A 72,089-nucleotide genomic window follows, 5' to 3' on the forward strand; every position below is an offset into this window, starting at 1 on the left:
ATTCTACAAAAACTAAGATTTCCAAAAATCAAAAAATCTAACCAAACTTGCAAGGTGGCTTTGATACCAATTGTTGGGATTTAGATCTTTCACATACACTCCACCACATACTTAGAGATGTCGAGATTCATCGTTGACCACTAGTAATATGGTTTCAAGTCCATATACTTTTTGGTGCTGCTAGGATGAATAGAGTACATGGTTTTGTGAGACTCTTCCATAAAAAAACCCTTATTCCTCCCATCTTGGGCACCTAAATTCTATTTTGGAATACCTTAACACTTTAGGCCTTTTACTTTGCAGGCTTATTTTTCCTACTTAAAGCGTCTGCTACGACATTCGCTTTACCAGGGTGGTAAAGTATCTCGCAATCATAGTCCTTGAGTAACTCTAGCCAGACTCTTTGTCTCAGAGATACTGACTACTCTTATGAGCGGTGAAAAGCTTACATTTCATGCCATAAAGATAATGTCTCCATATCTTTAGCTCAAAAACTACTGCTTCCAAATCCAAATCATGACTGGGGTAGTTCTTTTCATGTGAGTTCAGTTGTTTGGATGCACATGCTATCATTTTCTCTCTGGGTCAGAACACAACCTAACCCAACTCCAGATGAATCACTATAAACTGCAAAGTCTTCAACTTCGTCTGGTAAAGCAAGGATTTATGCTTCGCACAATTTATTCTTTAACTTCTTAAAAGCTTCTTCATGCTTCTCATTCCATGTGTAGGTAGCTCATTTATGGGTTAAAGCTGTCAATGGAGAAGCCATTGAAGAAAAGTCTTGGATAAACCTTCAGTCATATCCAACTAATCCCAGAAAACTACAAATATCAGCGGGACTTTACCCATCTCGAAATTGGAATCATCATTTCGATGATGAAATCACAAAGGATGGTTTTATCTAAAACAAAGATGAATCTTGTGTTTACATGAAAACTCGTGGGAGCTCGGTAACCTTGCTGGTTCTATATGTGGATGAAATACTCATAACCAGAAATCACATTTTGAATTTGGAATGTGTAAAGTCTTGGTTTCAAAATTGTTTTTTAGTGAAGGGTCTAGGTCAGGCAATGTACATTCTTGGCATTAAAATCTATAGAGATAGAGCAAAATGAATTATAGGTTTGAGCTAAAGTACATACATTAACAAAGTCTTGAAGCAGTTCAAAATGGAAAAGTCCAAGAGAGGATATGTACTAATGGCATATGGCATAATTCTAAGTTCGTCTCAATGTCCCAAAAGAAGGGCTATGTTAGAAAATATAAAAGATGTTCCATATGCTTCGAAAGTGTTGGATATAGTGTCTAAGTCCATAACTATATTTGGTATGTACTTGACCCGACCCGGCATGGTCCATTTGGGTTGCACTTCACCCGAACAATTTATGGATAATCGTTTGAGAATAGTATAAGTTATGATTTATTAATATATTATAAGTCCTAATATATTAATATAAAATCATATTATTTAATTAGTATTGATCTATAATTAATTTAGAATTAATTTAGAGATCAAAAGTATGACTAATTAAATATGGGCTCTTATATTTATATAGTGTGGGCTAATGCTTATTTGGAATGGGCTAGGCTTGCATGGAAAGTCCATGGATGCTCCATGGAGCTTTAACCCATGGATCTCATGGAAATGAAAAGACATGGGTATTAGGGTTTACATGGATGTAACCCTAATCCACCACACTATGTAAAGGAGGCTTTGGTTCTTGAAATTGCACTAGTTGATGTGTGTAAACTAAGAGGGCCGATTTCAAGAAGTTTGTGACTATTCTCTCAAGTTTCCAAGTTTGTGGTGATTTGTGACTTCCATTTGAGGCATCCACATTATTGGTGCTAGGCTCTCAAACTCCAAGTAATCAACTACTACTACAATGTAAGTAATTCTACTAGTTTTATTTGATTCAAGTACCCCGTGCCATGCTAGTTAGGATAAGAACCTTGGAAAAATAATTATTTGCATGTATCTTAGTCAAACATAGATCCAAGGTTTCTAGGGTTTCATGTACACCATAGGAGTGTTAGAATGCTCAAAACCCATCACAAAGTTGGATCCATCATGTATGCCATGAATTTTACAAGACCTGATCTTTCTTGTTCTATAAGCAGGACAAGCAAATATCAACAAAATCCAGGAGAAAGTCAATACTTGCGAAACTAAGGATTTGTTCCTCGTGTATGCAGGGGTAAATGAAGAACTAAGTGTAAGGTGCTACATTGATGGTTCTTTCACAACAGATCGAGATGATTGTAAGTCAAAATCAGAATATGTTTTTTTATCATCAATGAGGGTGCAATGTATTGGAAAAGCTCCAAACAAAGTGTTGTATGAAACTCCACTATAGAGTTAGAATACATCGTTGTTTTAAAAGACCAAGCACATTGAACAAAATCTTAACGACATTCGTGATGAAGTTGGAAGTGTTGAAATCAGTATTCGCGAAGTATACAGATATCAAAATTTGGCATACCCTTTCACGAAGTCCCTTCCTTAAGAGAAGTTTGAAGGTCATGCTCAAGGAATCAGACTTCGCTATTCTAGTGATTGCATTTGATATTTGTTTTGGTATTTCTATTAAAACTATATAGCACATCAACTAATGTAATGAATTTAATATATATAGAATATGATCTTTTTCATTAATAACTTGTTTGAGTTCTATATTAACATGTTTAATCCTTAAGTAAATTTATTCACTCTAAAATCCATAGTCGGTATTTATTGTAGGAACAGTAATGAAGTAAGGCTAATATGAATTGGACTAGTATATAAAGTGTTGCTACCAGGTTCATAGGTACTTACTAGAAAACATGTATTGGATTGACCAGTTCAAGATCACTTCATGGATTGCTGTCATGAATGATACTTGATAAAGGTAAAATCTTTGTTTCCTTAACACCTGAGATACATATTTGGGACTTAAATGTGGGGAATGTTATACTTTAATGTAGTCAAATTATGTTCTTTCACCAAGTAGTTATAAAGGATATTGTTACGTATGATGTGAACCATGCAAGAGGCATATGAAGTAGAGATGCGATTTTTTCCTCTTATTCGCTGAGAGTTAGATATCTAAGTCCTTACCATAATTTGAACATTGAAATGAGATTGTCTATGATACGTATCTCATGTTCAAAATGATGTCTATGACAAAGGGATAACTCATTACTTACCTGATACATCAATTGTAGCTTTGAACTTTTGGAGAATAGGATACTGATTAATTTCACTTCGTCATGTGTTATTGGGGGCAGTGAAATGTTGCTAGACGTTCACCACTGTATAATATCAGTTCATAATAAAACTTTCGCAAGTGGGAGATTGAAAGATATTTTATGCTCAATGATCATTATGAAATGATAATTTCTAATAACATATTGTTTTGGTAAAAAAACTAACAAACTAATTTTGTAACCAAATTAGTAAGTTTGGTGTGATGTTTGAAATAAGTTAAGTGAAAGTATGGTGCTTAAGATCTTGAAAGGTGCCAAAGATCTAGGCTATGCCCAAGATCTTGGGTAGAAAATAGTTAAGTTTAGAGAACTGTTTAATAAAAGTTTGTTACTTCGTAATGAAATTAAATGTATTTGGGAAAGAAATAGTGTTAAAGTGATTCAACAAGTTAATTTGTGTAACAAAGCTTAAGGTAATCAGAAAGGTACCAAGATAACACAAAATATCTCGATAATTTTGATAATGAAAACAAGTTTACAATCAAGCAAATAATGAAATAAGTGGATGTCGATCAAACAACAATAAATAAATAAAAAAATGCAAGAACATAGAGAATTACGAGGAAAGCCCTTAATTCTTTTGGATCTCCGACATAAAACCCCAAGAGGTGATGCAATCACCTTCCTTAGAACTTATATTAAATGAAAATAAAATTACAAGTGCTAGTTGATCTTAGATATTGATGTAAATGTGCTCAAGTACCGAGAGAATCAGAGAAAAAGTGGTAGTCAGAGTGTGTGTGTGATTGTCAATCAACTAGTCTTTATATATACAACAATAACAACTTAAATTCCGATATTCCTGGGATCCTCCTAGAGATTCGCTTGACCCGACTTTTACGAAGATCTCCAATATTCATGAGGCATTGACCACGTGTTTTTTGACCAGGTCTATTTCTTTATTGTCAAGCTCTAAGTTCCTGCACAAGATATCGCAAGAAACACAATGGAAATCCAATATATGGATCAAATTCAAGATCTTGGGCTTGCCCGTGATCTTAGTACTAGTTTAAGATATATATAAATAGTAAGCTGAAAATTCTACCCATAACAATTTCCACCAGCAATCTACAACCCAGGATCCTGTGCATTGGAGATTTCTTGACTTTTAAAATTTAACCGTTATACGCTGAAGGGACGAGCTGAATGTTAGATTTCCTATAAGATTTGAATTTTCACCGTTGGTTAGGTGTATTTCTTTCCTATATGTTTTTGGTGCCTATTATTTTCTTACGATTAGTTATTCTTCTGGGTAAGTCTCCTTCTTTACTCCTTTTGTTCATCGCCATGGATAAAGTCCTTGTTATCTCCGAAGCTGATAATCAAGGGTTTTTTATGAAGATTTTATTGATTTGGGAATACTTTCTCAAAATGAAAATGGAATTAGTAATTTTTCAAAAAAAAAAGTCGAGTCTTTTCGTTTAGTAGGGAAATTTCATGCACAAACAATTTTCATAATCTTACGATGTAAAGTTAAAACCTATATTCATATTTCAGTCGTGGATATGCTTTTATTATTTCCCTTTTTCAAATCAGACGTTCTTTTCCTTTTTCAAGTATGATTTCTCAATTTTTGGAAATAACTCATTTTCCTTACGCCCAAATTATTCCTATGTTCTGTCGTATCTTGTTTTGGGTTAACCATCTCAATAATACTGAGGGTCTTGATCTTGGTTTTCCCGAATTTTCCAGCATTTACAATCCCAGGTCTTTTGGTTCATCCCACATTATTTTCAAAATAAAGCCCGTGAAGGATCATATTGTCCTCAACACATCTTGTCATAATATTGGGTGGCAAAGAAAATATTTCTTTGTTGATAGGAAATCTTTGGAAAATGGCGATTCGTTTCCTGTTGTCTGAAGTAAGAAGGGTAGGACTTCTACTTTCATCAAGGTTTCTGAGTCGCGATTAGGTTATCTTGACTGTATTCTTTTTTCTTGTGCGAGGTAGTTTCATAATTTAAAGACTTATTATCAGCCCGTGAAGATACCAAAGTGAAGATCCAAGAATTTTTGAGACTGTCTTTGGAAAAAAGAACTTTCAAGGTTCTTGAAGAGCAGCAATCAAAAGAAGTTTCAAGTTCTCCCTCCTTCGAGTCAAAACCTTTCACACCTACCATGTATACTGGTAAGGATTTCAACTTCTTCCTTTTAAATTATTTTGGAATTTTATTTGATAATATCCATTGACGTAGCTCAATCTTGATAGGTTTAAGAGTCACTCTCTCCGGTTTTCTCTTAACCAGTTTAAACGTCGATGACTTTCTCTCTGGTGAGTCTCGAATGAAGGCTGAGAAGTTACCTCCTCCGGTTTTAAAAAGGGCGGTGGCGAATATCATGAGTCCTCATGATATGATTTAATTAATTTTCTATTGTTTGCTTTAGGAAACCGGCCTTATCTTGAAGGGAACTGAGGACATCAAGATGGATTTCGAAGCTTCGAAAAGAAATCTGAAGCAAAGCCTGGAGATGAAGGCACATGAGCTAAAGAAAAAGGGTCAAGAGTTGTTGTTTAAGGAGAAAGAGCTGCTAGGGAAGGATGGGGAGTTGAAGACGTTGAGGGAGAAGAGAGAGGAACGAGAAGGAAGGGTTGAGGAGATTGCCAAACAAGCTAAAGTTTTTACAGTCAAGGTAGTGTTAGAACAAAGGGTGAAGAAGTTTAACGATGTCAAGAAAAGCAACGTAGCATCTTTGGACCTTGAAGCTTGGACAAAAGCTTTGAAGTAGATGACAAATGGTAAAGAAGAGATGGACTCAAGGGTTGAGAAGGTGGGTGAAAAGGAGGGGGTTTGTGAGAAAAAAGAACAGACAATATGTTGCCTTACGAGGTTTGTTTTTACCATTGTAATATTTTCATTTTTGATGATAATGAACGGAATTTTATGTTTTCTATCTCGCATTTTCTATAACTTCAAATACTAAGTATTAAAATATTATTAATAAGAAAATAGGAAATAAATCCTTGGTTAATGTTGGGTATAAGTGTTGGGTCATGGGCTCGGTTGTTTAGTCCATTTAGTTTCCCTGGTTTGGGCCTGTCCAACCGTGGATAGTCATTAGGGTTAGCTTTTATATATTGCATGCATGTATTTTTTTACGATATCGTTCTCATTAATTACTTTGCATTGTAACCCTAGCACACCTCTACAGTCGAAGTTCTTCATCGAGCTCTTCTGAGGTGTGAGTTATCAATCATTCGACACTATTTGATCCATTATTGTGTTATTTGATTACTTCATTCTTGTTTTTCTGTTTAGAATCTATCGATCAATAACTCAATATTCCCATCAATTGGTATCAGAGCAGGAGACTGTGTAATATATACGCAACTCTTCTGTTTGAAGAATAAATTAGGGTTTCCTCTTTTATTGAATATATATAAGCCGTCTTCATCTTGTTGACGGTGTATCTGTTGTTCGATAAAACCCTAGTTTCAACTTTACAAGTCTGATTTAAGCAGATTAAAAGAAGAAGTTTATCATCATGTCTCACGATGATTCTCAAGTCAATCCAATCAACATATCCAACAGTATAGGATCCACTACGAGGGTTCCCATGCTCTACACTCAAGATTATGAAGTATGGGCGCATCACCTCGAAGATTATGTAGTTGGATCTGAAGACAATGGCTACTTGATCTGGGAAGCAATAACATTGGGTCCGTTTGTTCACTCTGGAACAAACCGAACGGTCAAGACTCAAAAGGAGTATGACCAACTCTTGGCGGACGTAGATAAGATCCCTCAAGACGAAAAAGACAAAGTGCTGTGCAACGTTAAAGCCATGAGAATGATAAGATTCGCTTTGCAATCTGACACTTTTCGTCTGGTAAGCTCATGCACAACAGCTAAAGAAATATGGGATAGATTGAAAGAATTATATTCAACCGATGAAGATCTAGAGCACTCGATCCTAACCCTTCTGCTCTCTGAGTTTGGTGCTTTCGAACAAAAACCTGAAGAGAAGCTTGTTCAGACATTCGAGCGCTTCAATCATCTGCTCAGTAAGATGATGAAGCATGGCATTGAAAGGAAGGTAATTAAACAAAAGGTTACCTTCATGAATGGATTAAGGCCCGAATGGATGGCGGTAGTTTCGACTGTGAAGGCTCATAAGCAATTTAAATCATATTCACTTGCAAAACTGATGGGGATTCTAAAATCTCATGAAAGCGTGGTGACAAAGGAACCGAAGTTAGTTTCAGGTGTGGGTTCGCTGGCCCTCGTCACCAAAAGCAAGAGTGTAGCAAACGAAGAGGAGGAATCTGATCTGTCAGAATGTGATCTATCCAACGAAGAATATGCTAGGATGGTCACAAACCCAAAGAAGTTTGCTCCCAGAAAGTTCCCGATCAACAAGAACCGAAACTTGCAGGGAAGCTATAGTTCTGAAAAGGTGAAAGAAGAACTGAAGATCACCTCTTAAAAGGATGATGAAAAGAAGGAGAATAAGCTTATGGGAGACTCAGGTTACGATTGCAACTGCTGTCATGGCAAGAACCACTTTGCCAAGGATTGCATGCTAAGGAAGATAGCTGAGAAGAAGGATGGTGAAGATGACGAGACTTACTACATGAGAAAGCTGGAGGAGATAAAGAAGAAGAAAGCTACTAACGTTTCTATGAATGCTTTGATTGTGCATGAAAATGTTATTGATGATGAGTTCGGTGGAGTGGAAGTCTGGTCCACAGATTATGAGGATGAAGAGGTATGAAGACCCTCACATGGAAGAGCATTTGTGGCGAGAGAAGGAGTTGCTGAGTCGGCTGGGAGATGCTTAATGGTTACAACCGAAAGTAAGCATGAGGAAACGAAGGTCATGGAAGACAGATGTTTCGCTGCCAAGCCCATCAGTGAAAAGATCAGCGATTGCGATCAATTGATCAAGAAGGTACAAACTATCCTAGAATCTCATAAAGTGCCGATAACAAAGCATGAAAAAGATTTAAATGAATTAAAATTCAAGTTTTCGAATTTAAGTGGAAGTCTTATGCAAACTCGCCTAGCTAATTCTAACCTAAATGACCAACTCAGCAGGGAGTCTTCCAAGAGTGAGGAGAGAAGGATGTGGATTCAGAAGAAGGAGTTAGAGTTAAGTAGGGCTAGGGATGAACTTATTTATTTGCAAAGAGACAATTTAAAATTTTTGAAACAAAGAAATGTTTTCTGTTTGATTGCTAAACGCTTATATACTAACATCACTCAGTTACATTTAGATTTTGAGATAGGAAAACAGATTCATAAAATGATTTTGCCTTTCCTTGAATTTAAGGAGGATGAAGTCATTGCTGAATGTGAATCTATAATATCCTCGGATGAAGTTTCTGTCACTTACAAATATTGACTGGACAAAATTGAATCTTTCATTGAGTCTAAAGAACATAAATGCATGCTTAAGAATTTACTGGACGAAAACGATAAATTAAAAATAAAGACCGAAACTATACAGAAATTTGACTCATCCAACGCAAAATTCAGTTCAGAAAATAAAATAAATTTGGAAACCTCTTCTGAATTTGATGAGGAAAGTGAGATGAGTGAAATCTCTGTAGAAGATGAGGTCGACTGTTCAGAATTTCTTAAGAGCGAACCCGAAGCAGCAAAACCACTCATAGCGGAAAATTCGGTTTGAATACGCTCGAGTGTCAAAGGACAAATCCAAGAAACTCAAAGAAAAGGTTGTTGTTTATCAGAAAGTGAAAACAACACCAAAGAAAGTGTATGCAGTTACTGAGTGACTAAGAAACAAACAGCTGAGTTGACCTCCATGGTTGACAAGGATAATGCTGAAGGGTGTGATAATTTCTTCTGGTCAGCTCCCATCGATAATGCAGACGAAACAGTTGGTCTGTCAGAGCAAACCTCATGGAGAGCTAAGGGACGATACATAGCCGAACCCCTCAACAAGCCCTCAAGCTTCGATAAACCCAACACAAGTGGTACAAAAGATATACCAGAGGAACCACTGAAAGCTACCGGCGTTTCATCAACAACAACCGGTGCTCATGAGAAGAAAGAGAAACCTAAGGCCAACATTCACATGACTCAAGAGCAAATGGCTGGACAGAAACGCCAGAGGAACAAAAGATACATGAAGAACCTCAATGAGAGAAAGTAGTTTTGGCACTCACAAAACCCCTCTTATGTTCGCTATGAAAAAGCTTCTACTCTTAAAAAGGAAGCACAGCCCAAGTCTCTTTCTAGCAGTCAACATCAATCGCACCGCCAGGCGAACCGAACGACCCGTTTCGGCCCTAATACTTGTGGTCACGAGAACCAAAAGACAAGTTTTGGTCCCAGCTCCTACTACGCCAAAAACCGAAGATCCAGTTTCGGTCCCAACACAAGAGCTCAGAACCGAAAGTCAAGTTTCGGTCCCAACACAAGAGCTCAGAATCGACAGTCAAGTTTCGGTCCTAACTCCCATCCTCCTCACTCACATCCTAAATCCAACTCTGTGAAGGATGTCAAAGGAAAGGGAAAGTTGTACTCAGATTCTGAAGTCCAAAATACCAGAAAGGCAGCTAACTCTAGGACTCCAAAGAAAACCTCAGATGAGAAACCATCTAACGATAACACACCCCAGTTAAAACAAGATAAAATCAAATCAAAGTTTACACCATCAAACGAAAAGATGAAACCACTTTAATAAAAAGAACATATATGGTTGATCTTTCGGTTGCAAATCCCTATTCTGTAAAAGACTCACCAGGGCCCAAGAGACTTTGGGTTCCTAAATCTGCTTAATTTTGCAGGTTATCAGTGACGAGCAGTTTGACGAAGAATGGTATATTGACAGTGGCTGCTCTCGTCACATGACTGGAAGGAGGGAAGAGCTTAGGGAGTTTCGGTGCCTTAAGGATGGTGGATGTGTTAAATATGGAAACAACTCATATGACACGATCAAAGGGTATGGGATGATTACCAACAGAGAGTTCTCAATATGAAAAGTAGCCTACGTGGAAGGATTACAACACAACCTCATCAGTGTTCCTCAACTAGTTGTAGGAACCGGATTAAAAGTCTCGTTTGACGATGAGGGCTCAGAGATGATTGAAAAGCAAACGAAGAAAGTTCTGTTGAAATCTGAGCGAAAAGGGGAGATGTATCCTCTAAATCTCAACCCAATAAAAGGAAAGACGACAATATGCTTACTCTCGAAGGCGATCTCAGATGAAAGTTGGTTGTGGCATAGAAGACTATCGCATCTGAACTTCAAAGATATTAATAAACTGGTGCTTGGGGATCACGTGTGTGGACTCCCTGTTCTAAAATTTGACAAAGAACACCTATGCGCAGCATGCGAAATGGGCAAGCAAAGCAGAAAGATTCACCCTTCTCAAATCAATACAAAGATCATCGAGCCTCTTGAACTACTGCACATCGACCTATGTGGTCCTTCGGCTATCGAAAGCGTCAATGGTAGTAAGTTTATACTTGTAATTGTCGATGATTTTTCACGCTTCACCTGGGTTTTCTTTCTTAAACAGCAATCTGAGGTGACTCCCAAGCTGAAGATTTTTATTAAGCAGGTGGAATTACCGCTACGAAAGGTGGTTCGAAACATTAGAAACGATAATGGTCTTGAGTTCAAGAATAAAGACTTTGAATATTTTCTGGTTGAAAAGGGAGTAACTCACAACTTCTCTGCTCCCTATACTCCACAACAGAATGGGATCGTTGAAAGGCGAAATTGTTCACTATGTTAAGCCGCCCGAACCATGCTGAGTTTCGCTTCCCTTCCACTATACTTCTGGGCAGATGCTATAGTTGCTGCATGCTACACTCATAATCGGTCCTTCCTTAACAAGCTATTTTCCATCACTCGATACGAGATTTTGAACAATCGCAAGCCCAATGTAAAGTTTTTCCACGTGTTCGGTTCAAGATGCTTTATATTCAACTCCAAAGAGAACCGAAACAAATTTGATGTTAAGGCAGACGAAGGGATCGTTCTTGGATATTCACTTACCTCAAAAGCATACAGGGTTCTTAATATACGCTCAAGGAAAATTGAAGAAACTTACTATGTAACTTTTGATGATAATTATATGAAGAAGATTCAAGCAAGCGAAAGTTCAACGGAGGAAATCTTTCCAATATCTAGTCAAGTCTCGGTTCCTATTGCTAACCTGTTTGATGAGTACATGCTACTTTTTGATGAACCAGAAAAGGCAATCCACTCAGAAGCAAAATCAGCAGATAAAAAAATCGATTCCTTGAAGAAAATCATCGATGAAGCTGCTAAAGACATGGAAAGCGAACCTCACCAACCAACCGAGAAGCAGACACAAAGCGAACCTACTGCAGCAAGTGAACATCCAGCTACTGATGACCCTCCAAGAGAAAGCTCAATAATCCAGGGGGAGGGTTCGTCTACTCCAAAACCACACGACATGCCTTTCCAGGGGGAGAATCCTTCACAGACCCCAACCCATGCAGATCCATCTGAAGGGGAGAGCACTGAATCTGACACAGGATTCAGTTCGCCAATTGAGGGGGAGAACGAAAATGCAAATGACGAAGGAAATTAGTCAGAACTGGAAGAAGAAGTCAATGCTGATCTGGGTCCTACCTATGATCCAAATTACCCTCCTCTCATTAAATGGACAAAGGATCATCCTAAAACACAGATCATTGGTGAATGATCTGAGGGTGTTCTCACACGCTCTCAAATGAAAGCGAAGCAAACTGCTTTATTCTCTCAAGTAGAATTCTGTATGTTTAATTCATTTGTCTCTAACGTCGAACCGAAGATAGTAAATGCTGCTCTTAATCACTCGGATTGGGTGCAAGCTATGCAAGACGAACTCCATGAGTTTGAACGAAATCGTGTTTGGAGACTGATTCCCACACCAAAGGATGCTTCTGTAGTCGGCTTAAAGTGGGTATTTAGAAATAAGTTAGATAAAGAGGGTAATGTCGTTCGCAACAAAGCAAGGCTGGTGGTGAAAGGGTATTGCCAGGAAGAAGGAATAGACTATGAAGAGACCTTCGCTCCAGTAGCAAGGTTGGAATCAGTGAGAATCTTTTTGGCATATGTTGCACATAAAAACTTTGAAGTTTTCCAAATAGACGTAAAATGCGCTTTCTTGAATGGAGAACTCGAAGAAATCGTATACATTGAGCAACCACCCGGATTTGTGAACGAGAAGCATCCTGATCACTGCTACATACTGGATAAAGCAGTCTATGGATTGAAGCAAGCCCCGAGAGCTTGGTATGAAACTCTAACTCGGTTTCTCAAAATGTCAAAGTTCAAGCAAGGTTCGGTTGACCCAACCTTCTTTCGCAAGAAAGAGGGCGAACACTTAATGATCGTTCAAATTTACGTCGATGACATCATCTTCGGCTCCACGAATCCTAGCTTAACAGCTGAATTCAGGAAGTTGATGGAGACTAAATTTGAAATGAGCGCAATGGGTCCGATTAACTTTTTCCTTGGATTGAATATAAGATAGGGACCAGAAGGCATTTTCATCAATCAGGAGGCGTACACAAAGACGTTGTTAACGAAGTTCGGCATGACGGGAGATTCAAAACTAAAGGTTCCAATGGCATTTGGCACGAAGCTGACTCTATATCTTGATAAACCGGCTGTTGATGTGACTCTTTACCGTCAAATGATAGGGTCACTAATGTATCTAACGGCAAGTAGGCCAGACATAATGTTTTTTGTCTGTTATTGTGCCAGGTTTCAAGCTAATCCAAGAGAACCTCACATGACTACAGTGAAAAATATCTTCCGATATTTAAAGCGAACCTCGTCTCTCGGTCTTTGGTATCCTGCAAAATCTGGCTTCTTTGTTCAAGCTTTCTCTGATGCTGATCTTGGTGGATGTGGATTGGATCGAAAAAGCACAACCGGCGAGTGCCAGTTCCTTGATGGCAAACTTGTCAGCTGGCAGTCAAAGAAACAAACTTGTGTGTTCCTCTCCACAGCCGAAGCTGAGTACATTGCTGCAGCGTCCTGCACATCAGAAGTCATATGGATGCAAAGCCAACTTAGAGATTATGGATTGAGCATGAAGAAAATCCCTCTCTACTGTGACTCTGAAAGTGCAATACGAATATGTCACAATCCAGTCCAACACTCCAAGACAAAGCATATCGCACTGATATATCACTTCATCAAGGACCACGTTAAAGATGGAAATGTTGAAATTCACTTCGTTCGGTCATCTGATCAACTGGCTGACATCTTCACTAAGGCCTTACCAGAAGCTAGCTTTAACAAGATAGTCCAAGGCTTGGGAATGATGGAAGCTGAGTCAGCACCGAAACCTCCTTCTACTCATTAAAATTAAATAAGCGAAATAGAGCGCATGCTCGGTCTATTTCGGCTCCTGAATTTTCGGGAACCGAAATGAACAGAACGCTCGGTCTATTTCGGTTCTTAAATTTTTGGGAACCGAAATGAACCGAACGCTAGGTCTATTTCGACTCTTAAATTTTTGGTAACGGAAATGAACCGAACGCTTGGTCCATTTCGGCTCTTAAATTTTTGGGAACCGAAATGAACCGAACGCTCGGTCTATTTCGGCTCTTAAATTTTTTGGGAACCGAAATGAACCGAACGCTCGGTCTATTTCGCTTCATCTTTTCTAAGGAATGGTTTCAGTTGTATAATTTTGTAAAGCTTTCTTACCATTTTGAGTGTTTATATTCAGTATATTTTCTGTTTTTATTATTTTTCAGAAAATCCAAAAATCCAAAAATATTTTCTTTTCTGTTTTTATTACTTTTTCAGAAAATCCAAAAGCTTCAAAAATATTTCTAGGTTTCCTTTTGTTTTTGTCTAATATCTCTATTCTAAACATGAATTCAAGTTCACAGATGCGAAACACGATGATGATGGGGCAGGTATAATCTTCCTCTCTTTGTACTAGTTAAGTGTCCCTAGAAGCATGCTGCTGCATGTAGACTGTAGCCTCCATGACTCTGAGTGAAGCCTTAATGATTCGATAAACACCAATCGTTTCTTCCCAATCAGGCTGTTAAAATCCCTCAAGTCTCGAGCTACCTAACTCTTCTCATAGTGAGTTAAGAGTTTTCTGCTTTTGTCCTTCTAATATAGCAGAGGTACTTTCGGTTCCTTAACGATCTCACATTTCTCCATTCAAGTTTTGCTTCATAAATGTAACCCTTGAGACTCTCAGCAATTACCGATGAGGTTTATGGTTACACAATCTCTGTGTTAATGATCTTAGTTTCGTTTACCACGTGCTAAGTGAAACCCAAAATCCAACACCTTGAATGCATTGACGGTGAACACCCTAATGTTCAAGCTATTACTTGTTACTTCACGAAATCTCTTTTTTTGTGTGATCTTTATGAAACTGTCTAACACCAGGACGTTTCTTCCCATAAGATCCAGTTTATTGTTTAGAGATTTCTTACTAATTTCTAGTCACTTAATATATTTCAAACCTACTTGTTCAACAAACCACTTCGGTTTCACAAGTACTTCAACCTACTTTCGGTCTTGTTTCAAGTATCAAGGTTCGGTTGAAGGTAAGCTACCCTATAAAGCCTATAACTGAAAAGATGTCTTTCAATGTTTCTTTACAAACATTTGATCGTATTTCACGGGAAACCACACAGACACTTCTCAGTCTCTCTTGACTTTGAAGGAAGGGATTTGTGCCCGGGATCATCAGTTTCATGTCTAAAGAGACATCACTTAAATCCCACAAATATTTTGGTTTATTTCTTTATCATTGGCACACTCTTGCACGAAGGTCTTTATGATTTTCCAAATTCTTGTTCGTGGTACTAATGGCAATTTTCAGAGTTATGCTTTCGATTTTAACAGATATGGTGGTGTTGATTTTTTTAATAAAAATCAAATTAGGGTGAGTCAGCATGAAGTTGAAACGGTTCAAAGTTTGAACGGGAGATAAGGTCAAAAAGGCACGTGAATTGGAAACGACACCTGATATCACGCCTGCTGACGATACCAGGCTGTCAAATCCCGCTTTTTATGGCGACGTTTCATAGATAAAATCATCATCACAGCGAATTTTTCTCTCTCCTAGAGATGGTATAAAAGATTTTCTTGCACCTCTTGGACTCCTTTACCAGTTCTTCTTTCTCTCTCACAAACACATCGGGGAGATTCCACTGTTCATCTTCTTCTTCCCACCTGCAACAATGGCTGACTCTTCATCGGTTTTTGTTCAGTCCGCTCAGTCCACTCTTCTGACCATCAAACCTAATTAGAATCTGGTCATCAAACTCAACCCCTTTGTCTACGATTCGTATATGCTTCATGTGGTCGAATGTTTCAAGTATTCACCACTGGTGGTGGCTCTCACACAGGTGGAAAGTGTTCCAATGTCGATGCTCTCTGCGATCTACTCCTCCGCCGTTTATGATAAAGCCAATGAGCGTATTTTTTTCGAAATCGTCACTCAAAAGTCCTCAATTTCAAAGGCTAGGTTTTCTTCATTACTACGCCTTCCTGCTACTGAATCGATGGTTAACCCGAATTCCATCTCTACCACTGAACTGTACTCGATGCTCTATGATATGGGGTACACGGAGCTTCTCACAACAATCACCAAGTTCAAGAAGTCTTCTCTTCCTCCTCAGTGGAACGGACTCTTAACACTCCTCTCCAAGGGCTTATCGGAGAGGAGTGCTGGTTCCAAAGGTACGAGCAGGGCTTTTATGACCATTCGATATGGTCTGTATCATGGGATTAATTTGGACTATGGCTCGATTCTATGGGCTCAACTTGTTCAGAGTATAAGCTCTTCTTCTAGGTACACTAAAATTTCTTGTGCATGATTTTGGACTATCGTCACTCATTAGGCGATGGAAAAGTATACTGTTCCAACTATGGCGGATTCCCTCATGTATTCGATTGCTACATTTCATACGACAAGGATCCTTGTTCCAAATAATCCAAGTTTCTCTTTATCGGGTCCATTCCAGAATCTATGTACCGCTGTGTATCCAGTGCGAGTAATGTCATGGAAGATTACAGGAAGCTTTCTCCTTCGGGTCCAAGACCGCTTACTCCAGAAATGCAAAGCTCGTTGGACGCTGCAGACAAGCCTGCAAAGCGAGGGAAGAATTCTGATAACAAAGGGGAAAAGGCTGGTCAATCATCCAAAGCATCTACTCCTAAGAAACACAAGTTGGAGCGAGCCGAGTCTACTGCTCCATCCTCTACTGACTCTGAGTATGTTCCTTCTGATGGCCAGCGTGATCCTGAGTCAAACGACGACGAAGCTACTGAAACTGACAGTTCACCTAGAGGTAATTCGCCTCCACCCTCACCTCACCATGATAGTAACCGAAACTCGCCTCCATGTTCTGTTCCACTTTCGGTTCCTATTCCTATCGCTCCCTGTCCTTCACCTGTCTCCTCTACAACTGCAACCTCTATCCCAATTCCAACCCCACTATTCACTACCGTCACTACCACCACCACTCATCCAACAGAACCGACTGTTCGTGTTAACGTATCTGATACGGGGGCAAGTCCATTTGGTTTTGATCCTCCTGTTACATCAGCACCTTTATCCCCACCTGGATCACATGATTCTGACCCTATACTTGGCGGTGAAGACTTGGAGTTTGATTCTACTTATTTCAGTCCTTATCGCGTACAGAGTGATGAAGATGATGAAGCCCCAATTACCAAAAAGGATCTCAAGACTGTCACCGACAAACTTGATCGCTTGCTCTCTTCATCTTCTGCCAATGCATATTCAGAGGCAGCTCTCAAAGCCCTGTTCTCATCAGTTGTGAAAGAACATGAAACCTCCATCTCCAACGCTGCTAAAGCGATCAAAGCCTCCACCTCAACTTGCCAAAAAGCTTCACTTGCAGTTGAAGCTTCTACCAAAGATTGCAAACAGGCGACCGCAAATGTCGAAAAACTAATTTCGTAGGCATAGATTTTTCTTGATTCTCTCCAAGCCGCTGCAAAGAAGAATGCTGAAAGAGTGAATGCTTCGGTTGATCATATTACGCGTTCACTGGCAGCAGAAAAGGCACATCTCGAGGACGCTCGCAAATCCATTCAGGCTGCTAACCAAGAGCTTCATTCTAAGATTGATGATCGGCTGACTCAACTTGAAGCCGAACTTGCTGTTGAAAATAAGATTATGGATGAGCTGGATAAACGAACTTCCCAGCTTAAAATTCAGAATCTCAAGCTCAAGTCTGCAAACAAAGAAATTGAAGAATTGAAATCCGAGCGAGAAATAATTAAGAATTCGGTCGGTGATGTGCATTCCATCCTTCTGCATCTCCTGGAAGCCCATGACTCTATCCTTACTATCTCTATCAAATGCCACTTAGCTGAAAAGCTAAGACCTGCTTTGGATATGTTGAGCAGGATTGAAGGTGTTCCGGAGTCTAGTGTACCTTCAAAACAAGGGGGAGATAAGGTTACTCAGGGAAAAGGCTAATCTCATCCACCTCCCAAACCGAAAGTCACTACTGAGCCGAAGGTTAATGAAGCTTCGGGCAGTATGAAGGACAAGAAAAAGAAGAAAATTGGAGACGATGATGTGGATGAAAGTGACGATGACATTGATACACGAGGAAATGCTTCGAAAAAGAAAAGTTTGAAAGTCAAGAGATTCGGGAAAGACTTCAGAAAGAGAAGGAACTTCTTGACAAGGAGTTGAAAGCGAACGAATTGCTGGAACAGAAGAAGTCCATGTTTCCTGAATGGACTATGGAATCGCTTCTAAGAGAGGTTATTGAAGCGTCGAGTACTCATTGGCTCGAACCGGTTTCATCGTTCGGGCTTGAGAACTCTAAGGACTCACAGTTTGACATGCCCATCTCCCGAAAGGCATTCATCTTCCACTGCTTTGAGTCAACGGCTGGCATTCCTTCTCCAGACCCGAAGGTCAATCGGGATTTGCTCGAGTATTATTTGGAGTTTGCTCAGCCACAATACCTGACCTGGAGCAATCAGAAAATTACAACGGTCAAGCTGTTGAAGCCCACTTCAGCAGGGAAATTCATTAACGTGAAATTCAAAGTGACCCGAGGCTCTGATAGCTCGGTTCATATGATTTCCCTGGCTGACCGACCAAACTTGAACCCTCATGACTGGATACTTCTCAATAATATTTTGCTAACCAATCCACAGGAGTTTCAGCCTATTATCGATCACATCAACCGAATGTTTGTATGTTATATTCATGAAGTCGCGAAGATGGATCAGGAGATCGCTGCTGCTATTCATAAGCGAATCACTGTGAAATCTATTGGAAGGGAAAGAGATGTGAATGCGATGGTTAAGGGGAAGATCGATCCCAAGGTTCACATTGTTATGTTCATGAGGGCCGAAGGTCAAAAATGCCTGTTCGCCTTGATTGACGAACACCTATTCTCCACCGCTTGTTTGGAACACATTTTGGAGATTATTCATAGGTGTAATCAGAACAGTGAAGCCGATAAGAAGTTGTTTATTGATATGCATCGATGGTATATTCTGTTTCGACAAACTCTTCTTGCTATTATTCCACGACTGTTCAAGGTTGTAAAGAAGATCAAAGTAACTCAGCCGAAGTAGTCTCTCGCCTCATTGACGCAAAGGGGGAGATTGTTGGGTCTAAGTGTTGCGTCATGGGCTCGGTTGTTTAGTCCATTTAGTTTACCCGGTTTGGGCCTGTCCAACCATGGATAATCATTAGGGTTAGCTTTTATATATTGCATGCATGTATTGTTTTAAGATATCGTTCTCATTAATTACTTTGCATTGTAACCCTAGCACACCTCTACAGTCGAAGTTCTTCATCGAGCTCTTCTGAGGTGTGAGTTATCAATCATTCGACACTATTTGATCCATTCTTGTGGTATTTGATTACTTCATTCTAGTTTTTCTGTTTAGAATCTATCGATCAATAACTCAATATTCCCATCAGTTAAGATTTAAGAACCTAAGTTATTGATGTATTAGAAATTTCAAGAATTAGGGATCTGTCTTTTATATACTTGGAATAAAAAAATATCTTTAGAAAGTACTCAAAAGTGAGTCTAAAGATGTCTGAAAACAATTTATCAATCCTATCATTTAGAAAGTATTTTTCAAAATAGAAATATTTTTAGGAGTAAATCAGAAAGAAGATAATATTTACTTTTGATAAAAATGTCGAGTGATAATACTCAAATGAGTAATAGAAGATAAGTAATTGATAGGTGATGAAATAGAGGATTTTATGTCAAAAACATAATATATTTTCAAAAGATGAGGACCCATTATAGCTTTAAGAAAGTTAATAACAAGTGGAAGGCAATCTTAAAAGTAAATCCAAAGATATTTGAAGATTTGTATTTCCTATGCTAGTGAGAATTGTCTTGAGTGAAACTTTTTCTTGGATGATATCTTAGGACGATATCTTGGGATAACATCTTGGATGGAAGGTACTCCGTTTGATATATTGGGATGTCATCACTATTTTAAATCTTTGATTTTAATTAAATATCTTAGGTTTGAGGTATTTAGGTGTTTTATATTTCTTAGCTTAGTGAACATGATCATGTCCAAACCAATAGACAACATAACAATGTTGTATATCATAGGATAACCTCATGTTATGCTTCAGTATTACATGCCAATGTTAAATGCATGGGTATAAGTTCTTTTGTGTATGACACACTTGTGTCATTCCATTGATTTTTCTCTTAAGTTGTAACATATAGTTAGTAATATGGAGGTTGTCGGTTACTAAGATGTTAGTCGATCCCCATATCCTTTGACTATTGCGAGAACTTATGCGTCCAAGCGAAGTGTCTCAACCTAATATCATAGAAAGACGTTAGTCTTTAAACCTTAGAAGGTATCTTGGATACCTTGGATCTTAGGAGGGATGATCAGTCCCTAATGTTTTCGTCAAGATTCCCGGTATCTGCAAAACAAAGATATTGGGCAAAGGGTGAGTGTTAGATTAACTAACACCCCTCCGATTCTTAAGTCAGTATCAATAATCAGAATATAAAATGATAATTGAAATCAGAATGAAAACATACCTTAATATCTTGGACCAAGATCATGAGCTTAGGATAAATAGGTCTTAAGAAGTATAGCATTCTAGGATCTTGGTAACACTTGACCATCTAGGGTAGATAGCCAATATGCCCCTATTCCAGCTTCTGAATCTATAAGGTAAGGACCTTCCCATTTTGGAGCAAGTTTCCCTGCACAATGTTCTGCTGTATTTTGGAAAACTTTTCTAAGGACAATATCTCCAACCTGGAACCTTCTTATCCTAATATTATTGTTGTAAGATTTGGAAATCCTTTGATGATATGTTGCCATTCTTATCTTGGGAAGATCCCTGAGTTTGTCCACCATGTCAATATCTTCAACTAGGATCTTGTCATTTTCTTCTTGGTTGTGGAATCTTGTCCTAACTGTAAGGATCATGACTTCTAGGGGGGGGGGGATCACAACCTTAGTCCCTAATACCAAAGAATATGGTATTTGTCATGTAGAATGTGGTCCTATCTGCCCAATGAACCAAGGGTAATTCTTGAGCCAAACTTCGTTTCTTTTATGTGAGTATTTTCATTAAGTTATTAACTATGATCTGGTTGCTCAACTCAGCTTGACCATTTGCTTGGGGATTAACAGGTGTAGAAGTGATCATCATGATTCCCCAACTTGTACATAAGTTTTGTGTTCTGTTACCTATAAATTGAAATCCATTATCACATATAATTTTAGATGAGATGCTAAACCTGGTCATGATGTTGCGTTTGATGAAGGATATCACTTCTTTCTATCCAACTGGGACAAAGGCTTCAACTTCTTTCCATTTGTAGAAGTAATCAGTCATTGCTAACATGAAAACTTTACCCCCATGTCTTATAGGAACTTTTTCAACAATATATGTGCCCCATATCATGAATGGCCATGGAGATATAATTGGATGTAGCCTATCTTTGGCATGAATCACATCTTTGAGCATACTTAATTGTGTATTTCTTCTTTGTTGGACAATAGTAGCCTGTCGTCAAGATCGTGGAGAAGAGTGTACTGCCCCCTGTATGGTTGCCACATTCTCCTTCATGAATTTCTTTGAGGATGATGTTGGCTTCATTGTCTTCAAGGCACCTAAGATAGGGACATGTTGCTAATTTTCAGAACATGATATATTTAATGATGTTAAATTGGAGGCTTTGATTCTTAAGGTTTTTTTTTTTTTTTTTTTTTTTTTGATATTTTTCATTTTCAGGGATGGACCCATATTTGAGGCATTGAAAGATGGGTGAAATCCAAGATCCTAGATAGACGCTACCTCTTCCTTGGTCACTTCTATTGTAGGTTTAATGATATAAGTTATTGGAATCTTAATGTCAAGATGAGTCTTGAAGGTAGAGCCAAGATTGGCTAATGCGTCTACTTTTTTGTTATCCTCTCTAGGTACCTATTTTATGTCAAAATCTTGGAACTTGGATGCCAAGTTCTTTACTATCTTCAAATATGAAGCTAGTTTTTCGTTTTCTACTGCATATTCTCCATTAAAATGGTTAGTAACTAATAATGAATCCATATGTACGTAAACACTTTTTATCCCAAGATCTTAGCGATTTGTAAACCCAAGATCAGTGCTTCATATTCTGCCTCGTGCTTAGTTGCCTAAAAATCACAACTTACTACATGGGGTATAATGTCCCTTGTGGCGATTTTAGTACGACTCAGAGACCCAAACTTTTAGAATCAGAATCTCTATCTATAAAGAGGGTCCATTTCTTCTGTTCTTTTGTATATTGAATCTACTGAACTTCTTTCTCGCCTTCAGGTTGAAGATCAAGACTGAAATAAGCCATAAAATCTGCTAATGCATGTGATACTATGGCAGATATCGACTCGTATCTTTATTCGCATGTACTTAATTATAAAGACCACTTGGCCATTCTCCCTGACATCTCAAGCTTTCTCATCACATTCATAACTGGATAGTTAGTTCTTATGCAAATAGGATGAGTCTCAAAATAATGACGAAATTTAGTTAAAGCATAAACAAGAGATATAATTAGTTTTTCAAGATGTGAGTATGTGGTCTCAGCATCCAAGAAACTCTTACTTACATAATATACAAGTTTGTATTGGAATGCCCTTTCATGTTCTGATGTCCATTTGAACCTTTTGTTCTTTCTCTAGACATTATAGAAGGTTTTGCATCTTTCGGATGCTTTCGAAATAAACTTGTTTAAGGTTGCAACTCTACCAGTCAATCTTTGGACATCTTTGGTAAATGGGGATTGTAAATTTAAGATAGCCTTAATTTATTTTATGCTTGCTTCAATTCCTCTCTTCGTTACCATGTAGCCCAGGAACTTCCCAACTTTGACACTAAAATGGCATTTGGAAGGGTTAAGCTTCATGTTGAACTGATCCAAGATATTGAATGTTTCTTCAAGAATGTGGAGATGGTTCTCAGCTTTCTTGGATTTTACTACTACGTCATCTATGTATACTTCCATGTTTTTTCAAATTTGTTGTTTTAACATCTTGTTCATTATTATTTGATATGTAGCACCAACATTTTTTAAACCAAAAGTCATTCCTATATAACAATATATACTTGTTAGGGTTATAAAGGCAATATCTTTTTGGTCTAAAGGCTCCATTTATGTATGTTGAAATCCGGCTGAAGCATCCTTGAAGGTAAGGACTTGATGACCTATAGTTGCATCTACAAAAGAGTCTATGCGTGCAAGATGAAATGGATCTTTAGGCAGTAATTTATTAAGATCCGTGTTTCCAAGAATAAACAACACAATAGAAATTTGATCTTCAGATATACATGTCATATCTTCATGTTTCCAAGAAAATGTTGATTTTTTGTTCTTCAGGAACTTGGTAAGATCTTGGTCAAGATCTGCTCCCAATAGAAATTTGATGTCAGGATCCTCAGTATTTAGCAAGACTTCTTTTACTTCACTTTCCTTGGCTTCTAGAACATATCGTGCCTTTTTTCTTTAACTGCTATGCTTCCATAGGAGTAATAGGATTTTTCATCTAAGTGGTATATCAATCTTTTCCTTCTTGTTGGTCGTTATTGATCTTGACTATTTCCCATGGTGTTGGAATCTTTATACATTGATGGTAAGTTGAGGGGACAACATTCATGTCGTGCATCCAGGGCCTACCTAAGATAATATTATAGCAATACAAAGAATAAACAACACAAAAACAATGAATAAAGTTAAATTCCTCTATATATACTGGTAGTTTGATTTCCCCAATAGTATTCTTGGTTACACTACTGAATCCCAATAGGACCGAGGATCCTCAAACTATCTCATAATTTGGGATGTTCATCCTGATGAGTGTTTCTAATAGGATGATGTTGACCGAGCTGCCACCGTCTATCAAGATCCTTGAACAAAGTGGTTAGCCATATACAGTGTTATGACTAGATTATCATGATGTGGATCTAGGACATTCTCCCTATCACCTTCGTCGAAAGAGATCTCCTTTTTGTCCGTCAAGAATGCTTTATTTCTTGGCATATCTTCCTTTCTACATTGGAACTTTTTGCATGCATTTTAGCTAGAGAATAAGAAGTTCCACAGATGTGAGATCCACCAGAGATAAAATTAATTACCTTGGCATTTAAGGGTGGAGATGCTATTCTTTGCAGGAGAATTTCATGATCTTGGGATCCTTGTCTATTCCTATATTTTCTTCTTCCCAAGAGTTACTTTAAATGTACGTTGCTAAAGAAGTAACTAATCTCCTTTTTGAGAGCGAAACAATCTTCAGTGAGATATCCAAGGTCTTCATGATAAGCACACCATTTGGATTTTTCCTTCCTTCCTAGTGTTTTATTAGATCTCTTGGGCCATCTTGCTTTATCCCTAAGATACTGCATTGTACATAGCAGACCTGAAACATTTACATAAAAACAATAGTCAGAGATCTTAGGATAGTCTTCTCCTTCCTCTTCATCTTCCATAGCATTAAGCCTATGATTATCATGTCTTGAGTAAGGTTTAGCTATGTATGATTTTTGGGAGGAAGACTCATTCTTCATGCTATGATGATAATAAGACGTGTTTGTCCTCTTATGGATCTTCTTGTATTCTTCCAACCTGATGAATCTTAGTGCTCTATTTCTAACTTCTTCCAATTTCTTGAATGGGATCATGAGAAGATCCTCATAGAATGATGAATATTTCTTTAGTCCCATATTTAAAGCTTCTACGACTATTGTAACATCTAGACGTGGAATGTCTAGAGCTTCTTTCTCAAACATGCTATCATAATCTTTCAAAGGCTCATCGTTGCCTTGAGTTACTATGTAAAGGTCACTTGTTAGTTTCTTAAAATTTATACTACAAGAAAACTGATTATTAAGCAAGTAAACCAAATGTGTGAAATAAGTAATAGAGTAAAGCGGGATATTTAGAAGCCACTTTAGTGCAGATCCTGTAAGGGTTGAACCAAAACCCTTGCATAGACAAGCCTCTTTGAGATGTTGTGGTCTTGGGACTATCTCCATGCGTTCTATTTATTAAGCGACATGCTCCTCGGGACCTGTGGTCCAATCATACATCTTCATTTTTAGCGTCTGCAATATCTTCATAACTTCAATTTCACCTACCGGGGTGCAAATCTTAAAATCCTATGGCTAACAGGTGAAACCTCTGTTAGAAGTTGAATCACACCTGGTACACATGAGATCACGCCTCTTAACTGTAACGTCCCAAAAATAAGACCCAAAAATTTTCATTTTTAAATTGATAAAACGGTAATCCAAAACATCATCATAAAACCAATATGGATCAAAGTGTATCAATACATCATAAAATATCAGAATAAATCACAAAATGCGGAATAAGGTGGTGTGTGCTGTGCAATCATCCTGAGCACTTCCCTTTCGAACCAGAAGTACCTGAAACATAAACTGAAAACTATAAGCACAAAGCTGAGTGAGTTCCCCAAACTACCACATACCATACATAATAAACACATATGGGCCCCACCCCGCATCGGGCCCCGCCTAACAGTCTAAACACTTAGATAAATCTCCAACTGTTGAATTGCCACAGAGTAAAATCATCTCTAACTGCTGAATCCCTCAGATAAATCTCTTTCTGCTGGTCTAGAAAATCCCCGCGCTGTCATCATAAAATACATCCAATTAATAATTGGATTCCGACCCATACCTAAGAGTCTAAGCTAGGATAAAAGACCATTTTGCGCCTTTATCTAACTGGGCCCAAGGCCGAGACCCAATCCAACTACTGGAAAGGCCAAAACCAAAATGATCACCAAAAGCCCAATTAAACTAAGCCCAAAACCCCTAATGGACCAAGGCCCAAAATCGACCCATTGGGCTTTTGTTGAGAACGCCTAGCGTCCGAACACTGGGCGTCCCTAGGAAAACGCCTGGAATTTGCTCGCTGCTTACCAACTTTCAAACCAAATTCTTAATGGATTAAGATCTCATGTCCAAACTTCAGATCCAATCAAAATGGAACGTCTAAAGCCATAAAGTTGCACACTTTATGGCCATGCATGGCTATAATGAGCCCAACACCAAGATCCTCACTCAAAATCAACTATAAGGCTCCAAAAACTCTTGCATGGAAGACTATGAAGACCCAAGGTTGCATTTTAATGACACTAGGCTCACTATTATGCTTTCAAGGACAGTCCAAACTTCTGGATCACTCCAAACTCACAAAAATCAAGTCTTTGGGACCAAAAAGAACATAAATTGTCCCTAAATCATGATCTAACAAATGAGACATCAAGATCTGAATTTATACCTCAAAATGATGCTCCAAGATGTCAAGAGTCCAGATCCACAAGCTAGAGAGCAACCACAATGATCTTCCTTCTCTTATGAAGAACACTAAATGACACCAACAAGATGAACCAAAGATTCAAACTCTCATACACACTTAGGGTTTTTGAAATGTGGATGGAGGCTGGAGTGATGAAGGGTTTTAAGGCCATAATGTTCTTTAACTAGGGTTAAAACCCTAAAGATTAGGGTTTGGTCTCGTTCAAACGCCTGGCGTTGGAACGCCTAGCCTTCCATGCCAAACGCCCGACGTTTGGACCAAAATGTCAAAAATTAACACAACAAGGTTAATAGTGTAAATACCTGGAAACCATGGTGTTACAAATCTCCCCCACTTGAATCAGACTTTGTCCTCGAAGTCTGCTGCTGCCAACAAGCCTGCGTAGTGCTCCCTCATCTCATCCTCTGACTCCCAAGTCCACTCCGATCCCTTACGGTGTTGCCATTGCACCTTCACCAGATTCACCACCTTATTACGCAGAGTCTTGGTCTTCCTGCCGAGAATCATAATTGGCCTCTGAACGTAGTTCAGGTGATCATCCACATGAATATCATATAGATAAATCACTGTCATATCATAGGCTAGACACTTCCGCACCTGAGACACGATGAAGGTGTTATGGATCTGAATGAGCTCATCAGGCAAATCAAGCCGGTATGCAACTCTGCCCACACAGGCGATAAACCTAAAGGGACTAATAAACTGGGGGCCCAAATTGCCCCGCTTCCGAAACTGGATGACACCTTTCTAAGGTGACACCTTCAATCGTACCAAGTCCCCTACCTGAAACTCAAGTTCTGAACGGCAGCTGTCAGCGTAGCTTTCTGTCGACTTAGGGTTGTTTGGAGTCTACTTCGAACCTACTATATCAACTTAGTGGTCTTGAGTACCACCTTGGTACTCCCCATAACCCACTGACCGACCTCACCCTAACAAATCGGGGTCCTGCATTTGCTCCTATAGAGCATCTCAAAAGGAGGTCGATCCATGCTGGCGTGATAGCTGTTGTTATACGGAAATTCCGCTAATGAAAGATACATATCCCAGCTCCCACCGAAATCCAAAACACATAATCGAAGCATATCCTCTAAAGTTTGGATGGTCCGCTTGCTCTGGCCGTCAGTCTGTGGATGGAAGGTCGTGCTCAAATGCAGACGAGTACCCAACTCGTTTTGGAACCGCCTCCAAAATCTAGAAGTAAACTGGATTTCCCTGTCTAAAACCACAAAAACCGGCACCCCATGTCGTCCCATGATCTCCCTGATGTATACCTCAGCCAACTTCTCCACAAAGATAGTCTCCTGAATCGGGATAAAATACACATTTTTGGCTAATCGATCCACGATGACCCAAATCGAATCCACTCCGCACATAGTCCGAGGCAACTTTGTGATGAAATCCATGCTAATCTCCTCCCATTTCGAAGTGGGAATATCCAACGACTGCATCTTGCCATGAGGTCGCTGATGCTCGGCTTTGACATTCATGTAAGTCAAGCGCCTCTCTACATACCATGTCACATCCCGCTTCATGCAGGGCCACCAATCATCAGGACAAAGATCTGTATACATGTTCGTCGCCCCGGGATGATTGGAGAACCTTGACTTGTATGCCTCCTCTATCATAACCTGACTCACACCACCCCAATACGAAATCCAGACCCTCCGATGAAGAATCAACAACCTACGACTATCATAATCAAAGGAAGCCACCTGACACACAATGCACTCACTCCTCCGGTGCTCTTCCTTTATCGCCTCGATCAGAGCCTCACGAATCCACTCCAACAGTGGAGTAATCATGGTTATCCTCAAACAAATATCCCTGATCAGAGTTGCGACCGCCTTGCGGATGAGTGCATCGGCTACCATATTGGCCTTCCTCGGGTGGTAAAGGATCTCACAATCATAATCCTTCATGACATCCAACCACCGACGATGCCTCATATTCATATTTGGCTGATCAATCAGATACCTTAGGCTCTAGTGATCCGTGTAAAATGAACCCCATAGAGCTAATGTCGCAAAATCTAGGGGGCGAAAACCACAGCCCTCAGGTCGAAATCATGCTTCGGACAGTTTTCCCCATGATGCTTCAACTACCTCGAAGCGTAGGCGATCACGCGACCCCTCTGCATCAAAACTGCCCCAAAACTCGTGATCGACGCGTCATAATAAACCACAAAATCCTCAACACCCTCCTGCAGGGTCAAAATCGGCGCCTCACATAATCTCTGTCTCAGGGTCTCAAAAGTTGCCTGCTGTTCAACCAAGGTAACTCCTTGATGGAACAACTATCTTGGAGAAATGTGACCGTCTTCTTTGTCAACCGAGTCAAAGGAACAACTATCTTGGAGAAATCCTGGATGAATCTACGATAGTAACCTGCTAAACCAAGGAAACTCCAAATCTCAGATGGAGACCTCAGAACCTCCCACCTCATCACGACCTCGACCTTGGCCGAATCAACCAGAATACCGTTCTGGTTGATAAGGTGCCCCAGAAATTGCACCTCACGCAACCAAAACTCACACTTAAAGAACTTCGCAAAAAGTATGTCCCTCCTCAATGTCTCCAAAATCTTCTTAAAGTGCTCCTCGTGCTACTCGTAGGTCTTGGAATAGACCAGGATATCATCAATGAACACAATCACATACCGATCCAGCATCAACCTGCATACGCAGTTCATGAGGTCCATGAACGCGACTGGAGCATTTGTAAGCCCAAAAGGCATCACCACAAACTCGTAATGACTATAGCGAGTCTGGAAGGTCGTCTTCTGAACATCCTCCTCTCTAACCCGCATCTGATGATAACCTGAACACAAATTGACCTTGGAGAACCAATATGCACCCTGAAGTTGGTCGAACAGATCATCCATCCTGGGGCGTGGATAATGGTTGTTCACCATCAGCTTATTCAGCTCCCGATAGTCGCTGCACATACGATAAGACCCATCCTTCTTCTTCACAAACAAGATCAGTGCTCTCCAAGGCGAACTTCTTGGTCGAATGAATCCCTTGTCTAGCAGCTCCTGCAACTGTGTAGACAACTCCTGCATCTCAGGAGGAGCCAATAGATATGATGCTTTAGCTATCGGAGCCGCTCCTGGAACTAAATCAATCCTGAACTCAACTTGCCTCTCCGAAGGCAACCAAGCAAATCCTCCGAAAACACATCTGGATACTCCTGTACAATCGGCTCATCATCCACAGTCGCCTTACCCTTATCCCAAGTATCCATAACATAGGCGACGAATCCGGAACAACCCTAATGTATATAGCTTCTGACCCTCGCTGTTGAACACGAAATCGGCCCACGATGAGCTCTTTCTGCCTCAACTACTAACTCCCCCGCACTTGGGGTTCGAATCTGCACCAACTGATGCTCACAATCGATCACCGCCCCATTGGAGCTCACCCAATCCATACCCACGATAACCTTGTTCCCACGCTAAGGAATGGGAACCAAATCAATCGGATACTGCTTGCTGAACATCTTAACAATACAACCCCGATGAAGCCTTGCTACCCTGACAGATCGATCTTCTGCAATCTCCACATCTAAAGGACAATTCGGCTCCCTCGAAGCTCCATCAAACCTCTTGCTAAGCGCAAGCGATATAAATTATCGGGTAGCCCCCATATCCAAAAATACCAAAGCAGAAATACCGTTTGCGGGGAACGATCCTAAAAATAAAACACATAAATATAAGCAAGGAAATCAACATAAATAAGGAGACAAGGAGAAGATACATACCCATCACCACATCAGGTGCCGCACAAGCCTTCTTGACCATCAACTGAAAAGCCCTGCTCTTCACCACAGGTGTATCCGCCTTGCCCAGGCACCCGTCAGTGATGTATAGAGTCGCACGAGCGGGTGATGACACCGGACCTACTGCAGTAAAACTCGGACAATGGGCCTTCTTGTGTCCCCTCTGATTACAATGAAAGAAAATCAGATCAGGTCTTGGGGTGGTGGTGGTAGTAGCAATACAATCGATGCTTAAATGACCCGTTCGACCAGACTTTAAGTAGCCAAAAACAACCCAACCTGCACGTTCCCTCGTCCATCTTGCCGCACTTCCCATAGTAGTCTGGCGGAGATCATGAAACTCCCATGCTAACTGTTGCACCTCAATCAATGTTGCAAACTCAGCCCTGAATCTAGTCACAAAATCATCCCATGACATGGTATCAATTGCCTCGCCTCTCAAGTCATGTCCTACCTCATCCCATCAGTTCTGGGCTCTGTATTTCACAAGACATGAAGCAAGTCTGACCTTTTCCCCATCGGACAACGGCTGGTGCGGAAGGTGTTAGCGACATCCGATAGCCAACGCCTGCTCGCAATCAGGTCCTTCTCCCCATGGTAATCCGAAGCCCTGCATGCCCAGAACTCCGTGAAGGTTAGTGAACGCGTCCCAATAACGAAAAGAGCCAATACGCTCTTCTAACACCTCCATGATACCCTGCTTGATCGTACCAAAGATCACACGAGTCTGATCAAGTATGCAACGTGTAATCTTAGAAAAAATGAACTCTCGCGTTTGATCATCCAACTGCCCGACTCTAGAACCTGAGCCCAAGCCCTAACCAGCACCTGAACTACCAACCGATCTGCCTCGAAGAGTCACCATACTGAAAATAGACCATATAAACCATCAGAATACACATCAATATATATATATATATATATATATATATATATATACACTGAGGAATCGCATACGCTACAAGCTTCCTGTTTTCATCGCAGCTCTCCTTGACTCGAGTACGGATCCTCTGTGTCCAGTAGTATAGGCCCATACTACCTTCCACATCTGTCCGTACTTTCCTCAAGGATTGCCTTGAATCCTCCAAGTCATTCCTTATCCATAAAATTAATCCTTCTCAACATAAGGCTCCTAGCGCTAAATCTCTTCCTAGTTTTCCTAGGGTAACCTCCACACCACTCTCCGCCATCAGCTGTAGAAGGAACTCCCGCTAACTCCCTCTAACTAGCTCACGAATACAATTGAATATCAACAAAACCATATAATTCTTTGAATGAGAGGTCTCACACTACAACGGTTGGACTTAAACAAGAGTTGCGCAATAGAGTTAAAACCTAACCTTCTAAAATTATCTAGTCTCGGTAATATGTAACTTAACATATCCGCTTACTAGTTAGCTGATGTTAGTGAAAACTCCTAACAAGCACAAAGTAAGCAACATTTGTGCATTGAGTAATCAGAATAAAGCATAAAATAATTATGCCATCCTATCACTTACTGATCAGCACTAGCATGCAATTCTACAAGCTCATACGATAGGCATACAAAGGCATCTCTCCTAGCATTCTATCATGCAAATACTGAGCAGATCCTTAGCCCTAAATAGCATGCAGTTCATAGATTCACAGATCAAATCATATCATATAGCATGTATGGGTATTTTGGGAAAACTTACTTGATTTCGGTCGATTGCATGCACCATACCCTTTTCTTTTATCAAACACTCATTTTATACAACATTTCCTTTTTGAATTTTTTTTACCAAACCCTCAGTTTTAGTTTAGGCATACCTGAGAGTACATTCGAATCCCTCAAACTAAGGCTCTGATACCAACTTGTAACGTCCCAAATATAAGACCCAAAAGTTTTCATTTTTAAATTGATAAAATGGTAATCCAAAACATTATCATAAAACCAATATAGATCAAAGTGTATCAATACATCATAGAAAATCTGAGTAAATCATAAAATATGGAATATGGTGGTGTGTGCCCTGCAATCATCCCAGGCTCTTCCTTTTCGAACTAGAAGTACCTGAAACATAAACTGAAAACTATAACCACAAAGCCTAGTGGGTTCCCAAAATTACCACATACCAGACATAATAAACACATACTAGGCCCAGCCCCACATCGGGCCCCACCCTACATAGAGCCCCGCTCAGTATACAGATCTGTTAGTCATCAGGCCCCGCCTGGCATCGGGCCCCACCTGGTATACATATTAAAATAAAAACATGTAATCATACAAACACATGCAATAATTACGAAGACAATAGCGTACAATACTGTCATCGGGCCTTGCCCGGTAAGCATACTAACACATAACACATGCAATAGTCACACAGACATCTAACATCCTAACATAATAAACCATGGTACGACATTGGTGCCTTCGACCCGCTAAACCTAGTGAGAAACTCACCTCTAACGATTGAATCACTTAGATAAATCTCCGTCAGCTGGTCCGGAAAATGCCCTCCCTGTCATCATAAAACACATCCAAATAATTATTGGATTCCAACCCATACCTAAGAGTCTAAGCTAGGGTAAAAGACCATTTTCCCCTTTATCTAACTGGGCCCAAGGCCAAGGCGCAATCCAACTACTCGAAAGGCCCAAAACCAAAATGATCACCCAAAGCCTAGTTAAACTAAGCCCAAAACCCTAATGGCCCACGGCCCAAAATCGACCCATTGGGCTTCTACTGAGAACGCATGGCGTTCCATCCTATGACGCCCGGCGTCTGAATGTTGGGTGTCCCCATGCAAACGTTTGGTGTTTTCTCGCTGCTTAATAACTTCCAAACCAAAGTCTTAATGGCTTAAGATCTCATGTCCAAACTTCATATCCAATCATAATGGAACATCTAAAGCCATTAAGATGCAAACTTTATGGCCATGCATGGCTACAATGAGCCCAACACTAAGATCCTAACTCAAAATCAACTATAAGGCTCCAAAACTCTTGCATGGAAGATTATGAAGACTCAAGATTTCATTTTTTTGATTCCAGGCTCACTATTATGCTTGAAAGGGCAGTCCAAACCTCCGTAGCATTCCGAAATCACAAAGATCAAGTCTTTCGGACCAAAAAGAACACAAACTAGCCCTAAATCAAGCTCTAACAAATGAGACATCAAGATCTGAACTTTATACCTCAAAATGAGGCTCCAAGATGTCAATAGTCCAAAGCTATAAGCTAAAGAGAAACCACAATACTCCAATATCTTCCTTCTCTTATCAAGAACACTAAATGACACCAAAAAGATGAACCAAGGCTTCAAACTCTCATACACACTTAGGGTTTTCGAAATGAGGATGGAGCCTGGAGTGGTGAAGGTTTTTGAGGTGATAATGTTCTTTAAATAGGGTGAAAACCCTAAAGATTAGGGTTTGGTCTCTGCGTGGAAACGCTTGGCGTCCATCATAGAACACCTGTCGTTTGAACGCCTAGCATTCCATGCTAAACGTCTGGCGTTTAGACCAAAGTGTCAAAAATTAACACAACAAGGTTAAAAGTGTAAATATCTGGAAACCATAATGTTACATTAATTGTCTGAGTTCCTTCACCATAGCTGGACTTATCCCCAGCTCTTGGTCATTATACATGACACCATCTGTGAAGATAGGGTTCTGTCTTAATATGAAGTCTCCAACATGGCGTACCTAATATGTACTGGTTTCTAAGTTGAGGATCCCGGGCTGTAAGAATCAAGATGGGATTGGTGTAGTTTCCATAGGCCTTCTTCATTTTGAGCTTAGACTCTCCATTCTTTCGAACAACCTCTTGTTGATTTCACTTTGCTCAGTGATATGTTGTTCCATTCTGGTCAGCATGTATATGATCTCATTTTTTGAGAACATAACCAGTATTTCTTGAGCTACACTTCCTAAATATTGAACTGATGAGGATGTTGGAACAGTCCCTCTAGGGATCTCAACATTCCTTGTTTGTGAGGTAACATCAGGAGGTGTGAATAGGCTCTGACCAGTGGAGGTGGATGAAATAGTACTAGAAGTGGATTTTGGTAAATGAGACATTTTTAATGGAAAATGTGTAAGTGATTGAAAATATGATAAAATGTTTTGGGTAATTTTAACGGAAAATATGTTATAACTGTAGGGTTTTGAGCATTCTAACACTCCTAAGGTGTACATGCAACCCTAGAAACCTTGGATCTATGTTTTACTAAGATACTTGAAAAATTGATTTTCCAAGGTTCTTAACCTATCTAGCATATCATGGGAACTTTTAAACATAAATGCTAGAAGAAGAACATACCTTTTGTAGTTTGGATTCCTTGAGAACCTTGTAAGCCTAGCACCTCAAGTGTGATGCCTCAAATGTCTCACACAACACTACAACACTTGGAATAACCTTGAGAGAAGTTCACTAAGCCTCAAAATCGGATTGCCCTCTCACTTGTAGAAGTAGTGGTCGATTTTGCTTGCATAGGGTTCTTTATATAGTTGTGGCACAAGTAGAGTTACACCATGTAAACCCTAATTGTCATGGCTTTCCATATTCCATGATCCATGGGTTTGTAACCTCCATGGAGCATCCATGGAGCACCTTATGGGTTTTAACCCAATCCATACAAACCATGGATCATTAGCCCACCATACAAGAATAGATGATTTACAGAATCAACCCCATATATTTAATTAGTCTCCTTTTGATCACTTAATTAATTCCAAATTAATTCTTTGATCAAAACTAATTAAATAATATTATTAATATATTAGAACTTATAATATATTAATAATCCTTAAGTGTCATTTCTCTCATTTAGTTTATCCAAGTATTGCAATGCCATGCAACCCAAATGGACCATGCCAACCGGGTCAAGTACTTCGCAGAAATAGTTATGAACTTAGACACCTAATCCAACAGTCTCCCACTTGGATAAGTCTAATAACTATATCTGCAAGAATAACTTCAGGAACCGATCAGCAATCGTAGCTCTTTCAAGGTCTCTTGGAACTGAGATGATGATGATACGTCATTTAAGATAAGTGATCATATAATCCTCTGTTCTAGATATCAGCCAGACAAATACATGGAACAATGTCTTACTTATTGTCTAGCAGTTTGTTTCCCGATTTCCGATTTGTTTGACATAGAAGTTATTTGAATACATCAACTTAGTTCTGACTAGGCCCGATACATGGGTCAACACAAAATCATCGAGGGGCCCATGTATCGCTTCTAATCCAAGAAGGAACAGATAAACTTCGACTCATATGCTTATTCTACTACTTATTGAATCATACACAAAGGCACGTTTTATAACATCGAGTTACGAATGCGTTTTCATACAATCAATGTAAAACCAACTCATAGGCAACAAGTCATATCGCTAGGTTTGAAGACTTATATGATATTACCGTCTCGCGATCACTCGAGATAAATTCCACGAAGTGATACCAGCGAGCGTGGGTTGAATCCAATACTCAGAACTTATGAGCACTCATAAATGTTGCAGCAATCCTTGCTCTGTCCCATACCTTGGACATCAACAATCCAACTTCATGACAGTCTTGATTCATATCTACTTCCAACATATGACCGACTGTGGATGGTTTGAATAACTTAGTCATTCAGGAAGAATAGCCTAGTTATTCTGGAAGTCAAAACATGCAAAGTGAAACACAAGAATAATCGAATCCAATATGGTCTCAGAACTTATGAATATAAATAGATCATCTTCTATTTGTCACCATACTGATTACACATTATTCCTTGCATACTGTTTCAAACTATCAACTTTATACTTGAATTAAAACAATAGTTGTCCCATGCTCATGTACACTATGGTTTTTTTCCTAAACACTAGTCATGCCATACACCAAGTATGCACACTATGTTTTTCCAAACATTAGTTATGACATACACCAAGTATGCACACTAAGTTTGTCTATGATCTTTACTCTGTGAAATAGATCGATTGAACATAATTCCAATGATACTTCCAACTGTCCCTGAGCAACCAATCTTTGGTAAACCTTAGATTGTCCTCGACAATTGCTTAATCAAATTAGTCATATCTCGTTCTAGTACTTTTCCGTCTTAATGCTCTGGGCATTTGGAAAAATTTAGAACAGACGAATATTATAGCACATGCAATCGACCCTATATCCGAAGCATATGGGACACGATTCATGATGTCTCACATAAAGACATGATACTGAACCAGTCTTTTGCTATAATATTTCTATTTCTATTTACCAAGTTCTCATAATTCAGATTATGAAAAGGGATGTTGTAATCATAATCGAATTTTAGAACGCAAATAATGGACCCATATATAGAATTTCCTTATGTTGAGCCATTCCAACATAAGATTCATATATATATCCTTGACTAAAGATGATTAAAACCTCAATCTAAGCTTTTACAATTGAAATGAAGTATAATTTCCTCTCCCTTAATTATAGCAAAACAACTTTTTCGCAACTGAACTTTTGTTTTTCTATAATTAACATTGCTAACTTACAACATTTACCATAATTATCATGCTCCCACTAACATGAAAATTATTATCATAACACTTATGATCCCACTAGCTCTGACATGTACTCAAAAATCACCTGGACGTCTAGAAATCAATACTTTATTGACTTTCTTACCAAAGTTCAGACTTCTGATACGAAATACTTTGATAAAACTTTATCAAAAACATACACCTTTCCTTAGATAGCACACATATGTGACTAAACAATTTCAGAACTATGAAAAGGGATGTCGTAATCATAGTCTCAATTGTTTAGACCTTTGCCATTCCTCACAAGTCCAAGTTAGTGTGTCGGTTAACCACACACGCTCCACTAACGACTTTGAGAATGCAAATATCACAATTGCTATCTACTTAAAATCTACTTAGTGAAAGCGTTTCCTCATCATCATTTTCATGAATCGGAGAGAAACCTTATGACACTTAGATTTTATGGTGTATGTGTTCCTATCGATGTGAATTTGTCAAAACCATAATCACAAGACAAGGTTAGTGACAAATCCAAACTCATATGGATTGAACTTGTGCAGTCTTAACTTCTTGCCACTTGGTAGTATAAGGGCATGTCATTGCTTCCAAGTTGTTATGCAACCAATTGAGAACTCTCAGAACTCATATGAAAAGCCAACATTAATTGGAATGGGAAGAAAAATAGGAATATGTCAACACGATAGGTTATAAACCTCAAGTCGTGTGCTAGTGATAAACTGCAGGTTTTTCTTCTTGATTAGATCTAGAAGCTTTTTCAAGATCTTTAAGACTCCCACTATCCTCTTGATATATATGACTCACTTGCCAAATATTCAAGAGATAGTGCGTATTCTTTATCAAGACAAACACTTCACACAATTGGCCTTAGTTGGTCTGTGTTTTATCCAAAACATCACAACTTACCAATTTCAAATGTACAAGAGTAGGTCACATTTTACTCTTACATTTGACAAGTGTTATAAACCTCCTTTTAAGATATGTCACTCAATTTACAATCTTGAAGTATGACTCTAAGAATTGTTTTGGAACGAAGTATGACTCATCTTCTTGATTTAACCATTTCAACAATTCACGATTCCTCTTCTTAGTCATAAGAATGCGCTAAGATGTCCTTAGAGCACTAATTGTAATATGATTTCTAATACATTAAGATGATCACAAAACATGATACTAAAGTACTCTCCCATCTTTTCAGATTTTAGAAACTTTTATCTTTCTGCCTAACTTGATTCTTCTCATTCGTCCTGCCATACATCGAAAATTTTTCAGTGTTTCAGAATTATACTTAAACTAGTCAGTATAACCATATTTACTAAACTTTAGTAAATCATGACGAATAGTCTTATCGATCTTTTTGTGGTGGACCTTGACCGGTGCAGAAGAATGTGTACTGGATCCCTTAGTCTTTCACTTGACTCACATATACATGTAAACAAGGAATTAGTCTTAATTTTCCAAAGATGAAATTTCTCATTCATCATACTATACAACTTGCATGATTCCAAGTTTCGGTCCAATTGAAACTTGGTTGATGAGAATCTTCCTTATTTGGTAAATTTAGACACTACCACAAATGAAAGAATCAAATTCACATTTCCATTATTGCTAAAAACATACAAATATCAATTTTCAATAAAAGCCATTGCAAGGAGATATAAACTAAAATAAAATCAAAATTTTATTTATTTATAAACACGGAAAACTTTTCCTTACAATGCAGCTTTAAATGAAAACTATGCTATTTACATATTTTCTAGCAATCTATCATAACTCCTAAGTAGTAGCTCAAGAATCCGAACCATGCGATTGAAATCCATCTTCGCGATCAGATTCAACATACTCTTTCTTTAAGTTTCCTTTCCTTTGCTTGATCCTGCCATACATCAAAATGTATTAAGAATCTCCACACGGGAACTTAATTGAGTTAGATAGTGGACTTACCTGATGCAGAATCAAACTTTCTGACTAGACCTTCCTTCAGATCTTTCAGGTAGTTAGGGCACCTTTGCAACCATTGCCCCTTCCTTTGGCAATAGTGACATATGGACTCTTTTGTAATGGTACATGGGACTATCTCAGACTTAGCCATTCTCTTTACCATTTGGTCAACCGAGTTGACTATGGTGTATCCCTTTCCATTGGGAAGAGAAAGCTTTTCTGTATATCCAGTGTTACCATTGTCAATGTCCATTCGAGGTTTGGGAAGTTGATCTTCTAATCAAATTTGCTTACTAGTGCTCCAAATCATTGCTGATTCAGCAGCACCAAGAAACTAGATAAGATCATTAAGGGTCATGTCATAGTCTGTTACATAGTAGTCCCAAAGGAACTCACTGTGTGACTTAGAAAGTGATTGAACATCCAACTTTCTCAAGACTTTGACATCCAACTCTCCCGGCTTGTCAATATGTGACTTCATCTCCAAGATGTGAGCACACATGGACCTTGCTTGCCAATAGGGCTTGAGTGACCTTGAACTTGTGGGATGAGGAGAATAATTGGAGGAGGTGGAGGAATTGAAGTATGATTTCCATGATCCAACCACGGGACATCATCTTCATTAGGAAAGCTTGTTCCAAGAGATTTGGGAAGATCATAGATGTCTAAACCAAACATATAATATGGGAGATATTCAAGTAAGTTGATTTAAGTCCTTAATATAACACCCGATATGAAATATTAAGGCTAGGACCCAACACAATATTTTATTACTTGGAAGAGGGATGCCGTAATCCAAGCTATAAATATTTGAAGGTAGGCGAATGATGATTCACCAATTTCCAGCATGAAAAACGAAATAAATTCTTAGGTTTTAATTGGTTTTTGAAACTCCTAGATCTTTTGAGATTCATTGAATTTTTTTCAATGGCATGTTTCAATCTCGAGGGTGCCCTTCAGGTTTTGGGACTGGGATGCCGAGGATCACAAAACAAGGTGTGAATAACCATGCAAATACACTTGGTACCCTTAATATTTACCCTTCAATCGACGCGCCGGTTAATCACATGCGCTCCACCGATACTATGATAAACATTAAGTTACCCTTTGCCTACCTTGTTAAATCTAGTTAGTGTGCCGGTTAACCACACGCGCTCCACTAACCGACTTCAGCAAAGTGCAAAGTATAATTTCATGGGTTAGCACCAGAATCACGTTTTCCTAAGTAACTAAGATTGGGAATTCTTAATAGTTTAGTTACTTAGTATTTATCATTAATACTTTTAATGAAAGGAGCATTCTAGTCCTTTTCTTACCCGTTCGGCTAACGACCCTCCACCAGTCAAGGAAGCGGTGGGTGAGAGTGGACACCCATTAAGCGGCCATTTTATAGGCAACAACCTTATACCCCTCTTATAGACTGGCTTCGTATTAAACTTATAATATTATAAAGTATGAGGGTTGAATTTTAACTTTTAAAATTCTAAGGGTTGGAACTAAAGTTTTAAAGAGACTTTACATTTTCCAAAACTTGAGGGCAAGTTTTGTAACTTTTCATCTTTCATAACTTATAAGTTAATGGATTAATAAAATGAGAGACTTTTCATTTTATGTAACCTATGTGTTTAATAATGGACTTTAAAAGAATGACTTTTGGTAATCCATAACTTGAGGAAAAATTATGGATTCCATTAAAACAAATAATGATCAAGAATTAAACTAACAAAGAAGTTACAAATAATTCCTATGATCTTCTAAACTCATAATTTCATGAATGTTCATATAAACAATTTCAAGAATCATAAATAAACCATATAAAACTTGAAATTTTGATAATAGCCATTGAAAATGGATTAGCATAACCATTACACCATCTGAAACAAGTTTTATAACACCAAAACAGTTTAGTACAATGTTTCTACTCCATTTCCAGCAGCAAAACTCGAAAATCTGCAATCAGGGGCTCCTACTCGTCGAGTGCATGAACCTACTCGACGAGTAGGATGAATTTACTCATGGACTCGTCGAGTCCCCCCATGGACTCGGCGAGTTCATGCTGCAGAATGCAGAAAACTGAGTTTTTTTTTTCACATTTTGCATCAAGTATCAAACAAACAAGCCTAGGCTATGATACCACTGTAGGGTTTTGAGCATTCTAACACTCCTAAGGTGTACATGCAACCCTAGAAACCTTGGATCTATGTTTTACTAAGATACATGCAAAATTGATTTTCCAAGGTTCTTAACCTATCTAGCATAGCATGGAGAACTTTTAAACATAAATGCTAGAAGCAGAACATACCTTTTGTAGTTTGGATTCCTTGAGAACCTTGTAAGCCTAGCACCTCAAGTGTGATGCCTCAAATGTCTCACACAACACTACAACACTTGGAATAACCTTGAGAGAAGTTCACTAAGCCTCAAAATCGGATTGCCCTCTCACATGTACAAGTAGTGGTCGATTTTGCTTGCATAGGGTTCTTTATATAGTTGTGGCACAAGTAGGGTTACACCATGTAAACCCTAATTGTCATGACTTTCCATATTCCATGATCCATGGGTTTGTAACCTCCATGGAGCATCCATGGATCACCTTATGGGTTTTAACCCAATCCATACAAACCATGGATCATTAGCCCACTATACAAGAATAGATTACTTACACAATCAACCCCATATATTTAATTAGTCTCCTTTTGATCACTTAATTAATTTCAAATTAATTCTTTGATCAAAACTAATTAAATAATATTATTAATATATTAAAACTTATAATATATTAATAATCCTTAAGTGTCATTTCTCTCATTTAGTCTATCCAAGTATTGCAATGGCATGCAACCCAAATGGACCATGCCAATGGGGTCAAGTACTTCCCAGAAATAGTTATGAACTTAGACACCTAATCCAACAATAACACCACTGGTCCACAGATAACGCCATATTGTTTTGGTGAAAAATTAAAAAACTAATTTCGTAACCAAATTAATAAGTGTAGTGTGATGTTTGAAATAAGGTAAGTGAAAGTAAGGTGTTTAAGATCTTAAAATATGCTGAAGATCTTGGTTGTGCCCCAGATATTGGGTAGAAAATAGTTAAGTCCATAGAACTGTTTAATAAACGTGTGTTACGTCGTAATGAAATAAAATTTATTTGGGACAAAAATAGTGTTAAAATGATTCAACAAGTGAATTTGTGTAATAAAGCTTAAGATACTCAAAAAGGTACCAAGATACCACAAACTATCTTGATAATTTCGATAATGAAAACATGTTAACAATCAAGCAAATAATGATAGAGAATTACAAGGAAATCCCTTCATCCTTTTGGATCTCCAACATAAAATCCTGGGAGGTGATGAAATCATCTGTCTTAGAACTTATATTATATCGAAATAAAATTATAACTGTTAGCTGACCTTAGAAATGATGTAAATGTGCTCAAGTGTCGAGAGAATCAGAGAAAAAGTGGTGCTCAGAATGTGTGTGTGTGTGTATGAATGTCGATCAACAAGTCTTTATATATATATATATATATATATATATATATATATATATATATATATATATATACACACACATACATACACACACACACACACACAAAATAACACCTAAATTATGATATTCCTGGGATCCACCTTCATCTTTGTTTGACCTGACTTTAATGAAGGTCTCCAATATTCATGAGTAGTTGTCCACGTGTCTTTTCAACTCGTCTATTCCTTTCTTGTCAAGCTCTATGTTCTTTCACAAGATATCACAAGAAGCACAATGGTAGTCCAAGATATCGATTAAATCTATGATCTTGGGATTGCCCGAGACGTTAGTACTTAAGATATAGATTTAGTAAGCTGAAAATTCTACCCACAACACATATGATCCTATAGGGTCACACCATATAGCAAGTAAACACTAATTGATTATTTAATAAATAATATGATTATTAATAAATTAAATCATCACTTGTATTTAATTGGGGAATTATTGATTATTGAATATAATAATTATAAAAAGTATAACTAGTTACATTTCAATCATATTGTATGATTAAAATTTTATGCACATTATACTCAACCTAAGGTAGACCTTTAAAATAACTTGTGTACAAGTTATATAAGAGATGATGTGGCATCCATTTATCTTCTTTCCTCTTGCCTAAATCCATCCATATCATAGATGATATGGCGGTTGCTTGCCATGAGTTTTTCCTTCTTATACATCATGGTTACTTGCAAGTCTTTTATTTATTTAATGAAAGTATGGGTTGTAACATGTGCATGTAAGCATAAAAGAAGTGAGAGAGATATATACATATATATAGATATTGAGAGAGAGAGAGAGACTAAACTAGCAAGCTTTTTCTTCTTCTTTTTAGAGTGGAAAGCCGAGTGCAAGCACCCCATTTTCATAATCTCTCTTGCAAAATTGGTTGCTAGTTTTTGGTTTTTGGTTTTGCTCTCCTTCGAAAGCTTATTTTACATAAGTCTTAAAGTATTAAGTGCAACCATATACAAGTGTAGGACTAGCATTCTTTAGTGGATTTGGTGACTTGTTGGGTGGATACATATAGAGAGCTCCTTACTTGGATCTTTTCCTTGTCCATAAACTACCAAGCCTCCCCTTGAGGACTCAAAGTACATCAAAAGTTTTTCATCTTTTAACTCCTTTATGGTTACTGTTTTATTTCCAAACTTTTCAAGTAGATCCTTTGTTTGGAATAAAACTAGTTTTATGTTTTTCAAAATTAAAGTCTTTTGTTGCTAATCTTGTGTTTTTGAAACATATTTTGAATAAAATCCCAACAAATGCCACTCATGAAAGTTGATAGGGAGACTCTCTATGTTGTGTGTGAGTATGGCAAGAGAAAAAAGAAAATTATTCTTTGAACTACGAATAATCTATTCAAGATCCTCTTCAATTCTTTCATATTGATATATGTTGACCATCTTCTTTCGAAATCCTTTCACATAATTAATACATCCTAATTATAGTTGATGAGAATTCTCATTGTACTTGGGTGTTTTTTCTGCGACATAAATATGGAACGACACCAGAACTCATTAATTTCATTAAGTTTATTGAGTTAAAAGCTAAATTGACTGTCTGCATAATTTGTTGTGACAATGAAACTAAGTTTACAAATGCAATGCTTAAAAATTTTCTTATACATAAACTAACATAACACAATGATTTTGCTCAATACACTCTGTATAAAAATGATCTTTGTATGAAGATGTCTCGACCGCATGCTTAGTTCAAAATTAAAGTATTATCAATAGGTACATCATCTTTACTCAATACAAAAAATTTGAATGATGAAAGGTTAACATCAAATTATTTTCATATATTTGGATGCCATTTTTTCGTAAAATATAGCTCTGACCAACTAAGAAAAGTACAACCGAAATCTAATGAAGTAATTTTCTTAGGATATTCCACCACAGCAGTCGCTTAACGGGGTCTAAATAGACATACCCAAATAATTATAGAACACTTTGATATATACCATAATGATCACTATGTTTACATGAATAAACACAACCATCTTGAAATCGCATCTTGGATGATAATGCCCATCCTGTTGGTGAACCTATTCATAGGTCATCATAAACATATAATATGATTCTCTTTTTGGTACTCAATAGACTACTATTGTTGTAGAAATATATTAGGTCTCTAAAGTTGCCTAATCGCAACGAATTGTGGCATCTGGCACTACTTTGCCGGTAAAAATGATTGTTGAAGGAGTCCCATCACAGATTGAGGATCATATTCATCGAATACTAGTTCCTTTCATGTCTATAATGATGCAATATTGGATGAGGTAATATATGATCCTATCCAATAATCAGCACCGAGAATTAAACAAAGAAATTTTGAAACCTTGAATAATTTCCAATTTTTATAACGATAATAAAGTGCATGTGGCAAGCTCTATTATCCAGGGGAACCCATTTTGGAACTTTTAGAAACATAGTTAGTAGCATGATGCAAGTCATCGTGTTTTCTCTATCGTAACTCTTAACCACGAAACTCTTAGATTAGACATCTGGACTTGGATTCATCCACCCAAACAAGTAACTTGAAATTTTAATGGTATAGTGCATACTAAATCTACTACCAATACTCAAAATGAATGTCACTTTTCATCCTTTATTTCATTAGTTACCATAGAATAATAATGAAGCTTTGGAACAACCAAACTGGATTGAAATGATGAAAAAAGAACTAGAAGTGTTTAAAATAAAGTGTGGAATTTAGTACCTACACCAAAGGGTCACTGCACAATATGAAATCATCCCGAGCACTTCCTTTTCGAAACAGAAGTACCTGAAACATAAACTGAAAACTGCAAGCACAAAGCTTAGTGAGTTCCCCAAACTACCACATACCATACATAATAAATCTCTAACTGCTGAATCGCCTAACATGCAAATCACCTCTAACTATTGAATCACTCAGATAAATCTCTATCTGCTGGTGGGGGAAATCTCCGCGTTGTTATCATAAAATACATCCAATTAATAATTGGATTCCGACCCAGACCTAAGAGTCTAAGCTAGGCTAAAAGACCATTTTGCCTCTTTATCTAACTGGGCCCAAGGCCAAGGCCCAATCGAACTACTCGAAAGGCCAAAACCAAAATGATCACTAAAAGACCAATTAAACTAAGCCCAAAACCCCCCAATGGATCAAGGCTTAAAATCGACCCATTGGGCTTCTGTTGAGAGTGCCTGGCGTCCGAACACTGTTCGTACCCAGGAAAACGCCTGGCATTTGCTTGCTGCTTACCAACTTCCAAACCAAAGTCTTAATGGATTAAGATCTTATGTCCCAACTTCAAATCCAATCATAATGGAATGTCTAAATCCATAAAGTTGCAAACTTTATGGCCATCCATGGCTACAATGAGCCCAACACTAATATCCTAACTCAAAATCAACTATAAGGCTCCAAAACTCTTGCATGGAAGACTATAAAGACCTAATATTGCATTTTTATGACTCTAGGCTCACTATTATGCTTAAAAGGATAGTCCAAACCTCCGTAGCATTACAAAATCACAAAGATCAAGTCTTTCGGACCAAAAAGAACATAAACTGTCCCTAAATCAAGATCTAACAAATAAGACATTAAGATCTGAACTTTATACCTCAAAATTAGGCTCCAAGATGTCAATAGTCCAGATCCATAAGCTAGAGAGCAACCACAATACTCCAAATATCTTCTTTCTCTTATCAAGAACACTAAATGACACTAAAAAGATGAACCAAGGCTTCAAACTCTCATACACACTTAGGTTTTTCGAAATGAGGATGGAGGCTGGAGTGGTGAAAGGTTTTGAGGCCATAATGTTCTTTAAATAGGGTGAAAACCCTAAGGATTAGGGTTTGGTCTCTTCGTGTAAACGCTTGGCGTCCATCATAGAACACCTGGTGTTTGAACGCCTAGCGTTCCATGCTAAACGCCTAGCGTTTGGACCAAAGTGTCAAAAATTAACGCAACAAGGTTCAAAGTGTAAATATCTGGAAACCATGGTGTTACATTAATTGCCTGAGTTCCTTCACCATAGCTGGACTTATCCCCAGATCTTGGGCATTATACATGACGTTGAATATCCCTCCATGATCTTGGGAGACAAGACCTCCCGTACTAGAAGTCACACCATCTGTAAAGATAGGGGTCTGTCTTAATATGAAGGCTCCAACTTGGCGTTCTGAAGATGTACTGGTTTCTTAGTTGAGGATCCTGGGCTGCAAGAATCGAAATGGGGTTTGTGTAGTTTCCGTAGGACTTCTTCATTTTGAGCTTAGCCTCTCCATTCTTTCAAACAACCTCTTGTTGGTTTCACTTTGCTCAGTGATATGTTGCTCCGTTCTGGTCAGCATGGATATGATCTCATTGTTTGAGACCATAACCAGTATTTCTTGAGCTGCACTTCCTAAATAATGAACCGATGAGGATGTCGGAACAGTCCCTCTAGGGATCTCAACATTCCTTGTTTGTGAGGTGACATCAGGAGGTGCGGATAGGCTTTAACCACTGGAGGTGGATGAAATAGATCTAAAAGTGGATTTTGGTAAAGGAGACATTTTTATTTGAAAATGTGTAAGTGATCGAAAATATGAAAAAAAATGTTTTGGAAATTTTAGAAACTTAGTTAGTAGCATGATGCAAGTTATCATGTTTTCTCTATCATAACTCTTGACCACCAAACTCTTAGATTAGACATCTGGACTTGGATTCATCCACCCAAACAAGTAACTTGAAATCTGAATGATAGAGTGCATACTAAATCTACTACCAATACTCAAAATGAATGTCACTTTGCATCCTTTATCTCATTAGTTACCATAGAATATTAATGAAGCTTTGGAACAACCAAACTGGATTCAAACGATGCAAGAAGAACTAGAAGTGTTTGAAAATAAACAAGTGTGGAATTTAGTACCTCCAACACAGGGTCACTCCACAATACGAAATCATCCCGAGCAGTTCCCTTTCGAACCAGAAGTACCTGAAATATAAACTGAAAACTATAAGCACAAAGCTTAGTGAGTTCCCCAAACTACCACATACCATACATAATAAACACATACTGGGCCCCACCCCGCATCGGGCCCCGCCCGACATCGTGTCCTGCCCGACATCGGGCCCCGCCTAAGAGTCTAAGAACTTAGATAAATCTCTATCTGTTGGTCCGGCAAATCCCTGTGCTGTCATCATAAAATAGATCCAATTAATAATTGGATTCCGACCCATACTAAAGAGTCTAAGCTAGGCTAAAAGACCATTTTGCCCCTTTATCAAACTGGGCCCAAGGCCAAGGCCCAATCCAACTACACGAAAGGCCAAAACCAAAATGATTACCAAAAGCCCAATTAAACTAAGCCTAAAATCCCCAATGGATCAAGGCCCAAAATCGACCCATTGGGCTTCTGTTGAGAATGCATGGCGTCCGAACGTTGGGCGTCCCCAGGAAAACACCTGGCATTTTCTTGCTGCTTACCAACTTCCAAACCAAAGTATTAATGGATTAAGATCTCATGTCCAACTTCAGATCCAATCATAATGGAACGTCTAAAGCCATAAAGTTGCAAACTTTATGGCCATGCATGGCTACAATGAGCCCAACACCAATATTCTAACTCAAAATCAACTACAAGGCTCCAAATAAGACATTTTTATGACTATGAAGACCCAAGATTGCATTTTTATGACTATGGAAGACTATGAAGACCCAAGATTGCATTTTTATGACTCTAGCCTCACTATTATACTTGAAAGGACAATCCAAACCTCTAGATCACTCCAAACTCACAAAGATTAAGTCTTTGGGACCAAAACAAACATAAACTATCGCTAAATCAAAATCTAACAAATAAGACATCAAGATCTAAACTTTATACCTCAAATTGATACTCCAAGATGTCAAGAGTCCAGATCCACAAGCAAAAGAGCAACCACAATACTCTAAAGATATTCCTTCTCTTATCAAGAACACTAAATGACACCAAAAAGATGAACTAAGGATTCAGACTCTCATACACACTTAGGGTTTTCAAAATGAGGATGGAGGCTGGAGTGGTGAAGGGTGTTGAGGCCATATAGTTTTTTAGATAGGGTGCAAACCGTAAACATTAAGGTTCGGGCTTGTGAAAACGCTTGGCGTTGGAACGCATGGCGTTTGAACGCCTAGCGTTCCATGCCAAATGCCTGACATTTGGACCAAACTGTCAAAAATTAACAAAACAAGGTTAAAAGTGTAAATACCTAGAAACCATGGTGTTACAAATCTCGCCCACTTGAATCAGACTTTGTCCTCAAAGTCTACTACTGCCAACAAGTCTGGGTAGTGCTCCGTCATCTCATCCTCTGACTCCCAAGTCAACTCCGATCCTTTCGGTGTTGCCATTGCACCTTCACCAGATTCACCACCTTATTACACAGAGTCTTGGTCTTCCTGTTGAGAATCATAATCAGCCTCTCCACGTATTTCAGACGCTCATCCACCTAAATATCATACAGATAAATCACTGTCGTATCATCGGTAGACACTTCTGCAACTGAGACACGTGGAAGGTATTATGGATCTGAATGAGTTCATCAGGAAAATCCAGTCGATATGCAACTTTGCCCACCTAGGCGATAACCCTAAAGGGACCAACAAATTGGGGCCCAACTTGCTCCGCTTCCGAAAATAGATAACACCTTTCTAGGGTGACACCTTCAGCAGTACCAAGTCCCCTGCTTGAAACTTAAGGTTTGAACGGAGGTTGTTAGCGTAGCTCTTCTGTCGACTCTGGGTTGTCTGGAGTCTACTTCGTACCTACTATATCAACGCAATGGTCTTGAGTACCATCTCGGTACTACCCATAACCCGCTGACTGACCTCACCCCAACAAATCGAGGTCGTGCATTTCCTCAATAGAGCATCTCAAAAGGAGGTTGACCGACGCTGGCGTGATAGCTGTTGTTATACGAAAATTCCGCTAACGGAAGATACGTATCCCAACTCCCAACGAAGTCCGAAACACACACCCGAAGCATATCCTCTAAAGTTTGGATGGTCCACTCGCTCTGGCTGTCATTCTGTGGATGGAAGGTCGTGCGAAAGTGCGGACGAGTACCCAACTCGTCGTGGAACCGCTTCCAAAATCTGGAAGTAAACTGGATGTCCTTGTCTGAAAACATAGAAACCGACACCCCATGCCGTGCCACGACCTCCCTGATGTATACCTTGACCAACTTCTCCGCAGAGATACTCTCCTGAATCGGGATAAAATACACGTTCTTGGTCAATCGATCCACCATGAACCAAATCGAATCCACACCGCACATAGCCCGAGGCAACTTTGTGATGAAATCCATGGTAATCTCTTCTTATTTCCAAACAGAAATATCCAACGGATGCATCTTGCCGTGAGGTCGCTGATGCTCGACTTTGACTTTCCTGTATGTGAAGCATCTCTATACATGCTATGTCACATCTCGCTTCATGTAGGGCCACCAATAATAAGGACAAAGATTTGTATACATCTTTTTCGCCCTGGGATGACTGGAGAACCTTGACTTATGCGCCTCCTCTACCAGAACCTGAGGCACACGACCCAAATACGAAATCCATACCCTCCGATGAAGAGTCAACAACCCACGACTATCATAATCAAAAGAATCCACCTGAAACACAATGCGCTTACTCTTCTCGTGCTCTTCCTTTATTGCCTCGATCAGAGCCTCACGAATCTGCTCCAACAACGGAGTAATCATGGTTTCCTCAAACAAATATCCGTGATCGGAGCCGCGACCTCCTTGCGGCTGAGTGCACCGGCCACTATATTGGCCTTCCTCGGGTGGTTAAGGATCTCACAATCATAATCCTGCACCACATCCAATCACCGACGATGCTTCATATTCATATTTGGTTGATCCATCAGATACCTTAGGCTCTGGTGATTCGTGTAAATAGTACAACGAACCCCATAGACGTAATGTCGCCAAATCCTAAGGGCAAAAACCACAGCCCCTAGGTCCAAATCGTGCTTCGGGTAGTTTTCCTCATGAAGCTTCAACTTCCTTGAAGCGTAGGGGATCATGCGACCCCTCTGCATAAAAACTGCCCCCAAAACTGTGGTCGATGCGTGACAATAAACCACAAAATCCTCAACATCCTCCGACAGGGTCAAAAATCGACGCCTCACATATTCTCTGTCTCAGGGTCTCAAAAGCTGACTGCTGCTCAACCAAGGAAACTCCTGGATGGAACAACTACCTTGGAGAAATGTGACCGTCTTTCTCGTCAACCAAGTCAAAGGAACAACTATCTTGGACAAATCCTGGATGATTCTCTGATAGTAACCAACTAAACCAAGGAAATTTGAATCTCATATGGAGACCTCGGAACCTCCCACCTCATCACGACCTCGACCTTGGCCGGATCAACAAGAATATTGTTCTGGTTGACAAGGTTCCCCATAAATTGCACCTCACGCAACCAAAACTCACACTTGGAGAACTTCGCAAAAAGTATATCCCTCCTCAAAGTCTCCAGCACCTTCCTAAAGTGCTTCTTGTGCTACTCCTAGGTCTTGGAATAGACCAGGACCTCATCAATGAACACAATTACAGAACGATCCAGCATCGGCCTGCATACGTGCTTCATGAGGTTCATGAACATGGCTGCAGCATTTGTAAGCCCAAAAGGCATCATCACAAACTCGTAATGACCATAGCGAGTCAGGAAGGTCGTCTTCTGAACATCCTCCTCTCTAACCCTCATCTGATGATAACCCGAACGCAAATCGATCTTGGAGAACAAATATACACCCTGAAGTTGGTCGAACAGATCATCAATCCTCAGGAGTGGATAAAGGTTCTTCACCATTAGCTTATTCAACTCCCGATAGTCGTTGCACATACGATAAGACCCATCCTTCTTCTGCACAAACAAGATCGGTGCTCCCCAAGGCGAACTGCTCAGTCAAATGAATCCCTTGTCTAGCAGCTCCTGCAGCTGTGTAGACAACTCATGCATCTCAGGAGGAGCCAACTGATACGATGCTTTAGCTATCGGAGCCGCTCCTGGAACTAGATCAATCCTGAACTCAACTTGCCTCTCCGGAGGCACCCCAGGCAAATCCTCCGGAAACACAACCGTATACTCCCGTACAATCAGCACATTATCCACAGTCGCCTTACCCTTATCCCAAGTATCCATAACATAGGCGAAGAATCCGGAACAACCCTGATGAATATAGCGTCTGACCCTCGTGGCTGAACACAAAATCGGCCCAAGTTGAGCTTTTTCTCCCTGAACCACTAAGTCTCCCCCACTTGGGGTTCAAATCTGTACCAACTGATGCTCATAATCGATCACCGCCCCATTGGGGCTCAACCAATCCATACCCACGATAACCTTGTTCTCGCGCAAAGGAATGGGAACCAAATCAATCGGATACTGCTCGCTGAACATATGAAGAATACAACCCCGATGAACCCTTGCTACCCGGACAGATCGATCATCTACAATCTCAGCATCTAAAGGAAAATCCGGCTCCCCCGAAGCTCCATCGAACCTCTTGCTAAGCTCAAGCGATACAAATGATCGGGTAGCCCCCGTATCAAACAATACCAAAGCAGAAATACCGTTCACGGGGAACGATCCTAAAAATAAAACTCATAAATATAAGCAAGGGCATCAACAAAAATAAAGAGATAAGGACAAGATACATACCCATCACAACATCAGGTGCCGCGCAAGCCTTATCGGGCATCAACATAAAAGCCCCGCTCTTCACCACAGGTGCATCCGCCTTGCCCTGGCGGCCGTCAGTGATCTGTAGAGTCGCACGAGCAGGTGCTGAAACCGGCCTAACTCTAGTCAAACTCGGACAATGGGCCTTCTTGTGGCCCCTCTGATTATAATGAAAGCAAATCAGATCAGATCCTGGGGTGGTGGTTGTAGTAGCAGTACAATCCCTGCTAAAATGACCCGTAGGGCCGCACTTTAAGCAGCCAGAACCACCCATCCTGCACGTTCCCTCGTGCGTCTTACCGCACTTACCACAGCGGCTCTGGCCCTGCTGGCCTCTCAATCTCTTATCGACAACCTTGGGCCTCTTTCCCGAACCCTCTGCACTCTGCACATAATCTGGCTTCCTCTTCTTCTCCGTCTCAAGATCAATCTCCCTCTCCTTAGCTCTTGAAATCATCTCCTCCAATGTCCTCGAACTGGATTGGTTCACAAACTCCGGATATCACTCTGCAACATCTCATGGAACCTGGACTTCTTCATCTCCTCGTCCGCCACGTATAGCGGAACTAACAATGCCCTCTCCCAGATCATCGAGGTGATCTCAGCCACTCTTTCAGTAGTCTGGCGGAGATCCTAAAACTCTCACGCCAACGGTTGCACCTCAATCAATGTTGCAAACTCAGCCCTGAATCTAGTCACGAAATCATCCCATGACATGGACTCAATCGCATCGCCTCCCAAGGCATGTCCTACCTCATCCCACCAGTTCCGGGCTCTGTATTTCACAAGAAATGAAGCAATTCTTACCTTTTCCCCATTGGACAATTGTTGGTGCGGAATGTGTTAGCGACATCTGCTAGCAATTCTTAACTTTTCCTCATAGAACTGTTTAATAAACGTGTGTTACTTCGTAATGAAATTAAATGTATTTGGACAAAAATAGTGTTAGAGTGACTCAACAAGTGAATTTGTTTAATAAAGCTTAAGATACTAAAAAAGGTACCTAGATACCACAACGTGTCTTGATAATTTCGACAATGAAAACATGTTAACAATCAAGCAAATAATGATATAAGTGGATGTCAATCAAAAAACAGTTAGTAAATCAAAATACCTGCAAGAACATAGAGAATTACAAGGAAATCCCTTCATCCTTCTGGATCTCCAACGTAAAACCCTGGGAGGTGATGAAATCACCTGCCTTAGAACTTATATTATATCGAAATAATATTATAAGTGCTAGCTGATCTTAGGAATGATGTAAATGTGCTCAAGTGTCGAGAGAATCAGAGAAAAAGTGGTCAGAATGTCTGTGTGTGTGTGAATGTCGATCAGCTAGTCTTTATATATATATATATATATATATATATATATATATATATATATATATATATATACATATATATACACACACACACATACATACACACACACACAAATAACACCTAAATTATGATATTCCTGGGATCCTCCTTGATCTTTGTTTGACCTAACTTTTATGAAGGTCTCCAATATTCAGGAGTCATTTTCCACATGTGTTTTGACCTCATCTATTCCTTTCTTGTCAAGCTCTATGTTCCTGCACAAGATATCACAAGAAACACGATGGTAGTCCAAGATATCCATTAAATCAAAGATCTTGGGCTTGCCCGGGATGTTAGTACTTAAGATATAGATATAGTAAGCTGAAAATTCTACCTATAACACATATGATCCTATACGGTCACACCATATAACAAGCAAACACTAATTGATTATTTAATAAATAATATGATTATTAATAAATTAAATCATCACTTGTATTTAATTGGGGAATTAATTACTTATGAATATAATAATTATAAAAAGTATAACTAGTTACATTTGAATCATATTGTATGATTAAATTTTTATGCACATTATATTCGACCTATGGTAGACCTTTAATATAACTTGTGTACAAGTTATATAAGAGATGATGTGGCATCCATTTATCTTCTTTCCTCTTGCCTAAATCCATCCATATCATAGATGATATTGAGGTTGCTTGTCTTAACTTTTTCCTTCGTATATGTTATGGTTATTTGCAAGTTTTTTATTCATTTAATGAAAGTATGGGTTGTAACATGTGCATGTAAGCATAAAAGAAGAGAGAGAGAGAGAGAGATATATATATATATATATATATATATATATATATATATATATAGATATAAATTGAGAGAGAGACTAAACTAGCAGGTTCTTTCTTCTTCTTTTTAGAGTGGAAAGTCGAGAGCAAGCACCCTATTTTCATCCTCTCTCTTACAAACTTGGTTGCTAGTTTTTGGTTTTTCGGTTTGCGCTCCTTCGAAAGCTTATTTTACATAAGTATTAATGTCTTAAGTGCAACCATATACAAGTGTACGACTAGCATTCTTTAGTGGATTTGGTGACTTGTTGGGTGGATACCTATAGAGAGCTCCTTATTTGGATCTTTTCCTTCTCCAGAAACTACCAAGCCTCCCCATGAGGACTCAAAGGACATCAAAAGTTTTTCATCTTTTAACTCCTTTATGGTTCTTGTTTTATTTTCAAACTTTTCAAGTAGATCCTTTGTTTGGAATAAAACTAGTTTTTTGTTGTTCAAAATTAAAGTCTTTTGTTGCTAATCTTGTGTTTTTGAAATAATTTTTGAATAAAATCCAAACAAATTCCCCTCATGAAAGTTGATCGGGAGACTCTCTATGTTGTGTGTGAGTGTGGCAAGGGAAAATAGAAAAGATATTCTTTGATCTACGAATAATCAATTCAATATCCTCTTCAATTCTTTCATATTGATATATGTTGACCAACATCTTTTGAAATCCTTTCACATAATTAATACATCCTAATTATAGTCGATGAGAATTCTAATTGTACTTGGGTGTTCTTTCTGCGACATAAATATGGAACGACACCAGAACTCATTAATTTCATTAAGTTTATTGAGTTAAAAGCTAAATTTACTGTCTGCATAATTTATTGTGACAATGAAACTAAGTTTACAAATGCAATGCTTAAAAATTTTCTTATATATAAAGTAACATAACATAATGATTTTGCTCAATACACTCTGTATAAAAATGATCGTTGTATGAAGATGTCTCGACCGCATGCTTTGTTTAAAATTAAAGTATTATCAATAAGCACATCATCTTTAGTCAATGCAAAAAATTTGAATGATAAAAGCCTAACATCAAATTATTTTCATATATTTGGATGTCATTTTTTCGTAAAATATAGCTCTGACCAACTAAGAAAAGTACAACCGAAATCTAATGAAGTAATTTTCTTAGGATATTCCACCACATCAATAGTTTAACAGGGTCAAAATAGACATAACCAAATAATTGAAGAACACTTTGATATATACCATAATGATCACTATGTTCACATGAATAACTACAACCATTTTGAAATCACATATTGGATGATAATGCCCATGCTGTTGGTGAACGAATTCCATAGGTCATCATAAACATATAATATGATTCTCTTTTTGGTACTCAAGAGACTACTATTGATGTAGAAATATATTAGGTCTCTAAAGTTGCCTAATCGCAACAAATTGTGGCATCTGGAACTACTTTGCCTAAAAAATGATTGTTGAAGTAGTCCCATCACATATTGAGGATGATATTCATCGAATACTATTTCCTTTCATGTCTATAATGATGGAACATTGGATGAGGTAATATATGAGCCTCCATCCAATAATCAGCACCGAGATTTAAACAAAGAAATTTTGAAACCTTGAATAATTTCCAATTTTTGTAAAGATAATAAAGTGCTTGTGGCAAGCTCTATTATCCAGGGGAACCCATTTTGGAACTTTTAGAAACTTAGTTAGTAGCATGATGCAAGTCATCATGTTTTCTCTATCATAACTCTTGACCACCAAACTCTTAGATTAGACATCTGGACTTGGATTCATCCACCCAAACAAGTAACTTGAAATCTGAATGGTAGAGTGCATACTAAATCTACTACCAATACTCAAAATGAATGTCACTTTTCATTATTTATCTCATTAGTTACCATAGAATATTAATGAATCTTTGGAACAACCAAACTGGATTCAAGCGATGCAAGAAGAACTAGAAGTGTTTGAAAAAAACATGTGTGGAATTTAGTACCTCCACCAAAGGGTCACTCCACAATATGAAATCATTTTGGTGTTTAGAAACAATATGGATTATTCTAAGGTGGTCATAAGAAACAAAGCTTGATTTCTTTGCAAAGGGATATCATCAACAAGAAGGAATATATTATGAAAGAACCTTTGATCAGATAGCCATGCTTGAGGGAATATTCATATTCTTAGCATATGTAACATACAAGAACATGAAACTGTACTAAATGGATGTGAAAAGTTCTTTCCTTAATGATGAATTCTAAGCAGAGGTGCATGTTCAACAACCACCAGGTTTTAAAAACCTCAAATTCCCAAATTACTACTACATGTTGGATAAGGTTGTATACAGACTAAAACTAAGAGTCTAGAACAAAATCTTCAGTTTCTTGAATGCTTAGGCTTCATATAATGAGTTGTTTTTTTATCTTATAGTCTTTTGAAGATCGAGAAATAAGCATCCCAGGCTCGCTTAGAATACACTGACAACATTATTTTTCAATCTACGTACTAAACAATGGAATTTTACTTTGCAAGAAATAATGATAATAAAATTCCAAATAAGCATGAATCATGAGTTAAACTTCTTTTTGGGAATTGAATTTAAGAAATTAGAAAGTGGTATTTTTATCCATCAGGAGGGATAGACCATGGAACTTGTTTTGGTAAAAAACTAACAAACTAATATCGTAATCAAATTAGTAAGTGTGGTGTGATGTTTGAAATAAGGTAAGTGAAAGTATAATGCTTAAGATCTTGAAGTGTTCCAAAGATCTTGGTTTGTCCCAGATCCTGGGTAGAAAATAATTTAGTTTAGAGAAGTGTTTAATAAAAGTTTGTTATTTCATGATGACATTAAGTGTATTTGGAACAAAAATAATGCTAAAGTTATTCAACAAGTGAATTTGTGTAATAAATTGATGATACTAAAAAAGGTACCAAGATACCACAAATTACCTTGATAATTTCGATCGTGAAAACAAATTAAGGATCAAATAAATAGCAGATTAAGTGGATGCTGATCAAACAACGGTAAGTAAATCAAAGTAAATGAAAGAACATAGAGAATTATGAGGAGAGATCTTAATCCTTTTGGATCTCCAGCATAACACCTCGAAAGGTGATGAATTTGCATGCCTTAGAACTTATATTAAATCGAAATAAAATTACAATAAGTGCTAGCTAGTTGTAGAAATGATGTAAATGTGTTTAAGTGTCGAGAGAATCACATAGAAAATAATAGTAAGAGTGTGTGTGTGTGGGGTAGGGGGGACTATGATCAGTTAGGCTTTATATACATAACAAATATAACCAAAATTCTGACATTCTTGGGATCTTCCTTGATCCACGCTTGACCTAAATTTTAAGATGTTTTTCAACGTTCATGAAACATTCACAACGTGTGTTTTAACCTGGTTTATTACTTTTTATCCAAGCTTTAAATTATTGCATAAGATATTACAAGAAATATGGTGGCAATCCAAGATATTGATTAAATTCAAGATGTTAGGCTTGCCCGGGATGTTATTACATGTTGAAGATATAAATGGTAAGGTGAAAAACCTTCCCACAACATAACTTATAAAGAAAAACTTGTTAGACACTTATGTCGCAACCAAGGTTCGTACGAGCTTCTGATATAAACTATTTTTGAATCACATAAAAGAACATATTCATCAAAATATTTATCGTGGCATAATTGGATCCTTTATCTAACTCACTACGAGTTGACATGATATAATGTTCTCAATATATTTATATATTATATACCATGCTAGTCCGAAGATGTCACATTTAACTACAAGAAAATTTTCAAATATCTTTTAGGGCTAAGGCTTTAGGAATAAGATATCCCACTTGTAATGACTTTAGACTAAAAGAATTCATGGATACAGATCATGCACGTTGTAAATTTTAGCAGAAGAGTACTTCTAGATGTTTTCAATTCCATGGAGGAAGGTTGGGTAGTAGGTAATCCAAAAAGCATAATCGTATCTCCATTTTATTCCAGAAGTAGAGTATGTTGCTACTGATATCTTTTTCTCACAAGTTATCTCCATGAAATCCTAACTTTAAACTACATATATCGAATGCCTTAAGTTCTAATATATTGCGACAGTTGGAATGTTATAACGATTTCTTATAAAAGTAAGCATAATGAGACAAGTATTGAACTTATCTTTGTCCCCTAAAAGGAAGAAATTATTGATGTGTTTACCAAAGCTCTTGATGAAACAATATTTTTTCTTTTTATCCATAAGCTAAGCATGATGTTTCATATCCTTATTTCTCCAAGAACACTTGACGCTGTTACCACAGAGTTAACTAATTTCACTTTGGAATTTATGGTATCCTCAAATGAAGAAACCTAACCTATGTTGTTTTAAAGATCCTTTTATTGTTTTTGTAGTCTAACTTTCTCTTGTTAGTTTAAGTTTTTAAAAATTCTCTCATCACACCATGATTTCTATCATTTGATTGTTATCGTCGAGCATAGATTGAAATTCTCACAAGACTACATTGTCCTCCTGCGAAGTCAAATTTTTGTACTAATATAGGTCTTCCTCATCCAAAGACATCCTTATTGTATATTTTCAATCCTTGACTAAATTCACTAAACACTTCCATAGTCTCCTTGGATACAAGACATTAAATGGAAAGGAATATTATTATTTAAATCTTTGAAGTTTGTTTAGTTCAAATAGTGTGTTAGCTAGCTTCTTTGTGTTGTAATCTTCTAAGACCTAAAATCACACGAGAGACGTCAGAAGTACTCCAGGAAGCACTCTTCCGTGATATTGTTAGTAATGCCATAAATGGGTTATGGTTTAATGTCTATGTAATAGAGTGCAAGGTCCTTGTCATTACCTTAATTTAGTGACGTCAAGTTTCATTAATTTTGTTTGATAATGGATGGGGGACTAGTAAGATAGTTTGTTAAGCCTTTTTTTGGAAAAACATCTCATTATTCAGGAGAGAATCTTTAACTGCCCACTCGCATTCCATGTTGTTGCTCTAATTTATTATACTAAAACTTAAGGAGTGTTAGATCTCCGTGGTAATAAAAGGCTTGGAAATTCTGAGAATCGTGTGTACACTTTCAAATTAAAGTATTTGGGTGGTACTCCCAACCTCTAATCGGAAAAGACTCAGAAGAGTTTCAAGAACAGAGGATATAAAGTATGATTTTCGTTATTGTTATTGTACCAGGAAAATGATGACCAAAATGATTAAGTACTTCATTTGTCTGAAAACTGTCAAGGCAGTTTTCTTTGTCCAAAAACTACTCCAACTGTCAAAACCAGTTTATAACAGTCATAAACTGTCACTAAAACCATATCATTAATAAAGGTCAAAATGAAGTCAAAAAAACGGGTTCATTTATAGAAAATCCAGATTTCTAAGGTCAAAATGAAGTCAAAAACTAATCCAACTATCAAAACCAACTCGACCCCAGTCAGGGGATGCCGCCCCTTGGACCCCGCTCCCAGGGGTGCTTCCCCCAGACCCCTTTCGTTTAGCGGTTTTGCCTTTAAATAACAATCTAGTTTGAATCTTGAATCAACTTAAACAAGTGTGCACTCCGCACCTTCCTTACTTGTTTAATATTCATCAAAATTGATTTTTGGTCAACAAGTGTCACACCCCCAAACCGGAACGGCGGAAACGTTCGGGCGTGGAGGACGTCAGGTATAGTATCACAACAATTACATAATAGTAATCAAAGCAAACACAACCATTACATTGATAAAATATAGTATTTACATCTTGTTCAATACATAGTTTGTATGACATCAAAAGTGTATAACAAAATTATAAAAGACGCGACTCTAAAAGCTCCGTCTTCTCAAAACCTGCGGGTGTACTTGTCTACCGGTTTCCTGAGAATACAAGTGGTTTTGAAAGTGTATCAACATTTAAAATGGTGAGTTCATAAGAATGTAATTGAGATGGAAAACTTGTCTTTGTTCTTTGAAAATGTTATAGTGTACTTCCAGAAAATCTTATATTTTCTTTAGTGAATGAAATGTAGTCTTAGACCTTAAGACCCAAATGTATGTTGTTCCTGTATTCTGAAATAGTGATCTGTAGTTTGAAATAGTGAACTGTACTTCGTAGTAGTAAACTGTAGTTTGTATTAGTAAAATGTAGTCTTATTAATAAATAAAACTATGTCATGAATGTTTCTTGAAATTGTATGTTGTACTAGTGTATTCTGTACTAGAAAAGTAGTGTACTATAGTAATGTTTGTAGTAGTGTTTGTAATAGTGTTTGTATGAAAACCTTTGTGTATGAGTGCCTGGAGCCCACCAGCTGTAGTCTATAATAGTATATTATAGTTTCGTTATTTAAAATAAAACCATTTGTATGAGAGCCTGGAATCCACCAGTTGTAGTGTAAAATAGTATACTGTAGTTTCATTATTTAAAATAAAACCATTTATATGAGAGTCTGGAATCCACCAGCTGTAGTGTAGAATAGTGTACTATAGTTTCATTATTTAAAATAAAACCATTTGAAGTAGTGTTGATCCCATAAACAAATGTTTTAGTTGATACTATTGTGAGATTCATATAATCATGCTTGATATGACCTAGCGGCCTCTACGATGTTCTTCAGGCGTTGGAATGTTATGACATTTGTCACCCCTGGGACGCCAGCCTAGCTATTGCAAGCAGCTCAGGTGCGGGATTGTCAGTCTCGTATAGATCTATACATAAATTCACGCTCTCCCTCCAGGAGACTCTGGTTATAATTTATATGACTTGAACCGGTACCCTGTTGGGTACCCCGAAGTGGTGCCTCACAACCCTATATTAACTAGTTTACATGTAGTGTAGTAGTGTTCTCTTGTACTTGAAACTGTATGTATAACCTTGTAGTAGTGTACTTTGATGTGTAAAATAATTATACTTAAATAATTATTTAGTAGTGTATCCTTGAATTAGTGAAATAGGGTAGTGTTCCATAAACTATACCTATTATAGTTTAAATGTATGTTATTCTTGATGTATAGTGTTCTTTGAGTATGTAAAATAGTGTAGTGTCTCCCAAACTATACCTATTATAGTTTGAATGTATATTCTTGTAATGTTTATTGACCTTAGAAAATAGTGTAGTGGTTCATAAACTATACCAACTATAGTTTAAATGTATACCTTGTAATGACCTGAAACATTTGCAATTTAATAGTGTGCATAAAGTTGTAGTAAGAGATTTATGAAAAATACCCTTTTGCTCGACATGATACAAAAGGGTTAAAAAATATAAAAATATATTTTGGTAAATGCAGTGATAAATCGGATTGGAACAATTGCAAATGCTTTGAAATGGTTTGAAATTGTTTGAATGTTACCACAAAAGTCCTTGTGTTTAACTTGTATCCCCCCCTAAAAACGTTGAAAATAGTGAAAACGTAGGGGGTATGAACTCACATCTAGTGGGTTCGCGTTTGGATAGTGGAACTGTGGAGATGATCCTCGGGCTTGCGTACGTGGAAATAACGGTATCCTAATAATATTTAAACATGTAATCGTATTTAAATTCGTGAAATAATTAATTAAAGTGTTAGACAAGACTTAATTTATGTAAGGAATAGTTACCGAGAATTATTTGGAGTGTTGGGAAGCGTTTTCGGTCTAGCGTTCACCGAAATATTTGATATTGGTCTTACAATTTCAACCGAGAACCTGGTTCTCGGTCTTATGGTGGTTCGGTCGTAAACGAGTTCTCGGTCCAAGTGTTTTCGGTCAGCTTGAAGATTTGAAGATTGTTCTTGGTGTTCTTGGTGAAAATTATGAAGATTTGAAGGATTTTTCTTGAAGATTTGAAGGTGCTTGTATGATACTTGTGAGCAAAATGGGAGTGTTTTCGATTGAAAAAGTGAGAAAAATGACTTATTTTTCGAGGAAATATATATATATAGCGGTTGGGTTTTCAGCCGGAAAGGGGATTTCGGTCTGAGGGTTCTCGGCTGAAAAGGGGTTTTCGGTCTGAGGGTTCTTGGTTCCAAAGGGAAAAACTTTGATTTTTAATGGTATTTTACTCTAAATACTTATATAAAAACATTATTTATATAGTTTAAATCATATTTAACCTTTATGCTCTTAACCCAATCAACAAAACCAATAAAATTCGAGTTTTTATTTACAGGGTTTGACTTTTATTGACTTCAGAAATAACGAGTTGTTACATTATCCCCCCGTTAGAGGGAATTTCGTCCTGAAATTCTTTCTATAGAGAGTAGACTATGGACTAGGGAAAAGATGCGGGTACTTTTGTTTCATCCGGTCTTCTCGCTCCCAAGTGAATCCAGGTCCCCGCTTAGCATTCCAGCGAACCTTCACTATTGGTATGCGACTTTGCTTTGTTCGTTTGACTTCCCTATCCATGATTTCTACTGGTTTTTCCACAAAGTTAAGACTCTCGTTTATCTCGATTTCATTGAGTGGAATCACTAGAGTCTCGCTGGATAGACACTTCTTTAGAATTGACACGTGGAAGACAGAGTGTATGTTGTTACGTTCTTGTGGTAAACGGAGTTTGTAAGCTACTCGGCCTATTCTAGCGAGAATCTCAAATGGCCCGATGTACCTTGGATTTAGATTTCCATGCTTTCTGAAGCGTATCATGCCCTTCCAAGGTGAGACCTTCAACAGAACACGGTTACCCACGTGGAATTCCAAGGGTTTTCGTCTCTTGTCTGCGTAATTCTTTTGTCTATCTCTAGAGGCTTTCAGTCGTTCTCGGATTTGGGCGATCTTTTCTGTGGTTTCTTGAATGATCTCCGGGCCAGTAGGAGTGCTATCAGGAACTTGACCTTTAGCTAGTTGCGTGTCACCTACCTCAGCCCAGCATAGTGGAGATCTGCACTTACAGTCATAGAGGGCTTCGAACGGGGCAACCTTGATGCTAGAGTTGTAACTATTGTTGTATGAAAACTTGACAAGTGGCAAATGGGTATCCCATGCTTTACCAAAGTCGATCATACAAGCTCTCAGCATGTCTTCTAGTGTTTGAATGGTTCTCTCACTCTGCCCGTCAGTTTGTGGATGGTAGGTTGTACTCATGTCCAGCCTTGTTCCCAGAGATTTTTGTAATGACTACCACAACCACGAGGTGAATCTACTCTCTCTAGCTGAGATAATAGACATGGGCACACCATGCAGTCGTACTATCTCTCTGATGTATGTTCTGGTCAGTTTCTCCATCTTGTCTGTTTCCTCTATTGGTAGGAAGTGAGCGGATTTGGTTAATCTGTTGACGATTACCCAAATGGTGTCATGTCCATCTTTGGTCTTGGGCAACTTGGTTATGAAATCCATTGTAATTCGCTCCCACTTCCACTCAGGTATCTCCGACTACTGAAGTAAACCTGAGGGCTTTTGATGTTTGGCCACCAAATGGTGTCATGTCCATCTACCTTAACTTTGGTACAAGTTAGGCACTTCCCCACGTAGGTAGCAATCTCGGCTTTCATGTTTGGCCACCAATAAAGTTTCTTGAGATCCAGATACATCTTAACTGAACCTGGATGAACGGAGTATCGATTTTTGTGGTCTTCGTTCATGACAACATCTCTGTAGCCACCAGACTTCGGTGTCCAAATCCGGTTCATGAAGTAACGAACTCCATCACCCTTGATTTCTATGTTTTTCTCCTGAAAGACCCACACTTTCATACTTGACAATTGTTACTCCGAAACATGCTACATGCATCTTCATAAAAACAATATTTTATATTGATAAAGTGATTACAAACTACTGGATACAAACCGACTATTTCAAAGTGTTATGTATTACATAACTTCCCAGGATTCTATAGTTTTTATACATATGGGAGTACAAAATACAATAGTTTCAAACTATTAAAAAATCTTCTATCATTTCAATAGTTTCAAACTATTCAAAAATCTTCTATCAGTATATAACTATACAGGATGCTTATCTCCTGCAATTTGTTAAACATTGAGAGGGTAAGCGGTGACGCTTACTGAGTTCAATAATAGATACAATATAACGTTATGCCATATATATACTTCAATATGGCAGAAGCAAAGAGGAACAACGAACAACAAAGGCATAAGTGAATCATGTGACAAACTTTCCATATTAATCATTGATTTGATTCAAAGATATACAATCAATGAGACATAACAATTTCCATACTTGATATACATCAATAAAGCTTTGGCCCAAATGGCATAGAAGACATACAACTTCGGATTAAAATTTTGGTAGATTTCAGGCTTATAGCCCTGTCTAACCTTCTCCCAATACCATAGAATAGAAATCATTCTCTTACGGAGACATGTTCTACATGGCCAGAGGCAACATATCAGTACCAATGTGAATCTAGGTCCTTTCACTGATCACATGGCCAAAGGTATTACTTTGCTATTAAAAATAGCAAATAAAAATGACACGGGAAATAACCCGGAATAATAACACTGAAAAGCACATAGCACATATAACACATAACATACAATTGTTCCTATATATTAAACTCACCGTGAAATAAGCAGGGGTTAAAATAGTAATTTGGGCAACACTTCGTTACTATAATTAGCTTTCTTCGGTGAAAACCGGGAGTTTTCTTGAAAATCGGGCTCTGCGAAGGTTGGGCTTCAAAACCGAAAAGATAAATTTTTTGGGCTTCTTGGGAACTTCGGGGCGTGTTTCGGCCGTTGGAAATAATTTTGGGGCTTCGGGGGAAGTTGAAATAGTAGAAATATAAGTTTAGGGTTGAAAATGGGCATTTTCTAACATTTACCCGGGAGGTCTCGCACCCCTTATATAGGTGCGAGCCTCGGATCCGAAGCAAGAGGGAGAGAGCTGGTGGCTGCGAAGCTGCAAGGCTCGGTACACGCGTCAGAAGGGCGAGGCTCGGATGCGAGGGTCGGAACAGGTGTGCACTTCGGACTTCCGGACCTGGCACGCGTCGGACGCGTCATCGGCTAGGTCTTCGACGTCGGACACGGGGCGCCATGTGTCGGATGGCTATTGGACCTCGCATCTCTTGGTTCTATGGCTCGGACACGCGTTTGCATGAGAGAAGGGCGACGTGGCCGAAGCTGTGCCATGCGATTCTTCTCGGTTTTAGTGATTTTCTCGAATTTTGTGCCCCGAACTTCTAAAATCCATAACTTTTGCATACGAGCTTCGTTTTTGACGTTCTTTATATGCACGCGTAGGGAAAATTATGCTCTATGACTTTACTTTAGACATCGTCGGCTAATTTTGATTTTATTTTTAATATTATTATTTTTAACAGACCGGGACAGGAAAATCCGTTAAAAATTCATAACTTCTTCATCCGACGTCCGTTTTCGTCTGTCTTTTTACCGTTGTACTACTATTGACGAGACCTTCAATTTTCGTTTAGGTTGTGTCGGCTAAAAATCACTCGATCTAAAATTCGCGTTTTTAGCTGTCTACTGCTATCCCGAAACTTAGAAAAATCATAACTTCCTCATACGAAGTCAGATTTGGATGTTCTTTTTATGAAAATTCTCGGTTTAACAAATACTACACTTTTATTTAGATCACCAAGGCTAAAAAGTAGTTTATCAAAAACTCACTTTTTACATCATTCAGCGTCGTGCCGGTTTTGTCGCGGATCTTCGATTGGTCATAATTTCTTCGTTATAACTCGGATTTCGATGAGGTTTTCGCCTAAATGCTTCTAATGAAATTATCAACAACTTTGAATAATAAAATTTTACTTATTTCAAATTTTATATTTTCGTTAAATTTCGATATTTTAACTTTTAATTGGAATCTCATAAGACTTCTAATATTTTCCGAGTGATTCTAAACATAGTTTTACTTCATTTCTAGTAAAAGCTATCTGTTAGAACTCAATTACTCAAATTCACATAATATTTCATAATATTATTTACTTAAAACACGATTTTAAAACGTGTATGTTACAAATACCTCCTCCTTTTGAGGATTTCGTCCCCGAAATTACGTAGATTAAAATAAATGGGGATATTTTGCTCTTATCTCATTCTTATTTTCCCAATTATAGTTCGGGCCTCGATGGTGTTTCCACTTGACAAACACCAACTCTACTTCTTTATTACGTAGATTAGTTGTTGTTTCATTCACGATCTCTTCAGGCTCTTCTACATATCTTAACTTATTATCCAATTTCACCTCGGATAATGGAACTGTCTCATCATAGATGCTCAAGCATTTGCGCAGATAACTCACATGAAAGACATTATGAATACCTGCCAAATCTTCAGGCAATTCCAAGCGGTATGCTTGTTTACCAATCCTCTGGATGATTTTGAAAGGACCAACAAATCTAGGACTTAGTTTTCCTTTCTTTCCAAATCGCATAAGACCTTTCCATAGGGATACCTTCAACATTACGAAATCACCTACCTGGAATTCTATTGGTCACCTCCTCTTTTTCGTATAGGACTTTTGTCGATCCTGGGCGGCTTTCATTCTTTCTCGTACAATTTGAATCTTGTCGGTGGTGTCTTGAATCATTTTTGGGCCTCCAAGGATCCTCTGTCCTACATCACGCCAACATAATGATGTACGACATCTGCGACCATATAATGCTTCATATGGTGGCATTTTGATTGAAGCATGGTAACTGTTATTATACGAAAATTCAACAAGAGGTAAGTATTTATCCCAGTTACCACCAAACTCCAAGACACATGCACGAAGCATATCTTCTACTGTTTGGATTGTTCTCTCCGTTTGACCATCTGTCTGGGAATGATAAGCTGTGATGAGAGCAACTCGAGATCCCAATTTACGTTGCATACTTGCCTAAAAGTGAGATGTGAAGCGAGTATCACGATCAGAAATGATCTTTAGTGGCACATCATGTCTTGCAACAATTTCATCCAAGTATACTTGTGCGTATTTCTCCATTGGAGCTGTTTCACGCATGGTAGGAAAATGAGCACTTTTATTCAGGCGGTCGACGATTACCCAAATGCTATCATGTTGTCTTGCAGTCTTTGGCAATTTGGTAATAAAATCCATGGAAAGTTCTTCCCATTTCCATACAGGAACACTAAGACTTTCTGGAGTTCCGTAAGGCTTTTGGTGCTCTGTTTTGACTTGTAAGCATACTAAGCATTCATGTACATATCTTCCAATGTCTCTCTTTAATCCAGGCAACCAATAATCAGCTCTTACATCATAGTACATTTTACTTGTACCAGGATGTATTGACAGTTTAGATTTATGGGCTTCATCTAAAATCTTCTGTCTTAATCCACCAATCTTTGGAATCCATAACCGATTCTTGAATACCTTTAATCCTCGTGGATCATCAAGTAAAGCATCATTATAATGTATCATCCCTTCTTTCTTCACATTTTCTGGCTTTAGGGCCTCTTCTTTCCATTTCTCTAGTTCATCTAGAATAGTGAATTTTACTGTAGTACGAGTAATAGCATAACACATACTATTACGATAAACCTTTCTGCTAAGTGCATCGGCAACTACGTTGGCTTTTCCAGGATGATATAGGATTTCACAGTCAAAATCTTTGATCAGCTCCATGGCTCGTTGTTGTCTCATATTCAAAGTTTGCTGACTGAATATGTACTTGAGACTTTTGTGGTGGGTAAATAATTGGCATTTTGTACCAAAAAGATAATGCCTCCAAAGTTTTAGGGCAAATACCACTGCAGCGAGTTCGAGATCATGAGTGGGATAATTCTTTTCATAATCTTTCAGTTGTCTTGAGGCATAGGCTATCACGTTACCACGTTGCATCAACACACAACCGAGTCCCAATCTTGAAGCATCGCTATATACGGAGAAATCATCATCACCTTTTGGGAGTGATAAGATTGGAGCATGAGTCAAAAGATCTTTTAAAGTTGAGAAAGCTTTTTCTTGGGCTTCACCCCATTCGAACTTCACTTCCTTCCGTGTAAGACTCGTGAGAGGTACGACTATACGAGAAAAGTCTTTAATGAATCTCCGGTAATATCCCGCGAGACCCAAGAAACTGAGAATTTCGGAAGCATTACGGGGCACTTCCCAATTTTGAATGGCTTCGATTTTAGTAGGATCTACGGATACACCATCACCAGAAATCACGTGGCCGAGAAACTGAACTTGGCGAAGCCAAAATACACATTTCGAGAATTTAGCATATAGTTTCTCCTTTCGAACTTGGAATAGATTAGAATATTGTCAATGAATACGATGACAGATTTATCAAGCATTGGGCGGCATACCCGATTTATCATATCCATGAATACAGCAGGAGCATTTGTCAGACCGAACGGCATGACAAGGAATTCATAATGTCCATATCGAGTACGAAAAGCAGTCTTTGGTACATCCTGTTCGTGAACTTTCAACTGATGATAGCTAGATCTCAAATCAATGTTTGAGAAATAGCTAACACCCTGAAGTTGATCAAATAAATCATCAATGCGAGGTAGTGGGTACTTGTTCTTGATAGTCACCTTATTCAGCTCACGATAATCAATGCACATCCGCATTGATCCGTCCTTTTTCTTGACAAACAATACCGGAGCACCCCAGGGAGAGGTACTCGGTCGAATAAAGCCTTTGTCATGTAATTCCTGCAGGTGGATCATCATTTCTTTCATCTCTGCTGGCGCGATACGATAAGGAGTCTTTGCAATCGGAGCAGCACCAGGCACAAGGTCAATTCGGAATTCTACTTGCCTGTCCGGAGGAAGTCCAGGCAAGTCATCGGGGAAAACATCAGGATATTCGTTAACAACGGTAACATCATTTACCTTTTTCTTCTCCTCTTTTGAGACATCAATTGTGTAGGCCAGATAGACAGAACATCCCTTCTATATGAATTTACGAGCTTTGAGGAAAGAGATTATTTTTAAGATTCTTTGTTCACAGTAGACATAGATAGGATTCTCCCCTTCAATGGGAATACGTACTATCTTTTCATAGCACAAAAGTACTGTGTGGTTCTTTGACAACCAATCCATGTCGAGAATAATATCAAAGTTGGTCAAGGAGATAGGGATCAGGTTAGCAAGAAAATTATAGCCTTCAATTTCTATAACACAATCCCTATAGACATTATCAGCAAGTAATAATATACTTCCCGCAGTATCTACGTGAAATGGTTGCGCGAGTACATAGCAATCAATTTGAAAGGAATGTGCAAATTCATAAGACACAAAAGAATCTGAGGCACCAGAATCAAATAAGATGTGAGCAGGTCTAGAGTTGACAAGAAATGTACCCTTCACAACATTCGGGTCCTCGCGTGTCTCCTCTGAGGTAATTTGGAATGCACGACCCTTAGCTTTTGGCACCTGCTCCTTTTTAGTTGGAATACCCTTTGATTGTTGAACAGGAGCTTGACTTCTCGCCGGTTGTTGAACAGAAGCTTGACTTCCCTTCATCTGACTAGTAAGAGTAGGGCAAAAATGCTTCTTGTGGCCAGTAATACCACATGCATAGCAAGTAACATCCTTTCTTGGGCAAGCTGGCTTTATATGACCCTTTTCTCCACATCCATAATAGACAATGGATTCCTTGTCTATTTTTCCTTGGCCCGGATGATTCCTTCCACAAACACGACATGAAGGCGATTGAATAGAAAAAGATTGTGATCTTCTACGTCCACGAGGGGCATTTTGAGTTTGCACTTGATTACCAGGTTCAGTCTGAACGGATTGAGCTGGTACAAAAGAAGGAACAGGAACATTTCTTTCAGTACGTGGATGCTTCGGAACAGTAAAAGTGGCACCACGTATTTCTAAGTCATGCTCGCGTCTTTGAGCATACTCAACGGCTTTATCGAATGACAGAACTTCCCGATTGGCAACGAAATCGTGGATTTCGTGCCGTAGTCCCTCCATGAATAACTGAATTTTCTCGTCTTCAGTTGGAATATACTTTGTAGCAAACCTTGCTCTTTGATTAAACTAAGTTTCATACTCTTTCACAGTCATTCCTCCCTGTTTAAGTTCGAGGAATTCCTTCTCCAATCTCCTCCTGATGTCTAGAGGACAATACTTCTCTAGCAAACGAGTTTTGAACATTTCCCAGGCTAAATTCTCCTGGTCAAACCCGTTGAGAGCTTCATATGTTGCTTCCCACCAGACCAAGGCTTCTCCGATGAGCATTGCAGAAGCATAATTAGCCTTGTCTTCATTATCCACATGAGAAATACGAAACACTTTCTCTGTGTTCTGGATCCAGGTAAGAACAACAATGGGATTAAAAACACCAGAAAACTTTGTAGCACCACTACTCTTGAAATCTTTGAAAGAGGGACGCTTCACCTCTCCTTTTGAAGATTCTCCAGTGGCTTTCTCTTTTCCTTTATCACCATTCTTTTTGTGTTCTTCGAGTGTCTGTCTAATAACACCGGTAAGTTTACCCAAAAGTCGTTCCTCACGAGGAGATACTGGAGTATTCACTTCCTCAGGTTGAGGACCTCCACCAACCTCAGGGGTATGGCTACTAACCTGTTCAGCCATTGCTCTGCAATATGGAGTAACATTGTATTTTAGAATATATTAGGGTTTATCCTTACCTAATACTCTACTTAAGTCTTTCCTAAAGTTTGTATCCATATACTTACAATGATTCAGTTCATATATTGAACTTCTAATAGTTTAAGTCTAAATACCAATCCGTGGAATTTAGTTCACTTAAACTACTGCTCTGATACCATGATTGAAAGACCCACACTTTCATACTTGACAATTGTTACTCTGAAACATGCTACATGCATATTCATAAAAACAATATTTTTTATTGATAAAGTGATTACAAACTACTGGATACAAACCGACTATTTCAAAGTGTTATATATTACATAACTTCCCAGGATTCTATAGTTTTTATACATATGGGAGTACAAAATACAATAGTTTCAAATTATTCAAAAATCTTCTATTAGTATATAACTATACTGGATGCTTATCTCCTGCAATTTGTTAAACATTGAGAGGGTAAGCGGTGACGCTTAGTGAGTTCAATAATAGATACAATATAACGTTATGCCATATATATACTTCAATATGGCAGAAGCAAAGAGGAACAAGGAACAACAAAGGCATAAGTGAATCATGTGACAAACTTTCCATATCAATCATTGATTTGATTCAAAGATATACAATCAATGAGACATAACAATTTCCATACTTGATATACATCAATAAAGCTTTGGCCCAAATGGCACAGAAGACATACAACTTCGGATTAACATTTTGGTAGATTTCAGGCTTATAGCCCTGTCTAACCTTCTGCCAATACCATAGAATAGAAATCATTCTCTTACGGAGACATGTTCTACATGGCCAGAGGCAACATACCAGTACCAATGTGAATCTAAGTCCTTTCACTGATCACATGGTCAAAGGTATTACTTTGCTATTAAAAATAGCGAATAAAAATAACACGGGAAAATAACCCGGAATAATAACACTGAAAAGCACATAGCACATATAACACATAACATACAATTGTTCCTATATATTAAACTCACCGTGAAATAACCGGGGGTTAAAATAGTAATTTGGGCAGCACTTCGTTACTATAATTATCTTTCTTCATTGAAAACCGGGAGTTTTCTTGAAAACCGGGAGTTTTCATTGAAAACCGGGAGTTTTCTTGAAAACCGAAAAGATAAATTTTTCGGGATTCCCGGGAACTTCGGGGCGTGTTTCGGGCGTTGGAAATAATTTTGTGGCTTCGGGGGAAGTTGAAATAGTAGAAATATAAGTTTAGGGGTGAAAAGGGGCATTTTCTAACATTTACCCGGGAGGTCTCGCACCCGTTATATAGGTGCGAGCCTCGGATCCGAAGCAAGAGGGAGAGGGCAGGTGGCTGCGAAGCTGCGAGGCTCGGTACACGCGTTAGAAGGGCGAGGCTCGGATTTGAGGGTCGGAACAGGTGTGCACTTCGGACTTCCGGACCTAGCACGTGTTGGACGCGTCATCGGTTGGGTCTTCGACGTCGAACACGGGGCGCCACGCATCGGATGGCTATTGGACCTCGCATCGCTTGGTTCTCCGGCTCGGACACACGTCTGCATGCGAGAAGGGAGACGTGGCCGAAGCTGTGCCATGCGATTCTTCTCGGTTTTAGTGATTTTCTTGAATTTTGTGCCCCGAACTTCTAAAATCCATAACTTTCGCATACGAGCTCCGTTTTTGACGTTCTTTATATGCACGCATAGGGAAAATTATGCTCTATGACTTTCGTTTAGAGTTCGTTGGCTAATTTTGACTTTATTTTTGTCATTATTATTTTTAACAGACCGGGACAGGAAAATCCGTTAAAAATTCATAACTTCTTCATCCGACGTCCGTTTTCGTCTGTCTTTTTACCGTTGTACTACTATTAACGAGACCTTCAATTCTCGTTTAGGTTGTGTCGGATAAAAATCACTCGATCTAAAATTCGAGTTTTTAGTTGTCTACTAC

At 38.4% G+C, this 72,089-nt stretch overlaps 1 protein-coding gene across 1 annotated transcript; it reads right to left on the minus strand.

Moving 5' to 3' along the window:
* Positions 1–23,932: 23,932 nt before the first annotated feature.
* Positions 23,933–24,736, minus strand: LOC145164937 (uncharacterized). Its single transcript, XM_079083590.1, has one exon. It carries the CDS (start codon positions 24,734–24,736, stop codon positions 23,933–23,935), a length of 804 nt encoding a protein of 267 aa, XP_078939716.1.
* Positions 24,737–72,089: the final 47,353 nt, after the last annotated feature.

Source organism: Lactuca virosa, chromosome 3 (assembly GCF_052849685.1).
Source record: "Lactuca virosa cultivar CGN04683 chromosome 3, Lactuca_virosa_CGN04683_v6, whole genome shotgun sequence".
Lineage (NCBI taxonomy): Eukaryota > Viridiplantae > Streptophyta > Magnoliopsida > Asterales > Asteraceae > Lactuca > Lactuca virosa.

Bases quoted from the DNA above. Each gene is read 5' to 3' on its own strand.
- LOC145164937 (XM_079083590.1), bottom strand. From the start codon at position 24,736: ATGGAGATAGTCCCAAGACCACAACATCTCAAAGAGGCTTGTCTATGC.